Source organism: Nyctereutes procyonoides, unplaced genomic scaffold (genome assembly GCF_905146905.1).
Source record: "Nyctereutes procyonoides isolate TBG_1078 unplaced genomic scaffold, NYPRO_anot_genome, whole genome shotgun sequence".
Taxonomy (NCBI): domain Eukaryota; kingdom Metazoa; phylum Chordata; class Mammalia; order Carnivora; family Canidae; genus Nyctereutes; species Nyctereutes procyonoides.
In genome coordinates, this window is record NW_026575020.1 from 7,010,131 (window position 1) to 7,076,740 (window position 66,610).

General features: G+C 47.1%; 4 protein-coding genes and 1 pseudogene across 6 annotated transcripts; 3 read left to right on the forward strand and 2 right to left on the reverse strand.

Annotated features, from left to right (window-relative positions):
- Positions 1–9,155: 9,155 nt before the first annotated feature.
- Positions 9,156–9,274, forward strand: LOC129518506 (U2 spliceosomal RNA; annotated as a pseudogene).
- Positions 9,275–10,419: 1,145 nt separating this feature from the next.
- Positions 10,420–13,077, forward strand: ATP5MC1 (ATP synthase membrane subunit c locus 1). Of its 2 annotated transcripts, none has more exons than XM_055327044.1 (5): positions 10,420–10,438; positions 11,005–11,052; positions 11,773–11,850; positions 12,341–12,519; positions 12,860–13,077. In XM_055327044.1, exons 2-5 carry the CDS (start codon positions 11,014–11,016, stop codon positions 12,972–12,974), a joined length of 411 nt encoding a protein of 136 aa, XP_055183019.1. In that variant the 5' UTR covers positions 10,420–10,438; positions 11,005–11,013; the 3' UTR covers positions 12,975–13,077. The 2 variants fall into 2 exon arrangements, with proteins under 2 accessions (XP_055183019.1, XP_055183010.1); XM_055327035.1 differs by having other exon boundaries at positions 10,432–10,508.
- An 8,427-nt stretch (positions 13,078–21,504) lies between these two features.
- UBE2Z (ubiquitin conjugating enzyme E2 Z) lies at positions 21,505–37,061 on the forward strand. The gene is made up of 7 exons (XM_055321556.1): positions 21,505–21,910; positions 23,869–23,941; positions 26,254–26,441; positions 28,826–28,937; positions 31,235–31,347; positions 32,445–32,535; positions 35,048–37,061. The coding sequence occupies exons 1-7, from the start codon at positions 21,594–21,596 to the stop codon at positions 35,216–35,218; spliced, it is 1,065 nt and encodes a 354-aa protein (XP_055177531.1). The 5' UTR covers positions 21,505–21,593; the 3' UTR covers positions 35,219–37,061.
- A 1,343-nt stretch (positions 37,062–38,404) lies between these two features.
- SNF8 (SNF8 subunit of ESCRT-II) lies at positions 38,405–48,094 on the reverse strand. 2 transcript variants are annotated; one of them, XM_055321565.1, is made up of 8 exons: positions 47,956–48,094; positions 47,562–47,612; positions 44,046–44,184; positions 42,347–42,451; positions 41,657–41,729; positions 40,592–40,733; positions 39,613–39,687; positions 38,405–38,618 (listed from the first exon to the last, which is right to left on the reverse strand). In XM_055321565.1, the coding sequence occupies exons 1-8, from the start codon at positions 48,007–48,009 to the stop codon at positions 38,481–38,483; spliced, it is 777 nt and encodes a 258-aa protein (XP_055177540.1). In that variant the 5' UTR covers positions 48,010–48,094; the 3' UTR covers positions 38,405–38,480. The 2 variants fall into 2 exon arrangements, with proteins under 2 accessions (XP_055177540.1, XP_055177549.1); XM_055321574.1 differs by lacking the exon at positions 44,046–44,184 and having other exon boundaries at positions 47,956–47,975.
- Positions 48,095–54,991: 6,897 nt separating this feature from the next.
- Positions 54,992–58,786, reverse strand: GIP (gastric inhibitory polypeptide). Its single transcript, XM_055329958.1, has 4 exons — positions 58,701–58,786; positions 56,518–56,664; positions 55,860–55,949; positions 54,992–55,151 (listed from the first exon to the last, which is right to left on the reverse strand). Exons 1-4 carry the CDS (start codon positions 58,784–58,786, stop codon positions 54,992–54,994), a joined length of 483 nt encoding a protein of 160 aa, XP_055185933.1.
- Between the last annotated feature and the right edge of the window lie 7,824 nt (positions 58,787–66,610).

A 66,610-nucleotide genomic window follows, 5' to 3' on the forward strand; every position in this document is an offset into this window, starting at 1 on the left:
TGCATATATGTGTAATATACATGTATACATTTTAATTGTAGTAAAATATACATAATGAATGTACCATTGTAACCATTTTTAAGTGTACAAATTAGTAGAATTAAGTACATTTACACGGTTAGGCAGCCTAAAAAATATTTTTGACTCTCAAAGAGTTTTCATAATTCACATGACATATAATTCACCCATTTGAAATTTATAATTCCAGGATTTTTAATATATTCAGAGTCGTGCAATCAGCACCACAGTCAAGTCTAGACATTTTCATCACTTTAAACAGAAGCCCCATACCCCTTAGCATCACTCCCACTTCCCCCTCAGCCCCTGGCAACTGATAATCTACTTTTCATCTCTATAGATTTGCCTATTCTGGAAAAATTCCATATAAATAGAATTTACACAATATGCAACTTTTTGTATCTGGCTCCTGTCACTAAGCATAATGTTTCCAAGGTTTCTCCAGGTTGTAAAATTTATTAATATTCATTCCTTTTTATGATCAAACACTATTCCATGTTATGGATATGCCACATTTTGTTTATTCATTTATTGGTTGATGGAAATTTGTATTATTTCCAGTTTATGGCTATTATAAGTACAGCTGCTATGAACATTTATGTACAAGTTTTTTTATGGACATACATTTCCCTTTCTCTTTCATTTCTGGGTATATACCTAAAATGGAAATGCTAAGTCATATGGTAATTCTATGTTTAACATTTGGAGAAACTGCCAAACTATTTTCCAAAGTGGCTGCAGCATTTTATATTCCTACCAGCAGTGAGTGAATGAGTGTTCTGATTTCTCCATGTCTTCACCAGCACTGGTTATTATTTGTCTTTTGAATATAGCCATCCTAGTGGGTATGAAGTGGTATCTCATTGCAGGTTTTTTTTTTCATTGCAGTTTTGATTTGCATTTTCCCAAAAGCTATCTTTTCAGATTATCTTTTCATGTGGTTATTGGCCATTTGTATATGTATTTTTTAAAGATTTTATTTGTTTACTTGAGAGAGAGAGAGTGTGAGAGAGAAAGCATGAGTAGGGGAAGGAGCAGAGAGAAAGGGAAAGGAAGAAGCAGACTCCCTGATGAGCAGGGCTGACACAGGGTTGGATCCCAGGATCCTGAGATCATGGCCTGAGCCAAAGGCAGATGCTTAACTGACTGAGTCACCCCATTTGTATGTTTTTGAAGGGGAAATGTCTCTTCAGATCTTTTGCCTATTTTTATTTTTTTAAGATTTTATTTATTTATTCATGAGAGAGAGAGAGAGGCAGACACTGGCAGAGGGAGAAGCAGGCTCCATGCAGGGAGCTCGATGTGGGACTCGATCCCGGGTCTCCAGGATCAGGCCGTGGGCCAAAGGCGGCACTAAACCGCCGAGCCACCCAGGCTGCCCCTTTTGCCTATTTTTAAATTAGATTTGTCTTGTTTTGTTTTTTTTTACTGAGTTATAAGACTTCTTCATATATTTTAGACTCAAGTCCCTTACTAAATATATGATTTGCAAAAATTTTCTTGCATTATGTGGGTTGTCCTCTCACTATCTTGATGGTATTCTTTGAAACACAAACGGTTTTAATTACATCCAATTTATCTTTTTCCTTTTGTTACTTGTGCTTTTGGTGTCATATCTAAAGAAATATAGCTTAATCTAAGATCAGAAAGATTTATACCTATTTTTCTTCTAAGAGTATTATTGTTTCAGCTCTTATATTTAGATCTGTCATGCATTTTGAACTAATTTTTGTACCTGGTGTGAGGTAGGAGGCCAGCTTTATCCTTCTGCATGTGGATATCCAGTTACCCCAGTACCATTTGTTGACACCGTATCCTTTCCTCCATTGAGCTCTCTTAGAAAATGAGTTGTCCTGTTGAAAACAAGTTAACTGCAAATGTAAGGATTTATTTCTGGACTCTTAACTTCTTTTATATTGATCTGTCATCTGTCCTCATGCTAGTACCATACTGTCCTGAGTACTGTAGTTTGTAGTAAGTCTTGAAATTGGGAAGTATGAGTCCTCCAACTTTGTCCTTCCTTTTCAAGATTGTTTTTGCTGTTACAGGTGCCTTGAATTTTCTTTTGAATTTTAGCATTAGCTCTTCAATTTCTGCAAAGAAGCCAGCTGAGATTTTGATAGGGATTGTATTGAATCCCCATAGCAAAAATTCCCTCCTGTTCCAGTTTATTGAATAATTTTATCATGAGAGTATGTTGCATTTTGTCAGTGCTTTTTCTATATTTATAGAGTTGGTCATGGGGTTTTTGCTCTTTATTATATTAATATGCTGTATTGTATTAGTTGTTTTTGCATGTTAAACTGACCCTGCATTCCTGGGACAAATCCCATTCAGTAATGGCATATAATCCTTTTTCTTTGTTGCTGGATTTGGTTTGCTAGTATATTCTTGAGAGCCCTTGTATCCATATTCATAAAAGATACTTAGCCTGTAGTTTTCTTGTGATCTTATTACCTGGTTTTGGTAGCAGGGTACTACAGGTTTCATAGAATGAGTTGGGAAGTGCTGCCTCCCATGCTTTTCTATTTTTTTTACGAGTTTATAAAGGATCTATGTCAGTTCTTCATTAAATGTTTTGTAGAATTCTCTGGACTTGGGCTTTTATTTTTGGGAGTTTATTCTATTACTAATTCAGTGTCTTTATTTGTTATAGATTTGTTGAGATTTTTTATTTCTCCTTTTTAAAAAGTTTTTCTTTATTTATTTAAGTAATCTTTACATCCAGCGTAAGACTTGAACTCACAACCCCAAGATCAAGAGTAGCATGTTCTTCCGACTGAGTCAGCCAGATGCCCCGAGACTTTCTATTTCTTCTTTTTTTTCTATTTCTTCTTAAGTCAGTTTCTTTTTTTTTAATTTTTTTTTAATTTTTTTTATTTATTTATGATAGTCACAGAGAGAGAGAGAGGCAGAGACACAGGCAGAGGGAGAAGCAGGCTCCATGCACCGGGAGCCCGATGTGGGATTCGATCCGGGGTCTCCAGGATCGCGCCCTGGGCCAAAGGCAGGCGCCAAACCGCTGCGCCACCCAGGGATCCCAATTTTTCTTTTTTTTAATTTTTATTTATTTATGATAGTCACAGAGAGAGAGAGAGAGAGAAGCAGAGACATAGGCAGAGGGAGAAGCAGGCTCCATGCACCGGGAACCCGATGTGGGACTCGATCCCGGGTCTCCAGGATCGCGCCCTGGGCCAAAGGCAGGCGCCAAACCGCTGCGCCACCCAGGGATCCCTTAAGTCAGTTTCAACAGTGTGTGTCTTCCTAGAAATTTGTCCATGTCATCTGAATTAAATTTGTTGGAATATAATTATTCATAGTATTCTCTTATAATCTTATTATTTTATAATAATCTTATATAATAATCTCTTATAATCTTATTTCTATAAGGTCAGTGGTGATATTTCGTCTTCCACTCCTAATTTTAGTAATTTGAATCTTCTGGTTTTTAAAGATTTTTTTGAATTTTTGAATTTTATTTTTTAATTTATTCATGAGAGACACAGAGAGAGAGAGGCAGAGACACAGGCAGAGGGAGAAGCAGGCTCCATACAGGGAGCCTGATGTGGGACTCGATCCTGGGACTCCAGGATCACGCCCTGGGCTGAAAGCAGGCACTAAACCACTGAGCCACCCAGGTGCCCCTGAATCTTCTGGTTTTTTTGGTTAGTCTACCTAAAGGTTTGTCAATATAGTTCATCTTGTCAGAGAATCAACCTTTATTGTTTTTGTTGATTTTTCTACCATCTATTTTCTATTTCACTTATTTTCATGTTATCTTTATTATTTCCTTTCTTCTTGCTCTGGGTTTGATTTCCTCTTTTTCAGGTTTTTAAGGTGGAAGAGTGGGTTATTGATTTGAGATAATTCCCTTTTTTTAAAGTTTTTATTTATTTATTCAAGAGATACACACAGAGAGAGGCAAGACATAGGCAGAGGGAGAAGCAGGCTCCCTGCAGGGATCCTGGTGCAGAAATCAATCCTAGGTCCCCAGGATCATGACCTGAGCCAGAAGCTCAACCACTGAACTACCCAGGTGCCCCATCCCTTTCTTTTAATATAAGTATTAACAGCTATAATTTTACCCCTAAGAACAGATTTAGCTGCATCCTATGAAGTTTGGTACTTATGTTTTCATTTTCCCTTATCTTAAAGTATTTTCTAATTTCCCTCATTTCTTCTTTGACCTACTGGTTATCTAGGAGCATATCATTTAATTTCCACATACTTGTAAATTTTTTCTTTTGTGTCAAATATTTCTAGTAGGTCATCTTAATTCTCCTGGGGGTTTTTTGCTGTATGTTTTGAGTTATTACTTAATGGCTGCTGTGGGGATTACAATTAGCAGCTTAACATAAAAAATCTACTTTGAACTAACACTAACTTAATTTCAAAAGTATACAAAAACTTAGGATGCCTGGGTGGCTTAGCAGTTGGGCGTCTGCCTTTGGCCCAGGGTGTGATCCCGGGATTGAGTCCTGCATCAGGCTCCTTGTGGGGAGCCTGATTCTCCCTTTGCCTGTGTCTCTGCCTCTCTCTCTCTCTCTGTGTCCCTCATGAATAAATGAATAAAATCTTTATTTTTTTTATTTTTATTTTTTTGAATAAAATCTTTAAAAAAAAGTACACAAAAACTTTACTTCAATGTAGCTTAATTCCCCCACTCTCCTTTGTACTATTATTATTGTACAAATTACATCTTTAGAAATTATAAACCCCATTAACACAGCTTTGCAATAATCTCTTTATGTAATTTTCTTTTAAATGAGATAGAAGAGAGATAAGTTACAAATAAAAACACATTATATTGTCTTTTATATTTACCTGTGTTTACATTTGCTAGTACTCTATTTCTTCATGTGGATTTGAGTTACTCACTAGTGTCCTATCATTTCTTCCTAAAAGGCTCCCTTTAATATTTCTTATAGGGAAGTTCTGCTAGTAATTAATTTCTACTATAGTTTTTGAAGGATAGTTTTACTAGATATAGAATTCTTGGCTGATAGTCCTTTTCTTTCAGCACTTTGAATATGCCATCCCACTGTCTTCTGGACTCCATAATCTCCATAGTTTCTGGTGAAAAATTAGCATAAATCCTACTGAGGATACTTTGTCCATGATGAGCTGCTTTTCTCTTGCTGCTTTCAAGATTCTCTCTTTGTCTAGGTCTTTTCACAGTTTGGCTATGATATGTCTACATGTGATGCACTCTTTCTTTTTTTTTTTTTCTTTTTTTGATGCACTATTTCTTTGATGGTCTCATCCAATCTCAGAATGTTAAATACCGACTATTTACTGATTTTATATACATATTTCAAGCCTAGATTTCTCTGGGGCCCCAGACGCATATATTCAAAAGTCTACTTGTCATCTTCACTTGAATGTCTAACAGTTACCTTAAACTTAATATGTCAAAAGGGAAATCCTAATCCCACTTCCAAAAACAAAAAAAAAACCATGGGCAGCCCGGGTGGCTCAGTGGTTTAGCGCTGCCTTCAGCCCAGGGCCTGATCCTGGAGACCCAGGATTGAGTCCCGCAACCAGCTTCCTGCATGGAACCTGCTTCTCCCTTTGCCTGTGACTCTGTGTGTGTGTGTGTGTGTGTGTGTGTGTGTGTGTGATGAATAAATAAGTAAAATCTTAAAAAAAAAAAAAAAAACCCTGCTCTAATCACAGTCAAGACTCATCCTGGAAAATCTATCATCCCACCTGTTCAGGCTAGAAACCAGAAACCAGTCTTTAACTCTTCTCATTCTTTCATCCTCATCATCCATTAACAGGCTCTACATCACCTTTACCGTTATTTTTTTTTTAAGATTTTATTTATTTATTCATGAGAGACACAGAAAGAGGCTGAGACACAGGCAGAGGGAGAAGCAGGCTCCATGCAGGGAGCCCGATTTGGGACTTGATCCAGGGTCCCCAGGATCATGCCCTGGGCCAAAGGCAGGTGCTAAACCGCTGAGCCACCCAGAGATCCCCCACCTTTACCTTTAAAATAAAACCAAAATCTGAGTATTTCTTATACTTCCACTGCTACCATCTTAGTCTAAGTCACATTATCTCTTATCTAGGTTATTACAATAACCTTTAACTGGTGTCCCTGCTTGTCCCCTTGCCTCCCTACTTCCACCCAAATATTCTATTATCAGAGCTATCCTTTTAAAACATAAATCAGGCTGTGTCACTCTTCTGCTCAAATGGGTCACCATTTCACTCAGAGTAAAAGCCAAAATTCTGGGGTGCCTGGGTGGTTCAGCAGTTGAGCACCCGCCTTTGGCTCAAGACGTGATCCTGGGGTCCAGGATCGAGTGCCACATCAGGCTCCTGCAGGGAGCCTACTTCTCCCTCTGCCTATGTCTCTGCCCCTCTCTCTGTCTCTCATGAATAAATAAATAAAATCTTTGAAAAAAAATTTAAAAAGCCAAAATTCTTATAAGATCAACATTTCAGAGGCCTCCTCTCCCACCCCAGCTTCCACCAGCATTCTCTCTCTGACTTCATCTCCCATGACTCTCCCTCTTGCTCCTTCCTCACTATTCCTAGAACGTGTATGTGTGTGTGTTTTTAAAGATTTTATTTATTTACTCATGAGAGACAGAGAGAGAGAGGCAGAGACACAGACAGAGGGAGAGGGAGAGAAGCAGGCTCCACACAGGGAGCCTGACGTGGGACTCGATCCCGGGTCTCCAGGATCACACCCTGGGCCAAAGGCGGCACCAAACTGCTGGGCCACCGGGACCAGCCACTTTATTTGAAAATTTCAATCCTAACTCCCTTTCTTACACAGGCCCCAAACCCTTCTGTCCTCATGAAGGATTAAAACTCAAGCCTCTTAATTCCTGCAACTCACTCTCCTTTCTTGATCCCACCATATTCCCAGCCATGGCTGCTTCAATTTAATATTACATGTTTACTGCTCTGGTTTTATGTTCTTCCTTTGTTTCAGGTCCCTAAGGACTTTCCTTACTTTGTTGTGAGCCCAGTTACACATTTAAAAGCTAGCATTTATCACCATGAGTCATCTCTCCCCTTCCCCCCCCCAAAAATCCCTCCTTTTATATTTGTTACTATTGCTGTCCCAGAATATATCATCACCAGCTGGGTCATTTAGTAGAGGAGGTGTTTTTTTTTTTTTTTTTTTTTTTTTCGGACTGTGGAAAATTGGTAATTTAATATAATAGAGATCACATTTTATTTTAGCTGTCAAAACAAGGCCATGCATTTTTAAATATATTTGTTTTATTTTATCTTTAGGTAGCATCTTTAGGTGTTGTGGCAGGAGGATTTTCAGAATATTTAATTTAGCCATATTGCCAGAAATGGAAGCGCAGCAGTCACATTTGCGCTGTGTCCTGGCCGTGGCTGACTGGTCTAAGATTGGATACACCAACTCTCCTGTGTTTTTATACATGTTGTTCACTCTGCCTGGAATAGCCTCATCCATTCTCACCCTCTCCCCTGACATATCTAGTTAACTTATATTTATCCTCAAAACTTAGCCCAGAAAAAAAATTTTTTTTCAAAAAGGCCTTCCTTGGTTCTCTCCATATGAAGTCAGTCTCCCCCTTCTTTGTATTTTGTAAGTCGTTTTCTTGTGGTGCTCATTAGGATGATTAGTTTCCATTATTTGTCTGCATAATTATTTTCCTGCTAGTGTCAAGTTTGTCTGGAGTGGAAACTGGTATTATTCATCTGTGGTCAAAAATGTTTGTTGAATTCTTAGTGAGGAACTGGGCTTGAGGGACAGGGAGATCTTGTGATAAGACTCTAGGTAGAAGAGGAGAGTTTTGGAGAGTCTGAAACACCTTTGGAAAGGGGAACCAGACTCCTGGTTTATCTCTCTCAAGTTTGCTCTTTGCCACTTTCATCAGTAGCATTTCTGCCTACACAGCAATCTTCTAGGAGTTCCCATAGCTTTTTGGCCTCCAAGATAGCTTATCTAACCCCAAGATGTCAGTTCCAGATTTGGGTTTCCCAATGCCTTTCACTTCACACACTCACTCCTGGTTTACTAGTACTTTTTATTTCAATAATTAAAAGACCACCTCCGCATATACTATCTCATTTACTCCTTATAATAATCATGTTGAAAAAGGAATATCTCCCATTTATAGATGGATACTGAGTCTTAAATATTAAGAACCTTGCCCCAAATCACACAGTATTAAGTCGCAGTGCCAGGATTTGAAACCTGCTAGTTTGGCTCCAAAATTCACATTGTAAACATGACATTGAACTGCCTGATTTCTAGTATGTCACAGGATAAACTTAACAACTTTGAGTGTATGCTAGGAATAGAGCTATATGACAAATCTGTGTGAAAAAAAATACACATAGAGATAATCCCCATGAAAATATAGCTTTTCTTAGAGTAGGAACAAAAAGAGAGCATTCACCAACTACCAATCTATGCATTTTATTTATTTTATTTTTATAAGACATATATTTCTATAAGGCAAATAGTATTAACTCTGTTTTACATGTCCCTTGCTTTTAGGAGGCCCAAGAACCTCCTTAGCCGTTAAGAGCTTTGCCTTGGACCCAGATAGACTTGGGTTTAAATACTGACTTTACCTTTTAACCAAGTATGTCAAACTGAAGAAAGGTGTTCTGTGAAATGAAATAATCTGTAAAGTGGGGATAATAATACCTACTTACAGGGCTGTTATAAAGATTAAATCATCTAAGAGTTGAAGGAACTTAACAGGTGCTTGGCATACGGTGAGGCCTCAATCAATGGTAGTTTATAACACTAAAGCCAAGAGAGATTTGGTAATCTCAGAAATATCTATATCCAGTTGTATGGTAGAGCCATGATAGGAACTCAAGTCTGTGTTATCTCAAAACTCCACACTCCTTCCCTTACACCACGTTGGCAGTCTCTCTTACATCTAGATCTTAAAATATTTTTCTAAGAGTCCAGAGGTCTAACTTTCCAGATTGGTATAATTTTAAATATTTTTCTATTATATAGACTCATAGAAATATAAATCAACCTTACTACTCTATCCAGAATTAACTATTATTTTATTTTCTCCCAATCCACATTGTTTTCTGGAAAGGTTTCCTAACTCATGCTTTCGCCAACAATAGTATATAGGACAGTGCCTGGCTCGCATGAATAAAAAGAATTGATTGCTTCTCCGCCTTTTGTCTAAGATCAAGTGTAGTATGTTATTAGTTTAATATGTGATACGTCCTGTAACCTAGGACAATATATTTTAAGATTTTATTTGTTCATGAGAGACACAGAGAAGCAGAGACACAGGCAGAGGGAGCAGCAGACTCCCTGCGGGGAGCCCAACGTGGGACTCGATCCGGAGACCCCAGGATGACGACCTGAGCCAAGGGCAGACACTCAACCACTGAGCCGCCCAGGCGCCCCCTAGGACAATATATTAAACGGATTTTTGTAACTAGGAGCTTCTAGAACGGGAGCTTGCTTCGTCCACTTCAGGCATAGACCTGGTATTGCAGTAATTCCAGGAACGGTGCACCCCCTCGGGCGAATAAAGGTTGTCCAAAAGAAAGGGGGAGGGGGGAGAAAAAGAAACAAAAAACTATTCTGCTCTTTGATAAATGCCAAGTGATGCCCTTAAGCTTCTATTTCTTTGATGAGCTAAGTTACATATTCTTTCTTTTAATTTCTATTTTTCTTTAGCGGACTGCCTATTCCTATCCTTTGCTCGTTTTTCTATAGGAGTATTATTTTATCCTTAGTTGTTTTTTTACAATTAAAAAAAAATATCTGGCTGGTAGTCCAGGGCTGCTGAGCTCTGCCCGAGGCCAACAAGGCGCTCGCCCACTAGCGAACTTTCCAGGCCAGCAGGCGGCCTTTATTCCCCAAGGCGGAAGCAAGGGTTCCACGAATCAGGAGAGCGCGAATTGCTGCAAAGGCGTTGGCTCTCCCGGCCTCAGGAGGAACGTCTCGCGGGATCGCAGCCCTCCTTGGGGCCTCTCACCCGACTACAAATCCCGTCATCCAACGTGCCTGAAGGCCCAAGCGCCCGAATGAAGGCGCAGGTCCAAGGTCATGTGTCTGTCTGCGTAAGGCGTCCGGTCAGCTCTCCCACGCCTTTTTTTTTTTTTTTTCCGCAGCTTCCACCTTGGCCGCCATTTTGTGCGGGAGGTTCTGGAACCTCTGAGCCCCGCCGACTCTATGGTTGAGCATTTCAGGGATCGACCAATCCGAAGCCAGATCTTGGAGGAAAACCCCGCCTTCGCCCGCAGGGAGGCGGGAACTGCCACGAAGCTCCTGTGGAGAGAGAGGAAGAAGCTGCCGAAAGCCAATAAGAAAGGAGGACTTGAGGGCGTTAACCAATGAGGATGCGGGAGGATTGCAGCCAATGAGAGTGGGGGGATCCCGGGGCACGTGGGCGGGGAGCGGAGCGCTGAGACCTAGAGCTAAAGCCGGGAGGTGAGTCAGTCACCTTGAGCCGGGCAAGCGCCGTGGTCGGATTAGGGGCCGCGGGGCTGTGGGAGTGCAGGTGACTTGGGGTCGGAAGCCAGCGATCGGCAGGGGTGTGGGCTGGGCCGTGTGGGGGGCATTTGCCCCCAGGGCCGGGAGAAGCGCTAGGTGCCTATATCCTTAACAATTATTGTTAATACCAACGGTAATGAGCGATTAGCTGTCCCCACCGAGGCGGGCCGAGGACGGCTGTGTAAAATGGGCAGCACTCTGCCCGGCACCGACCCAGTATCTGCCTCCTAAAGCCTTCCCGGGAGACCATTCTCTTTAGCAACATTTCCTTCCTGGGGTTTGGGCCTCCTTCCTCTGCTGGAGATCTACGTGACCTTCCTTTGCAGACCCCTTTCGCGCTGTTCCTCTGACCTCTAATGCCCTCCTCAGCTGGGGCACGGTGCAAGGAAGAACGTGGTCCCGGGAGGGCGGGCGGGGTGAAGGGGACGCCCGAAGGTCGCCACTCTAAGCAAACGACTAGGCTGTGGATGAATCTTTTTTTTTTTTTTTCTTTCCCTCTGCAGACTGAGAAAATGCAGACCACCGGGGCATTACTCATTCCTCCGGCTCTGGTAAGCTGCGGCTCCGGGGTGATCTGTAGTGCCAGGTGTGGGACCTGTCGATGTTTAATGAATGAACTGAGAGGAGCCTGGCATCCAGAGGATGTTGGCTCTTTGGGGAGGCTGTAGTGATGCAGCTAGCCCCCCCGGTTTATTTAGACCTGTAAACCAGCCTTTCTTGGCTTTGGAATGCGGTCAGATCTGGAGATGATCTTTACCCCCAGTCTGGCTTGGCGGTAGGTAGCAAGGCAGCCTACCTAAGCAGTCCTGCTCAACCTTGACTAGTTCAGCCATGTTTGGGAACCACTGCATCAGGTTGACATATTTCAAGGAAGCCAGGTTACAGGGGGATCTACTTAGATGGTTGTTGGAGGAACCTCACCAGACTTACTGGCCCAGTCCATTCAGGGTGTGTAACAGTGAGTACACTCCAACAAGATTTCCCCTTTCTGATTCTTTTGGTGATCTGGGTACAGACCCTTCCTGTACCTCGTTTCCTATTAGCGTGGGTTCTTGTTCCATTCGGGGATAGTGATAAGGGCTGTGCCCATAAAAATGAACTTTGGTACCTGGTTTTTAATGGGAAAGTTGCCACTGCTAACTACACCTGGGTCTTAGGACAGCTGTCTTCTGGGCAGGCCTAGCTGGTAGAAACAGGAATGCATTAATTGACCTTGAAATACTTTGAGCTTTTTTCTTGATACGGAGGAACATGTCTTTCTGATTTGACAGATCCGCTGCTGTACCAGGGATCTTATCAGGCCTTTGTCTGCCTCTTTCTTGAGTAGGCCAGAGATCCCATCTAAACAGGTAAAGGAATATGGGCCCTCTTCTAAATTTCCGCAGGGGCACCTGGTTGGCTCAATCGGTAGAGCATGCGACTCTTGATCACAGAGTTGTAGGTTGTACACTCCACATTGGGTGTAGACGGTACTTACAAATAAAATCTTAAAAATTAATTTCCCCAGCAAGGGATTCTTCAAGATAGTGGCCTGTAGGCCCAGGTGGGAGGACAGTTACAGAATCTGTAGTGCTTTAACAGTGCTAAGTACACCAAGGTGAGAGTTGTAGGTGAGAAGTTTGCAAAAGTGAAGTTTCCCTAACCTGTAAAATTTCCCTGGTCCTGTCCGAAAATAGGCCCTAAGACTAATTCCCAGCATGCTCTGCAGTCTGAGCATTTTATACCTTATACCTGTCTGGCAATTTGCCAAGTTTCAGCCTGGGTGGGTCACGTCAGGGGATGGAATTAGCCACCTGTCCTTATGCCTTACCACCTCTCCTTCCCTACTTGCCTCTCTAGCCATCCTACAGCAGCTCCCCACTCCAGGTGGCCCGACGGGAGTTCCAGACCAGTGTTGTCTCCCGGGACATTGACACAGCAGCCAAGTTTATTGGTGCTGGGGCTGCCACAGTTGGTGTGGCTGGTTCAGGGGCTGGTATTGGGACAGTGTTTGGCAGCTTGATCATTGGCTATGCCAGGTAAGTTTGGGGGGTGGCCTAGAGCATCCCCTACCACAAATTCCACCCCATCTGGGAGAAGCCTCAGCAGGAGCTCCCACTAGCTTAGAATTGACTTCATTAATCTTTTGTTTTCTCCAATGATCTCTGGATCAGAATTTAAATATTTCCAACCTGGCCCACTTCTCCCATGTTGGTACTCTGCTTACCTGTCCAAATCCCCAGGATATATGCAGGCTAGGCCCTCTCCCAGTTTCAGCATCCCCACCCCAGGCATTGACCTAACCTACCTGTGTCTTCCACCACCCGTGCCCTTACCCCTTCCATTCCCCTGCCTGGCATCGATCTCTGTCCCTGGCAGGAACCCATCTCTCAAGCAGCAGCTCTTCTCCTATGCCATTCTGGGCTTTGCCCTGTCTGAGGCCATGGGGCTCTTCTGTTTGATGGTCGCCTTCCTCATCCTCTTCGCCATGTGAGGCTCCGTGAGGGTCACCTACCCGTCCCTGCTGCTTCGACTTCAGGCCATGCCTGGTGCTGGAGTGTGTTAAGCTTTACCATTAAACACAACGTTTCTCTAAACCCATATGCCTTCGCCTCTGTCCTTTGCCCCTGCAGAGGGCCTTGTTGGAACGGGGCCGGGGGGGGGGGTGGTACAAGGGAATGGGAATAGGTCAGCCGTTGGTTTGGAACTCCTGGGCTGAGAAGTGGCACTGCCATGACCTAAGAACATGGAGGGTTCCCTTTATTTCCCAGAGGGAGCATGGATTTGTGTAATTAATGATAATTGGTGCTTTTTTCCCTTCAAATTTAATATAATGAGATAAAACATTCTTAAGGGGCTTAATTTGCACCAAGCTCTGTTTTACGTTTGTTACTTCAACAACTTCATGAATGGGGAGTACAGTGGTTTATACCAATTTGCAAATGAAGAGACCAAGGCTTAGGGCAGCGAAATAACTCGTCCAACATCACAGAGCTGGGAAGTGGAAGAATTGGGGATTCCACCTCAGGCTAGCCTAACCCATTAACTGCTGTGCTGTCCCATCTGTTTTCATGATGGCACCTCAAATAAGGTGGCACAAATAGGAAAACAGTCCCAAAGAAGTGATGTAGCCAGTTGGACATAGAGGTGGGCCCCCATCGGCCTGCATTTAACCCCACTTGGCAAGTTTCACTTTCATCCTTAGATGAAACAATGAAAGACTCTTAAGAGCGTCTAAATGGGGATCCCTGGGTGACGCAGCGGTTTGGCGCCTGTCTTTGGCCCAGGGCGCGATCCTGGAGACCCAGGATCGAATCCCACGTCAGGCTCCCAGTGCATGGAGCCTGCTTCTCCCTCTGCCTGTGTCTCTGCCTCTCTCTCTCTCTCTCTCTCTCTCTCTCTCTCTCTCTCTGACTGTCATAAATTAAAAAAAATAAAAATAAAAAAAGAGCGTCTAAATGGCCTAGAATAAAGCAGATATGGTATAGTTCCTGTTCTTGGAGAATTTACAGTCTTAGCCTTGCTAGGGATAAAGAATGTGGGTTTTTTGGTTGAACCAACTAATAAATTGCTTAGAGAGCCTCATGCAACATCTTCCTTGTGGTCTCAGTCTGTGCCCGGCAGGCTTCCCAGCTTGGCTAATGTGGGGCTAATAACCCAGGGAAGAGAGTGCTAGGTTGATCTATCCAGTCACTGCTCCTCTGAGCCCTAGCACGAGGAAACCGTGACAAAATGAACATGGAAGTGCTGGTTAACACAATCTCAAACTGGATGGTTTCAAAAGGAGTAAAAGTGGGATCCATTTTGTGAAAACTTTACCTCAACTAACTTCAAGACTTTTGTGAAATAGCGAAACCAAGAATATTCCCATCCAGGTAAAAGACCGCTAGCAAAGAGGGTTAAAACATGAAAAAAAAATGTGAGTTAATAAGAATGGGTTGAATTTATCTGTAACGTAAGGGCAGGGATGCCTGGTGGCTCTGGTTGAGCATCTCCCTTTGGCTCAGGGAGAGTCTCCGGATCGAGTCCTGCATCAGTCTCCCTGCATGGAGCCTGCTTCTCTCTCTGCCTGTGTCTCTGCCTCTCTCTGTGTCTCTCATGAATAAATAAATAAAATCTTAAAAAAAAAATAAGGGCAATCTGCAAGTATTTAGGAACTAAGCATCCTCCTAGTAGTCTTTGTGAAGGCAGAGAAATCCAAGATCCTGCCCTTAAGGAGTTTGGGGCATTAAGAGTGGAGACCTTGAACTATATCACACTGAATATGTGGGTCCAGAAACCATGTGCTGTAGATGAGGAACAGCAAGGACACTACTGTGGTTATAACCTCAGCTAACATTTGAGCACTTGTGGGTCAGACACAGTACTAAGCACTTTCTGTGGATAGTTTCTGACCTCTACGATGAGATAGGTCATTTTATAGTCCAGGAAAAAGAGGCTCAGAGAGGTAAGGCAACCTTTGAAGGTCACACAGCTGATCAGTAAAGCTGGAATTCAAACTTTAGAATCTGTGTTCTTATCACTCTGCTGACTCACCTATGTTTCACACAAGTTCACTGACATGCGCGATTATCACACAGCAGGCCAACGATTCCAGCCCCAAGTCCATCTGACATTCAACAGTCATGGTCTCAACACAGGAGTTTTCAACCTTGGCACATTTGGGGCCAGCTATCCATTGTGGTAGGTTGTCCTGTGCATTGTATGGTGTTGACAGCATCCCTGGCCCCTCTACACACTAGATGCGGGTAGCCACCTCCTTTTACCCCTAAGTATGACAACCAATTGCTGAGTACCCGATACTGACAGATGTCTCCTGGTTGGAGGCAAAAAAAAAAAAAAAAATCACTTCCAGTTTAGAACTACTGGTCTACCATAATCTGTTGGGGGTTTTTTGTTGTTGTTGTTAGCCTCTTTACCTTAAGTAACTCTCTCAAGGTTGTGCACGGTGAACCAACCAGTGATAGAACCCAAAGCAGAGCCCAGGAATCTTAGGGGCAAAGAGAAAGAATGGAACTCAGGTTGAACTGGAAGCTGAGGTATCTGCAAGGCAGCAATGGATTAACCGGTAATGTTACGAAAACGATGTAGTAACCCTTCAGGATGTCAGGCTGGCATCCTTGCCAGGCCACTATCCTCTAATGCTAAGTCAAGGAGCAGCCCCCAGGGAAGGTGATTCCCTTTACTTTCTGTGAAGCTCCAGGAATCTAGTTTTTGCCAAGGGGCTGGCAAGAATTTCCATGATCATGAGCTCCAAATAGCCTTTGAATTGCTGAACTTCTAAATCCAAATCAGCAAGGTTGGGAATATAGTTGGGCCTGTAGAACCCTAGAGTTAAGAGAGAATGCTTCCCCACACCAAACAGGGCTAGTTAGTCCATGACCATGGAGATTCTTCAGGTTCTGTGATCCATGGGTGGATGGAACCATTTTGCCTAGTGCAAAATATTTGTGAGTAGATACAGAGGTGTATTTTTTCAAGAGTATCCATTGTTTTCATACATTCTCAGAGGTAGTGACCAAAAACAATTAGTAAGGCTCTTTAAGAGTTCAGTGTGGTAGCAAAGAGCATAGTCAGAGGGGAATGCAAGCACCATCCCTGCCACTTCCTAATTGGGTAATTCTCTATCCTGAGACTTGAATTCCTCATCTCTAAAATGGGGATGAGAACAATTCCTGGGGCAGCCCCGGTGGCACAGCAGTTTGGTGCCGCCTGCAGCCTGGGGTGTGACCCTGGGGACCCGGGATCAAGTCCCACATCGGGTTCCCTGCATGGAGCCTGCTTCTCCCTCTGCCTGTGTCTCTGCCTCTGTGTGTGTGTGTGTGTGTGTGTGTCTATGAATAAATAAATAAAATCTTAAAAAAAAAAAAAAAAAAAAGAACAATTCCTGGTGGTTGGGACAACAAAGTGAGATGATAATAGGGCAGCCTGGGTGGCTCAGCGGTTTAGTGCTGCCTTCAGCCCAGGGTCTGATCCTGGAGACCTGGGATTGAGTCCCATGTCCAGCTCCCTGCATGGAGCCTGCTTCTCCCTCTGCCTGTTTCTCTCATGAATAAATAAAATCTTTAAAAAAAAAAAAAAAAGGAATGTATTCAGAGAGATGTAATAACACATGTATTACTAAATTCTTTAAGGGAGTACCTGGCTGGCTCAACTGGAAGAGCATGCAACTTGATCTCCGGGTTGTGAGTTCAGCTCCACATTGGGCATAGAGATAACTTTAAAAAACTAAATCTTTTTTTTTCTTTTTTAAAAATATATCTAATATAGGTATTATGACTTTAATCAGAAGTCTCGAACCCTCAGTCCGAGTTCTGATTTTTCCTTTTAGTTCAGAATTTATGACCTGGATGGGAATGCATCATCTCTCCCTGGCATTGAGCCCAGAACAAAAGGTTGGACCCTGTAGGGGAAGGACAGCTTCTAAGGGACACAGAACTTTGGGGAAGGGGAGAAAGATCTTCATGATTTATTTCTTTCTTTATTTGCTTTTAGAATTTATTTCTTTATTTATTTGGCAGAGAGCAGCAAGCAAAGGGAGAGGGAGAAGCAAACTTCCCCCTCGGCAGGGAGCCCCATGTGAGCTTGATCCCGAGACCCTGGGATCATGGCCTGAGCCGAAGACAAAAGCTTCACCTACTGAGCCACCCAGGCACCCCATAATTTCCCTTTTTAGAGAGAGTTGAGGCATAGTAGTCACCTGCACTTTAAGGCACTTGCTGGCCTCTGTCCTTGGGGGAGGATACTTGCCTTGTTGCCATGAGCAAGGTGCTACCAAACTTTGTTGCACCCAGAGATGGCTCAAAGCAGGCAGTCCAGTGCTGTGTGGGAGAGAGAGTCTTGGATCCAAATTCCTGTAGGAAGATGGCTTAGTTCTGTCATCCATCCCCAGAGGATATGGGAGAGGCTCCAGAAGGCATACTCTTGCCCTCTAGCCAAGCTGCCAGAAAAGCAGCCAGGTGTTGCCTTGAAAAAGTCAGTAAACACTGGGCTAAGTAATGCCAGCTTCTAACATTCTGCTGCTAGCCTCTCCCTGGCCCTTCCTCTTCCTTGGCTTAGAGGCTTCCTGGAGTTCCTTTGGGAGGTGGTGAGCTGGTCCTTTAAGCAGCTGCTATGCTCTACAGCCCTTCGGGCCTTGACTTGCAAATTCTTCGAGCAGGCTTGGCTGAGCCCTTTGGAAAGAAAAATAAGCATATGCGTTTGGGTGGCTCAGTCAGTTAGGCATCTCAGGTTGTGATCTCTGGGTCCTGAGATCCAGCCCAGCTCAGCGGGGAGCCCGCTTCTCTCTCTGCCCCTCCCTCCCTGCTCATGTTCTCTCTCTTTCAAGTAAATAAATAGTCTTTTTTTTTTTTTTTAAGGCATATCTGAGGAGGAGGAGGAGGGGGAGCTGAAATTCTAGAGATCCATAGCCAGGGGAAGGGCAACTGGTTACCATGGCCTCATTTCTGTTCTGTTCACCCTGTCTGCAGCACTCAATGGTCAGTTCCTCGAGATGCAAGATAGGTGCTCCATGTTTTCTGCCCTAGAGTATGTCACATGTAGTAGCTAGACAGGTAAGTAACCAAACCATTAAAATAAAAAGTAGTATGTGCTACAATGAAGGTATGAATTACTCCAGAGGATGGAATAATTTTAAATGACTAATTAATAGTAGTAGTAGTAATAATAATAATAATAATAATAATACGCCTGGAGGTGCTAAGGTTTGGCAGAGAAAGTAGTATTTCAGCCTTCCTTGAAGATGAGTAAGAGTTAATAATTATTGAGAATTTACTTTGGCCAGGTATTGTGCACATTCATTATTACATTATCTCTTTTTTTTTTAAAGATTCATTTATTTGGGATCCCTGGGTGGCGCAGCGGTTTGGCGCCTGCCTTTGGCCCAGGGCGCGATCCTGGAGACCCAAGATCGAATCCCACATCAGGCTCCCGGTGCATGGAGCCTGCTTCTCTCTCTGCCTGTGTCTCTGCCTCTCTCTCTCTCTCTCACTGTGACTATCATAAATAAATAAAATAAAATAAAATTTAAAAAAAGATTCATTTATTTACCCTAAAGAGAGACAGTGTACATGGGCAGGGGAAGGAGCAGAGGGAGGGAGAGAATGCTCAAGCAGACTCCCTGCTGAGTGCCAAGCTCTACACAGGGCTCAGTCCGAGGACCCCATGATCAGACCTGAGCTGGCTGCTTAACTAATTGAGCCACCCAGGTTCCCCACATTATCTCTTCTTTAAAACTACTATCATTTTACCAATATTACTGATGAGGAACAGAGCCTCAGAGTTCCAATAACTAGGACTCTCCTGCCGGTATAGTAGAGGGAAAGACTAGTCAAGTTAGAGAAAGTATGAGCAAAGGCCTGGAGGAGAGATGGTATATGGGCAAATGGGATGTCAATTATTTGGACAGTGCTTGCCACTCTACGAAACACTTGTGTTGTTGTCACAGGAGGATTCAGGTTTCTCTTAATCCTCAGAGAAACCCTAGAGATAAGAATTATCACCATTCTATGGATACAGAAATAAGCTCAAAGAGGATATTTGCAGAGTGGTACTGATCAAAAGCTGGAACCTCTTTCTCCTGGATCCAAGGTAACTGTTTTCTGTCCACTGAAAACAATAATCCAATAGTAAGGAGAGGAACACACTGAGGAATCTTCTCCCCTCATGGGCCATCTTTGGGCCTCTGCAGTCTGGAGCCATAGAGGAGCCATGGAGTCATGTTTTCTTTGTGTGAGGTTATCAGTGAGCATACTTTTGACCATCTTACTAAATAAATAATATCTAAACAAAATTCCAGTATCCTTTACAAATGAATAAAACCTAGTATTAATAGACAATAGATGCGTAGTACAATATTTAAAAGGTACATGTACAGGGCAGCCCCGGTGGCACAGCGGTTTAGCGCCACCTGCAGCCCAGGGCGTGATCCTGGAGACCCTGGATTGAGTCCCACGTCAGGCTCTCTGCGTCAAGCCTGCTTCTCCCTCTGCCTTTGTCTTTGCCTCTCTTTCTCTCTCTCTCTGCGTCTCTATGAATAAATAAAATATTTTTTAAAATTAAAAAAAGGCACGTGTACATACATACCCTTTGGCCCACCTTGTCAGCGATTGAACCATCCAGAGGAAACCACTGTTACCAGTTTTTTGTATATCCCTTCACAGATATTCTGTACCCTTACTATTATAGAATGGTAAAATGCTATACCAACAGGGGCAGCTGGGTGGCTCAGTGGTTGAGCAGCTGCCTTTGGCTCAGGTAGTGATCCCTGAGTCCTGGAATGGAGTCCCACATTGGGCTCCTCTCAGGGAGCCTGCTTCCCCTCTGCCTATGTCTGCCTCTCTGTCTCTCATGAATAAATAAATAAAACCCTAAAAAAAGAAAAAACAAAGAAAACACTTTACCAACAAAACATGAAATCTGTATAAAACATTGCGTTGAGTCATTTTTGCTTCAAGTTAAGTACCTAAGCTGCACCAAGCCCTCTGCTGGATTCAGACAATACCTGCTCAAGAGCCCCGGAAGTGCATGTGTGTGTTGTGTGTGTGTGTGTGTGTGTGTTGTGGGATAGGGGTTGGAAGCAATAGGGAACAAAGGACCACGTGAAATAAATCCAGTAAATGTGGGAGAGCTCCAAGCTGTGATACTATCACATAGTAGTTAGAACTTTTTCTCTGGAGTTAGACAGATTTGGCTCACATCCCTGAATCTGTTGCTTGCTCTCAGTGTGACCCAGGTTAAGTGATGGAACGAACCTCTGTAAGCCTATTTTTCCATCTGTCAGAATACACTAATAATAGTACTTACTTCCTAGGGTTGTTGGAAGGAATACATAAGACAAAGTATACAAAGTGCTTGGCACATGCTAAGCACTCAATAAATGTCAGCTGAAGAAACAAATTTTTAGCCTCAGCAAGTGTTGGTGATTACCCTTATTGGAAAAATCAGGAAGCAGTGAAAGCTGGACTTTTCTCCTAAAAAACAATTTTGATGGCAAAAAGTGTAATACCGAGTGAGGCTATTTGCTTGGCTCGGTAGGACTATTCATAAATGTATCCAAATGAGGATGAATATTCATACAATCTGCTGTCGAAACATCAATGTTTGGTTACTGGGTGCTGCCCCAGACCTTACTGGGGTGTTCCTCTCAATTCTGAAACACATCTGGCCAAGAGTTTCCGGACATGATTATGAGCCTGTGTTTCTGCTAGGGAGAAAAAGGAAAAGTCTTTTTTAGAAGGCAGTTTTTCTTAGTCCATAGAAATCCCTGGAAAGCCCTTAAGGAATCCTCCCAGGATTTAAACTCACAGCCCCTTGATTCCTGTATATTCAAGGGCTTGTGGGAAGAAAAAAAGGCTGAGCTTGGAGTCAGGAGGCCTGATTTTCTTCCTTTTACCAAGCTTCTCGAGGTCTGTTTCATTATCCCTATGGCAACGCCTAGCAACAGAGCCTGGCATCTAGTAGCCCCTCCATAAATGTAAATCAACTCTGAAATGAGGTGGTTTTCCACTCGCAGGTTGAGATTCCTTCCCCTGGTCCTGCTGCAGGCAGGGGGCAATGGCAGTCTGCCCTCGGTGGGTGACGGTGCGGGGAGCGAGGATAAATTACGGAGGTTTCCAGAGAGGAAAGAGCCCTGAGCAAGTTGCCCCCTCTATTAAGAGCCTCCCCTAAGGAAGCTCGATCCCCCAATCCGGACCCACCGACGCGACTGGGGGGGGTCTCTCTCGTTAAGGGTGGGGATATGACCCTCCCTTCCTCTCCCTGCCACACTGGAAAATAAGACGCTGCCGGGCGCTGAGCTCTCGGCGGCCCCGGGGCGTCCCGGCACGCTTCACAGGCTCCCCACCACCCCCACCACCCCCACCACCCCCGCACGGCGGGGGCCCGCGCAGGCCCAGTTCCCACCCCCTCTCGCCCTGGAGGACCGTGGGTGGACGCTCTTGCAGAACGCCTCTCGCTGGTCGGGCGGGGGTGGGCGGAGCCAGCGCCGCCCGGGCTGTGGAAGCGGAGGGTGGGGACACTCTGGCCCGGCTCTCGGTGGTGCGGGAGCGGGAGGGAGCAGCGGCCGCTCTGGTCGGCGGACGTGCTGCCGAGCAGTCCCGGAAGCGAAGCAGCGATGGCGGAGAGTCCAACTGAGGAGGCGGCGACGGCGACGGCGGGCGCCGGGGCGGCGGGCCCCGGGGCGAGCGGCGTCGCCGGTGTTGTTGGCGTTAGCGGCAGCGGGTTCGGGCCGCCTTTCCTGCCGGATGTGTGGGCGGCGGCGGCGGCGGCGGGCGGGGCCGGGGGGCCGGGGAGCGGCCTGGCTCCGCTGCCCGGGCTCCCGCCCTCGGCCGCTGCCCACGGGGCCGCGCTGCTTAGCCACTGGGACCCCACACTCAGCTCCGACTGGGACGGCGAACGAACCGCGCCGCAGTGTCTACTTCGGATCAAGCGGTGAGCCGGGGTTTTTCCTCCCCCAGCCCCGAGCTCCGGGGCTCGACCTTCCCCGCCCCCCCCTTTTCCCACTACACCCCCCACCTCGCGCGCTGCCTCGCGCCTCCCTCGCGGCGGCTCAGCTCCAAGGCCCACGTCTTGCCAGCCCAAAGCGTCGCGATCCAAGTCCCCTCTTCCCCCCGCCCGCAGCTCCACACGCACCAAACCCCTCCAGGCTTGCCCAGGTCCGACCCCGCCCCTCGGCTACCTCCCGGGAGCCCTCCCGTCTCGGTGCCGGACACCCTCCCCCACACCTCCCGCCCGAAACCCGACCCTTTCGCGCTTCAGCAACACCCCCTCCCGCCTTCCGCGCCGCCTCTCTTCCCCCCTTCCCCACTCCAGCCTTGCTAGATGCTGCCCGGAGGCCCCACCCATTGGCCCCCCCTCCCGGCGTCGTCTCCTCCCGAGCCCCGTTTGTAACACACGTAGAGAGAAAGCTTGCCTTCCGTGGCTTCAGAGTCGAGGCCAACGTTTCTTTTGATTCCCCATCTCCGCAAGCCGTCTCCCCAAATCTAGATCGCTTCCCTTACATACCCGCAATCTCCCCTTGAACCACTTCTCCAGAACCCCAAAGCTATCCACTCTCACACCTGTTCCAGCAATGCAGGCTTTTTCCCCCACCCAGTCTCACTCTGGCTTGTATTATCCCACTCAAGACTTTCTTGTATTTTTTTCCTCTCGCTCATCTGGTTTAGTTTTCTGTAGCAAATATACCTAATTCAAATATAGGAACAAAGGCCCAAGTCCTTTCTGTGCTTATTTCTTGGGTGACTGATCTTAGATCCTATCATTTAATAGATAATGTTTCTGCAAAAATGCTTAGCGTAGTACTTAACTGCATAGGAAAAGAGTAATGCTTTTGAGCCGCTATTCAGCCTGAAACCTGTTTCCTGATGACCAGTCTCTGCCTCTCCTCCTCATTCCTGCCCCCCCTCATTGCCGCCATCCTCAACGAGGTGATCTCACCCCACACACACACACGCTGCAAGTCCCTTCAGATGTCTCTACCTACCTTTCAAGGTTGTAATAAAAATTAAGCAGCACATTGTGTGTAAAGTACCTGGCCCAGTGCCTGACACAGATGCCAGCTCCATCAGGGTCACCACCTCTAACTTCAGAACCTCAGCACTCCCTTCTACACCTGTTCTCCATCCACTTCAGTCTGCCATTCCTGATTTCTACCATTGAGTTCTGCCAATACTTCTTTCTTCTCCTCTCCCACTTGTTTGCAGTTTATGTCCCTATGTGCCCTGCCGAGTCTTTTCCACCTAGAATGTCCTTTGGACCCTAACTCACAACTGATGGATTCTATGGTAGCCACTACATGTCATTTTTCAGATGTGGGACTCTCAGCAATTGCAGAGGGTACCTTCTCCAATCTGAAGCGATCTCTACACTGTCGGTGTTTTGGGCAAGAAGACCATTATTGCTTTTTGCTAGCTCACTTGCTTTGTGTATTCCTCTGGCCAACAATGGCTCACTGTATGGTTTATGGGATTCGTTTTTTTAGTGGAGTTGATTATGTCTTCCCAGTTACTGAACAGTCTTCATTTAGCATTCAGTTGTAGTACCTGGGAATCTCGGAGGTGGGGAGTGAATGAATTGCCCTGTGGGAGGAAGAGAGAGTAAATGGGATGTGGCTTTTCCGGGGTGACATCTGATGCCACTGGGATCTCTGATTTTTCCCCCTCCTCCTGAGGAAACAATGCTCTTTTGATAATAATTTGCTCTCTGCTTGCCTGACAAGTACTCAGCTGAGATTTCTCAGCCAACAAGACAGTGCAGACGTTTGTGGTACCAAGCACCACTTTCTCAAGCCCTGGCCTCATTGAGGTGTAACAACTGTCCTGCTCAAGGGATTCCCCTTTTTTCCTCTCTCTCCCTCACTCCCTTCCCTACCTCCTCTTGATGTTATACAGGGATATCATGTCCATTTATAAGGAGCCTCCTCCAGGAATGTTCGTTGTACCAGATACTGTTGACATGACTAAGGTATGTAACTTGGAGGGGGCTGGGGGCTATTGGGAAATTGGGTCCAGAAAGATTATTCAGCTCACATTTCTGATTACGTAAATGAATAAATTAAGATCCCAAGAGAGTAAGTGGCTTGCCCAAGGTCACACAGTGAGGTGGAGCAGAGCCTTGAACAGGTGTCTTTTATTCAGGTGCCAGTAGGTCTGGTTGGCTTGGAAAATCCCTGTTTATGCCTCTTGTCCCAGATTAACTATTATTAGGGCCACTCATTCACTCTCAAAAATGCTCCACTTGGGATGTTAGATTATATAGTCATCTTATTCATTTTTCTACTCAATTCTTCCCCTACCCTGTCACTCTGGACTCAAGTCTGATGCAGAGAAGGTTGGGCATGAGGCAAACCTGAGTGAATAGAGTTTATACTCAAAGGACCTTGTTCAGACTTCTGTCCTAACTGGTTGTTTTTTTTAACTTTTTTTTTTTTTTTTTTTTTTTTTTTACTTATTCATGAGAGACACAGAGAGTGAGAGAGAGAGGCAGAAACACAGGCAGAGGGAGAAGCAGGCTCCATGCAGGGAGCCCGACGTGGGACCCGATCCTGGGTCCCCAGGATCACGCCCTGGGCCAAAGGCAGGCGCTAAACCACTGAGCCACTCAGGGATCCCCTAACTGGTCGTTTTTGTGTTTTTTTGTTTTGCTTTGTTTTGTTTTAAGATTTTATTTATTTATTCATGAGAGACACAGAGAGAGAGGGAGGCAGAGACATAGGCAGAGGGAGAAGCAGGCTCCGTACAGGGACCCCGATGTGGGACTCAGTCCCAGAACGACAGGATCATGCCCTGAGCCAAAGGTAGAGGCTCAACCACTGAGCCACCTAGGCATCCCTAACTGGTTGCTTTTGTTTTTTTTTGTTTTAAAGATTTATTTATTTATTCATTCAGAGAGAGAGACACAGGCAGAGGGAGAAGTGGGCTCCATGCAGGGAGCCCGACGCGGGACTCGATCCCAGGTCTCCAGGATCACGCCCCGGACTGCAGGCGGCACTAAACCGCTGCGCCACCGGGGCTGCCCTACTGGTTGCTTTTTTTTTTTTTTTTTTAATTTTTATTTATTTATGATAGTCACACACAGAGAGAGAGAGAGAGAGAGAGGCAGAGACACAGGTAGAGGGAGAAGCAGGCTCCATGCACCGGGAGCCCGACGTGGGACTCAATCCTGGGTCTCCAGGACCGCGCCCTGGGCCAAAGGCAGGCGCCAAACCGCTGCGCCACCCAGGGATCCCCCAACTGGTTGCTTTTGAATGTCCTTTCTACTCCAAAGACCATTCTTGTCTTGTCCTCCATACACAAACACAGAGAAGGCTGAAATTCCCCTGGCATAGATACCTAGGCCTCTCTGTCATTGAGCGCTCTACCCTCAGAAGTGAATTTTTCACTTAAACTAATGTTGGGAAGAAATCAAGATTTCCTAAATCTAATATTGTTTAAATGAAAACTCTTCCATGGTTTCAGATTTCTTACGGTAAAAGTTCTGACTTTGTAGTGTAGATATATGTATTTTGTTTTGAATAAGTTTCCCTTAAATTGATTTTTTTCTTTTTCTTTTTCTTTTTCTTTTTTTTTTTTTTTTTGTATCTTTGACACAACTGGCTGCTCCCTGAGCCACATCCTCCCACAGTAGGTTTGCTCCTTTGTGGAGGCAGCAGAGATCCTAGGCCTCCATCACAACCCTCAGCTCTGCACTGTTAACTGGCACTGTGGCCACCAATCCCTTTGCTCTTTTCTGTTCATCTTACTCCCCTTTGTGCCTCCTAAATGGAGGGTGGGGTTGCCTCAGACACATGTTTAACCTAGGCAAATCCAAACAGACGTGCTCAGTAAAAGTATATATTAGATTCTTAAAACTAAACGGGCTAGGATAATATTTTACAGTTGCGTATTTTAGTTGGTGCAGTGGTGTTCCATGTGTATTTGTTATATGTAACACTGATCAGGGAAGTCTTAAAAAAAAAAAAAAAACAACCTATGCTGTCACAGGGAGTTTTAAGGGACATTCAGGGTGATTTTTGACTACATTCAGTTTTCATCTTGGGCTCTAACTTTAGAAGTTAACCACTGAGTAAGATGCCACTCCACCGTAATGGGATTTCTTAAAATTCCAAACATACTTATTAGCATGAGTGAGTACAGGCTGTTCATTCCGCATGGTGAGGATATGGAATATGGATACTAGATGAAGGTCCTGCTGCTGGTGTGGGTAGCAAGTGGAAGCCAGGAGGGGTTGGGATGGGACATCACCTCACAATTTTGAGATGGGGTTTTATTTTGCAGATTCATGCATTGATCACAGGCCCATTTGACACTCCTTATGAAGGGGGTTTCTTCCTGTTCGTGTTTCGGTGTCCGCCCGACTATCCCATCCACCCACCTCGGGTCAAACTGATGACAACGGGCAATAACACAGTGAGGTTTAACCCCAACTTCTACCGCAATGGGAAAGTCTGCTTGAGTATTCTAGGGTAAGAGGAGACTTCTAAGTGGCCAAGTTGGTTGTTAGCAAATAATTACTCTAGGCCAGCCTTTATCAACCGGGGTTCCTCATCTGAACCACAGAACCCAGAAAATGATTGGAGTGACTGTTTCCTCAATTTTCCCCAGGATGGTACGTGATTAGTATCATTCTAAGTGCAAAAGAGAGAAGTTCATTTATGACCTACAATGGATGCCTTAGTGAAGTGGTTCTCCCTGACCAGTAACAGCACTTGGAGAGCTTGTAGCCCTACAGATTCTGGGGGTCCACCCTAGCTAGACGTACTATATCAGAAACTCTAGGGGAGGGCCTAGCAATCTGTGTTTTACAAGCTCTCCCGGTGATTTCTGGCGCATACTTCAGCTTGAGAACCACTCCCTTAGGGCATCAGGGCTTCATTCTCTCCTGAACAGGTTGAGAAAGGCTGCAGATCTGTGCCATTTAAGATTGTGGGTGTCTTGTTTCTGAGTCAATGAGTGGCTTTGGAGGCGGCGGTGGTGATGAAGATGATCATGATATTTTAACAACTGAATGAAAAACGTCTAAGGTTGGAAATCATATCAGATAAGAAATCCAAGTTTCAAGTACATTTTGTTTCTGGGTGCTACTGAGATTTTGCTTCATGCGGTTCTCATTCGCTCCCTTTTAACTGCCTTTGGGGGCTAAAAATTCAGAATGGAAACAATGTCTTCTGGATTGGCGGTGTTTATGTGGTCTGAGTTTCCCTGGGGGCAGAGGACAAGTGCAGGTTGAAGTTGGGAGAGTTGCCAGAACTGGTGATACCTTTTTCTTTCCTGTCCAGCATATTTCCAAGTGTGTGTGGGGGAAAGGCAGCTGATCCAAACTGGAGACAGGAGTTATTTTATTTATTTATATTTTTAATCTCTCAGACCCAGGGACATGTTCTGTGGTGGTGGCAGTGAGGAAGTCCTTCAAAGGAGGTTGTCCTTAAAGCGGTCCTTTATGTTGTTAGGGTATTTATCTGGTAGGATAGTGGTAGACATAGCCCACAGTGGTGAGGATATTCACTTGTTGTTTCTCCATGACATTTGTGTGTGATAGTGTTTTTGTACTAGGTTCTCCATTGGGCCAGTATAAAACGATTTTGAACAAACATCAGCTCACAGTAGAACCAGGGGAAGTAAGACGGCGGGGTAGGAGTAGCAGAAGTGTGTTGGATGGGAAAGAAGCTACCCTGAAATTGAACATTAACCACAAGGACTCACAGGATAGAAAATTCCCATGTGTTCCTAGTTGACTCTTCCGTCAGCTTCAGTCCTTTCCTTCCTACTTAGAAAAAAAAGATTGGGGCTGCCTGACAAAAGAAATGTTATGAAAATTTACGTTGTTGGCTTGACTCCCGGAGTATGTGGAGTCTTAGCACAGGACCTGGCGTTCCTGGAGGAGCAGAGCTGAGGGGAGCAGGCTGAGAGGTTCTGAAGAGCAAGCCTTGGTGGTGAAGGTGGTGATGGTGATGATGAGCTTGCTGTGCCACACTACTTAACTGGGCTTTCCTCAAGTTAATAGGAAGAGGGAATGGGCCAGTTAACTTGAGCAAGCCAGTCATAGCTTAGGTTGTGTTCCACTTCCAGATCAGGTGCCTCCTCTTCAGTTAATTGAGCTAAAAAGAAATGTCATGAATGTCCAAGCTGCCCTCCCTCTGCCTAGTACTTGATCAGGTATATGGAGGAGAGGAGCAATTTTGGTGCTTCTCTTTTATTCAGGACGGTTTCCATATGTTATTTCAGACCCTTCCCAGTCTAGAAGTGCCCCTAACTCCCCTCCCTGTCCTCTGGCAGAGTTCCGTGGTCTTCAGAGAGCCTGACGTTCTTCAGGGGCTGGCTACAGAGCAGGACCCTGGGTCATCAAACCCCACCCACTGCCCCTGACCAGGTGGCTTCAGGCCATCCCCCTATGCACCCCCCCCTCCGTGCCTCTGTGCTGAGCTTCTCTCCCCTCACCCCTTCACCACCCCTAAATAAGCCAGCTCCAAGATCCACAGAGCTTAACACTTAGATTGCCTTTGGTGTTTTCTTACCTTATTTCTTCCATTTTGATGAATAGAACCTTCCCTGGATACTGTTTCTTTCCTAGGCCCAATGAAAATCCCTTCAAAGTTTTCTTGCTTGCTTTACGCTCTTTCCTTTTGTCCCACTTGATAAGAGGATTAGGCAGTTGACTGATTTCTGGTCAATGAGGGTGAGAGACAGGCTGGGAAATTCCAGAGCATTAATAGTGAAAGAGAAACGTTGACTCACTGACTCACTGAGCGGGTGCTGCCAGGGCCCAGGGTGCTGGTGCACTAGTCTTTCTGTGGCGGCCTCCACCATCACTCTCGGCCTCACCCTCTTCCCTCCCTCTGCTGTTTTGCAGTACGTGGACTGGCCCCGCCTGGAGCCCAGCCCAGAGCATCTCTTCTGTGCTCATCTCCATCCAATCCCTAATGACTGAGAACCCCTATCACAATGAACCTGGCTTTGAGCAGGTAAGGCCAGAGGGGCCAGCTGGGGAGTAGAAGACGGGGTTTGAAGAGATCTGAGAGGTCTGCTTAAAGGTCCCATTTGTTTGCTTGCTTGTTTGTTTAATGTCACCATAGGAGAAAAAAGGAGTTGGTGTGTGTTCCTTAAAAATGATTTTTTTTCCTTGTAAGTTACAATAACAATGTCCAGTTATTTCCATTTGACTTGTGTTTCTACAAGGTAGGAATCAGTAGAGTCATCTGGACACTAATTCTAAGCCTGCTTTGGGGGCTATTGCAACTGGTGGGTTCTATATATGTCCATCCTCCAGTATCCCTTTAAGGTACTCCCTGTAGTGACTACTGCTCAGCTAGGTGTTCTGGAGTTACAAAGTTCTGTAACCTGAAGAGCCAAAGGAGCTAGTCATCAGCTAGGGGAAGAATATTTTAGTCAACGCTGCCAAAGAGAAGGGAGAGGAGAGTTGCATTTTCCAGGGGTGTGCTATATGCCAACCGCTGCCAAATTTTTATATATGATAACTGTGTGTGTGTGTGTGTGTGTGTGTGGAATATATAATATTCCATTTAAACTTTACACTAATTTGAGGTAGGGGCAGCTGGCTGGCTCAGCTGGAAGAGCCTGCATCTCTTGATCTCAGGGTTGGGAGTTGAAACCCCATGCTGGGTGTGGAGATTACTGTACTAACTTGGGGTAAATGTTATTCCCATTTTCAGATGAGGTGATGGTGACACGGAGAGGTTAGTTCACTTTCACAAAGATACATAGATCATGATAGAACCCAATATTGGCCTAGGAGCCCAGAGTTCTTCCATCCTTTCAAAATGCCTGCCAAGATTACTTGGGAAAGAATTCCAGTGATCATCCCCAAAGATGATAACTCTGTCTAGGTGGTTAAAACAGTTTAATTTTCGCACTATTTGAAATAATGATGCCATTGCTGGTTCATTTATCGACCGGAACAGCGGGGAATACCCTTTAAGAATGAACAACAAAAGTTATTCCCAAAACCACCTTTCCAAACAAATAGTGTATTTGATTTTAGGATTAGGTAGAAATGGAAAAGGAACTCATTTGCTAACCAAAGAGCTGATTTTAGGGTCTTTCCTTTGGGAATTTAAGAGATGGGACATTGATTCTTAGTACTCCCAAACATTATTGGTTCACAGCCCCTGGTGTCTAGGTGGCTTTTTCACAGCTCCCCAGGCAGACGGAAGTGCCTGGCTGTTCTGTTTCTTAAGCAGTTAGGTCCAGACAACTTCTTTCTTAAATAACTAAAATGGTTTAATGACAGGAAGGGTACACTTGTTGGGTACCACACAACTTTGAAGATCTTGGAATCCAATTGGATCCACCACCCTCATTACTCTTCCCTGCTGTTTATGTATGCTACTTGTTATTTACCAAAGTAGTGATTGACAGTCCAGCTTCACAAAGATAATGTGTCATTGAAAGGAATATCATGCAGTCTAAGGTCAGAACTGACCCACTGAGCTCAAGTTAGTGGTTCTCACAGTGTTTGACAGGTGGCGAATACTGTGGTTTTCCTCAAAAAGTTTAAATCCCCAGCACCCCCTGTGATCTCGCTGTGGTGCATTTTGGAAACCATGGTGGTAAACTGAGGGTATGTTACCTCTTTCCTGCTCATGATGTATTTCAGTCAGGGCCCAAGGTTCTGGTTGCTGGGTTGGTGATGAGGAGGAGCATTGAAGAGTAAAGGAGGAGTTAAGAGATTGGAAGACTGTACCCCCTTCCATTTATACCCACACATTCATAATGGCTTTCTCAGAGTTGGAGTCTTCTTTTGGAAACTTCAAGTTTTACTTCCAGTAGAGTCATAGTAGTTGATTTGAGTAATGGTGGAACCCTGCAGAATAAAAGGGAGTTGGCTGGGAAGCATCCAGATATTTATAGGGTTTTTTACTGAGACTCCTATTGACATGTTTATGTTTTTGTCCCACTACCATTCTTAACATTGGGTTCTTTCCCATAGAATCTTTACTTCAGAGGCCTCTCATTTCAGCCTTAGGAAAATTTGATGCGTCTAGTTGGCTGCTTACAGGTTAAGTGACCTCTAACAGAGGATGGGTATTGGCATGCATGGGGGGAGGTTGATGATCTCAAAAATAAAAACTGAGTTGGAAAAAAAAAACTGAGTTGGATCTTCATGGATCTGCCATATAGTTGGAAAGGTACCCTTGTTTGCTTGGGTCACATACACCATATTAATCCTGAAGCCTCCTCCTATTTACTTTTTCTTTGCCTAAATTTTGTATTTGGACACCCAATGTCCTTTACATTACAGGAGAGACATCCAGGAGACAGCAAAAATTACAATGAATGTATCCGGCATGAGACCATCAGAGTGGCGGTCTGTGACATGATGGAAGGAAAGTGTCCCTGCCCTGAGCCCTTACGGTATGTGTGTGCCAAGAGCGCCCACTTGGCACTTGGTATTACTGTTGAAAATGTAGCTGGTTCATACCATTGAGAACCTTTGAGCCAAAATCCACTCTTGGGCACCAGAGGAGATCAGAAAACGAAAGCTGTGTGGTTCATGCTTTTAAAGAGTGGTGGCTGAGGGTCACTTGGAAGTTCAGAGAGCTGTTTGATTCTAGGAGAGTGCCAAGCCTAATGGGAAAGACATAGTCCACACCCTTAGGGAGACTCCAATTTGATGAGCGCCTGGACCTGTTGAAGATCCTTACTGTTCTACAGCCAAATGAGGTGTAGAGCCCTTCACAACAAACCTATTTCTCAGTGTTTGAGTTTATTTGTAACTGTTCAAAGTAGATGAACAAAGTCACAGTTATCAAAACAAACTTGGAAGAATTTTGAGTAAGGTTTGGGATTAGGGATGGCCTATGAAAAACAAATGAGATAGAGTCACAAGTTGTGAAGTTGGGATTTAAATGGTCAGTATTAATGGTTATCCTTATTTGTTTGTTTGTTTGTTTATTTATTTCATGAGACAGAGAGAGAGGCAGAGACACAGAGGGAGAAGCAGGCTTCACTCAAGGAGCCTGATCTGGGACTCGATCCCGAGACTCCAGGATCACGCCCTGGGCAGAAGGCAGGTGTTCAACTGCTGAGCCACCCAGGCATCCCGGTTATCCTCCTTTAATAATACCAAAGGAATATGAGAAATCACCTTCGGCCATCATCTATTCCTTTTTCCATTTTCCATTGAAAGATCTTTGTGAGGGGTGTACCTGGGTGACCCAGTCGGTTAAGTGTCCAACTCTTGGTTTCAGCTCAGGTCATGAGATCGAGCCCCATGTTGGGTTTCACACTGAGCATAGAGTCTACTTGAGATTCTCCTTCTGCCCCTCCTTCTTTTGCTCCCTCTCTCTCTCTCTCTCTAAAATAAATAAATCTTAAAAGAAAGAAAGGTCTTTGTAGGATATCACATCCGGGCTTGGGAGCTCTATTTGATTTGGCAGTAAGTTAGATGGTAAAGGGATGATCCCGTGCACACTGTGTCCCTAACTTCAGCTTCTCTGCTTGTTCTCCAGAGGCGTGATGGAGAAGTCCTTTCTGGAGTATTACGACTTCTATGAGGTGGCCTGCAAAGATCGCCTACACCTTCAAGGCCAGACTATGCAGGTAATGCAGCCCCTGCCACTAAGGCCAGAGGCTCTGCAGCAGACCATGTAAAATCCACCCACAAGGATAGCCTCTGCATCTCTTAAGAGAATTCAGAGCCAAAGGGATCTTGGTTCATCTGAGTCTCTATAGCCCAGAGAGGAGACAAATGTGTCTCATTCTTGTGGAGTTGCTTCTGTCTTGGCATAAACTAGATGTTCATAAGTAGAGTCTGAACCATCCTTTGTAGCTCAGAAGGCCTGCCCTTCTTAGTAGTCTTTTCAAACCAAGAACATTCAGCCCTCTCTGAATCTTAGCGATTATAATGGTGAGTTCTCTACTGGAGTTCTGTCCCTAGCTCAGAAGGGTACTCGGAGAACAAGGCCCAGGGAAACACTGGGTATGTGGTGTTATATGTTGAAAGATTGCTGTTACAAATGACAGTAAGTGGTTGTTTACTCTCTGCCTCAACTGGAGAAATGTGTATCCACTTCCAATAGGAATACAGGATTGATGCTTGTTTTAAAGAGGAGATTCTAAAAAAAAATAAAATAAAGAGATTCTTGGTGGGGAGCCTGGCTGGCTCAGTCACTAGAGCATTTGACTCTTGATCTCAGAGTTGTGAGTCTGAGTCCCACCTTGGGCCTGGAACCTATTTTAAAAAAATAAGAGGAGATTCTTATTAAACCAAATTGTAAATGGGCTCAAATATAAAAAAAACGTGGTTGTTAAGAGAGTGAGACTACTCCTGTCCCTAAGGACTAGTTCTTATGTTTTTTTGGCTCATTTACTCATGGTCTTACTTAGAATTGTATGGACTTGGATGAGTGACTGAGGCCTCTTGAGGTTCTCTCCATTTCTTGCTGAGATGCTTTGCCCACCCAGGCTCCCCCAGCAGCATTTACTGCAGTAGCAGTAAATGTGTTCTGTCCTCAGCTGCTGCTTAGAAATAGTAGTTTCCCTGTCCTTCCTTCAAGGACTTCCCCACCCATCTGCCACATGAAAACTCAAAGGGCAAGGGCGCCTGGCTGGCTCTGTCAGAAGGGCATGTGACTGTTGATCTTGGGGTTGGAAGTTTGAGCCCCACGTTGCATGTAGAGATGACTTTAAAAAACAAAACATGGGATGCCTGGGTGGCTTAACAGTTGAGCATCTGCCTTTGGCTCAGGGCGTGATCCCGGGATCCGGGATCGAGTCCCACATCAGGCTCCCTGCATGGAGCCTACTTCTCCCTCTGCCTGTGTCTCTACCTCCCTCCCTCTCTCTCTCACTCTCTCTGCCTCTCATGAGTAAATGAAATCTTTAAAAACAAGACAAAACAAAACCTCAAAGAGCAAGGCCCTCTCAGGGTTAACTTGCTCCTGACCCCTTTTGCAGAGTATATCGTATGTGATACCTGCCATGGTTCGTTCCCCATCAGGAATTCTCATTGCTGGTATTCAAAAGCATTTCCCAATATTCACTCTGTGGAGGAAAAATAACTCATGATCAGAGAAGGAAAGGGAAGAGCATGCAGCATCTGGGGAGGAGGGACATGGGTAGAAATGGAGCCAAGGATGAAGAAAGGAAGATTTGAAAAATTGACAGCTCCAAAGTAAGTTTGGAGTTCAGCTTTTGGGGAGTGTAACTTTTGGAAGTGAGAAGTGTGGGCTGTAATCACAATGACTGTGATTTGTGTACACTGATCCCTAATCATGAGGGTGATATGTGGGCAGAAGTGTGGAAATAGTTAATGTGGAAGAAGCAGAATGTGAGAGGGAAAAATGGTGTACCTTTTTGTGACTCTCAAGGAAAGATGTCTCCACTTGTCTAAACCCTGCCACGTGCTACTTTTGTTGCCATATTCTCTGTACAGCATTTTAAGTTCTTTTGTTTATCTCCTCTACTCCAACCCTAGTTGTTTTTGAGACTTTCAGAACAGTTAACCCCTTACTACAAAATGTCTGGAAATCTTTGATCTAGAATAACAAGGACTAGGATCAAGGCTGGGTGGCCCTGGAGCGATGCCTAGAAACCTGACAGGATGGTAGTGACTGATCTCTCTGAAAGAGTGTATGGGTACTTATCTAGTTCTGAAAGTCAGAACTCCTGAGTACTAGACCCGCCCATGATGTTGGAAAAACAAATTACCCTTTTGGATAGAGGGAAAGCAGAATAATATTTCCCTTGTATGTCTTTTAGGAAATTAATTGAAAACACAGACATACTTAATGATTACAGTTCTGGTCTTGAATTTCTGTTTCTTACCTATGTCGTCTTCCCCATGACCCCCTTCTCCACATTGGCTCACTTTCAGGGAACACCAGCACATTTTAATGTTGGCCCAAGCCAGACCTATCTGGGGTGGTAAACGTGCCATAATATTCCTCGTCAGAGGGTATGCAATCTGCGGTCAGGGACTGTAATGCCACATCTTATTCTAGTCTAGTGCCTGGGAAGTTGAGCGAGTCCAGCACGGCCCCAAAGCTGCACTGTCTAGGATGAGCTGCCCAGATGAGAATCTTCCATCCCGCTTGTCTCCTTTCCCCCACAGGACCCTTTCGGAGAGAAGCGTGGCCACTTTGACTACCAGTCCCTCTTGATGCGTCTGGGACTGATTCGTCAGAAAGTGCTGGAGAGGCTCCATAATGAGAACGCCGAAATGGACTCTGATAGCAGTTCGTCTGGGACAGAGACAGACCTGCACGGGAGCCTGAGGGTTTAGACCCTGCTCCCCTCTCCCCTCCCCCCACTCAAGAGTCCCAGCCAAGTCCCTCCCCCCCACCCCAGGGACGGAGAGGCACTGTGTATCTCCCTCCAAACGTGATGTCATCCCGCAAGATGGCAAGAACCAAGCCAGCTCGGATCCCAGGGCGCAGGAGTGGGGAGGCTCTTCCGCTCTGACCTCCCCGGCTCTCCAGCCCCCAGGGCTGTTCATCCCGTAGCAGGGGCCACGGTACCTATGCAGGAGCACCTCCAGGGCGAGGGCCTCTGGCAAAAACAAAACAACCGACACACCTCTGCACAGGGCCAGCTCCTTAGGGACAGGTGGGGGATAGAAGCCGGAAGTCCAGGAGGGAGTGTGCCCGAATGCTTTATGGGGATATCTGGAAGGGAGCTCTGGGTGGGGGGCTGTCTGTGACACTTAAGCAGTCTGGGTGGTTGTCTGTCTGTCTGCAGTCTTGAAGCAGGGCTTCCCGATGCCCTTTTTCCTCCCTGCCTCCTCTGCCCTTACTTCCCATGGGCCAGCATAATTTTGTTTTTCCTAATTTATAGTCACTGTTCTAGACAGACCAAAGAGAAGGAACAGTGGTGGAGTCTAGGCTGCTGATCAGTAAGCTTTACCTAGCACCTGAGCACCTTTCTCCTCTGCTCCCCACCCCCCATTCCCTTGCCCATTTCTAGATTTAAGACAGAAGGTAAATGTGACCAGGACTGAACCGAGGTCTTGGTAAAGCCTGCACAGGCAGCACGAGAAGCTGATTTTGTTCCCGCAATCACTGATTTGAAAAGTTCCCAACACAGCCGCTGTGTGTGGGGAATGAGAGCCACTATGTAGAATAGTCTCTTTCAGATTTTCGTAAATCCTAGCCACGATGATGAGGGGGTTCCCCGGGGGGCGGGGTGCAGTGGGGAGACTGACGCTAGCCCTGTTGTGTTCTGTTTGGCTGTCCTTGTGTATTTTTACCCCAGCCTCCAGTGCCCCCCCTTCACTTCAGTGCCCAGAAACGCGTGGGGAGCAAGGGTCGCCAAGGGCAGAGGGACTAGGGCTGGGACTCTGGGCTCCTCCTGCCTCCCTTCCTTCCCCCACCCCCCCTGCTGCTCTGTCACCAGCTCCCATGGGCATTCGCCTGGCTGTGTTGCTTCTCTGTATCTAGCTGCAGTGGTCCTTTAGTGGGCTGGCTCAGAAAAATGTGCTTTAGGTGCCCCATTGTACTGGGCACCAAGGAAATCCAGCCTTCCCCTTTTTGGTGTGTTCTCCCCCATACTTTCCAGATTCTTACTGTTATGGCTCCCAGTGGGGTGTTGGTGATCCATGTGACGCAGGGCCTCGGTCAGTATCCAGCCACATGTAAGGGAGAGGATAACCATACCTGCCCTGCCTGCTGCTGGGGAGCCCTCTGCCCAGGGGCCGGGGGACTTCCCTGGGGGAGCTTGGGAGGGGTTGGACGCAGAGGAAAATGTTCTACTTGGGAGGGCAGGAAGCAAAGAAACTGGACAGAAGTGGGCTTGGGGAACGGAAGTTTATCTCGGATACTTAAAACTGGGTCTCTTAATAGGGAGATTTCAGAAAGGGACCCTGCTTCCAATTTCCCTCTTCCACTCCCAGAACTCGTACAGGGCTTAGAAGAATGCCCTTGGTCTGTTGGTCCAGTGGTCGTCTGTCATCCATTTAAGTGTTCCCACTTTCAAGTGACAATCCTCTCCTTGGCCCTGCCGTGGGCAGAGCATGTCTGGCACACCAGCCTGACTTTTATGCCCTAATCTTGAGTTGAGGAAATATATGCACAGGAGTCAAGAGATGTCTTTATATCTGACTGTACATAAATGAAGTTTTTTTTTTTTTCTTTTTGGTGCAATAAAGTTTGTTTTGGCAGAAGGAGGAAGCGCCTATGGGTGTGGGAGGGTTTGTGTAAAGGGAGAATGGGATCCTCTCAACAACCACGCCTCTCGCCCAAGTCAAACTTGTCAGAGAAAGTGCTCAATGCTTTGTCTAGAAGCTGAAAACTAGTTACATGATGTGGGTGGAAACAGGGCTGCTGGTGACGAGTTCCCCACTAACCAGAAGTAGAAGAGCCTCTTTTGAGACCACCTCTGGCAGTCCAGGAGAGGAGTGCCATCTTGGCCTCAGTTGCTTCCAAAGGGATCCTTCTGCAGAGACTGGGAAGTGAGCGTATCCTAGGAAGACCGGCAGATGTAGACTATTGCTCTGGGTAAGGAAAGGGTGTCTTAGGTTCTGGGTAATCCAAAGTGAACTGGGTTTTCAGATTTCTGGCACTAAAGCAGCCCTTAGGAATTCAGGACTCAGAGGATGGAGACAGCTTCATACAGCTAGCTCATCACTCCCTTCCCTAGTTGCTCAAGAATTTTTGCTGCCTGGCACAGGCTTGTCCTCTTGGCTGACCACGTGTAGAGCGTCCTGCCAGCCTAGGCTATGTGAAGCCACGATACAGGCATGTAAGGGTCCTGGCACCAGTGAACATGGGCTCCGGCTCTTAGCTTTGCTTTGTAAGCTGGTGGCCCTGGGGAACGATTATGTCAGTTCCTCGCCTGAGATGTAAGGAGACCTTACTGAGCCTCTGAGAGTGGCTGTGAGGGGATTAGGTGTGTTCATAAAATGGCACAGGGTAGCTGTTCAGTAAATGATGCCCTTCCCACCACTAAGGCTAGAGGGACCTGGTGATCAGCACAGGAGGGAAAGCAAAGATGAAACTCGATGACTTGTGGCCGCTGTTGGTTGATGGTCCTAGGTTCCGTTGTTTCTAACACCTGTTTCCCTCACACTCAGCCAGGTCCATCAGAACCCAGAAGGTCTAGAGCAAGCCAGAAAGACTGAGCGAGTGGCTCTTACTGGTCCTTTAGGGTCTGCTTGTCTGAGATAAACCTTTTTATGAGGACAAGGTTTGAATTAATGGGCTATAACTTAAGTCCCAGGGCTACAGAGACGAAACTGTCTAGCCAGGAAACAGACCACCTTCATTCTAGACGCAACTCTACCATGAACTTGCAGATGACCCATGCAGGTCATTTCATACGTGCTTGCTGTACTGTGTTACTCAGGTTATCCTTACTGGATAAATGAAGTTTTCTCCAGTAAAGATGCAATGTGAAGGCACTTTAAAATAAAATTATGGGTGAAGAGTATTGAAGGAAGAAAAAACTTGGAACTTTCTTTAAAAAAAAAAATAACAAAGTTATTCAGGTTTTATTCAGCAGCAGCTCCTCCCTCCCCCTGCCTGCTGCTGGGGCCCATTCCACACTCCGAGTCAAGGGAGGGCTTCTCTGGCCTCCTCAGCCGTAATCTCCTGGGAGTAGAGGTCAGTGAAGAGAGCTGGCAGCCAGTAGTGGGCCTCCCCTGGGGCCTGCAGGTCCAGCCAGGCCAGCCCTTCCTTTAGCAGGTGTTCCTGGAGGGAAGAGTCATTTATGAAAATGGAGTTCCTGTAGGGTGGATAAATGACCCCCAAACCTATTTTGGCTTCAGTGGGGTTTTCACACTAAATCTACATTAGTGCCTTCACATATTTATTTACACAGCTAACCTGGAATCCCTGGTTCTGTTTGACCCTGACCTTTGCCTGTGGTGTGAAAAATGCTACCAATCAATCTGTGCTGCTGGGAAAGAGGGTAAAGACAAGTAGAGTGGGACATTGTAGAAAGAATGTAGAGCTAAAGAAAGGTCCACCCTATGGCCCTAAGCAAATCCTTGATCCCTTTTGCCTGAAGCAAAATGGGAGACCACTGTTCTAATTACGGTTCGGTTAACTTCAGTTAACTTGCGGGTAAACCTTCATGGAGAAGTTAATGGAATGGAAGGACTGTATTACTTTAGAATGGACTCAAAATTCCTACAGCTGGAATTAGGCTCAAGACGGGCTGGTTGTGCCCAATACATTAAACAGATGTTTGTGTTACCCTGCTTTCCAGAAGAAGTCTGTAGTTTAATTACCTGGATAAAAAAGAAGGTATTAAAAGCCAGGGTTACACTTGCCTGCTACTACTCCTTCACACCAGCCTTTCATTAGTTCCAAGAAACCTGTATATATAAAACGCTAACTATATAATACAGTATAATAGTATATAATTATGGATATGTAATTAAGTAGGTAACAGTTCCCTTCACTCTGTATTAACAGTGTTACTTCCAATATGAACCATATGAACCCTCTGACCGGGCTCTACAGGTCGGGGGAGACAGCAGGTATTGGTGACTGGCCTACAGCAGAGTGAGAAGTCCGCCCCTGAGTGCCACCTTCAGAGGGATGCGGGGGTTGCTTCTGAGTGGTGACCGCAGCTTTCAAGGCAAGGGGCAAGCAGAGCAAGGCTGCAGTTTCTGCTGATGTGCTATCTATCCACCCATCTGGGGCCCATCTCTTCTGGGCCACTCCAAAATTCACATACCAGCACTTGCCGGGCTCGCTCGGTCTCCCATTTAAGACTGGCTTTGATATCACTGACAGTCACGTAGCCGTTTTTCTGAAGGAAGGAGGAACAGGGAGTCAGCTGACGGACTTTCCTAAGAACCCAGCATCTGCTCGACAATACCTGATTTACCCAGATCGGGGGAAGAACTGCCCATGGGTGAAGCCTAAGAGAGCACAGACAAAATGTTTAGGAGTCTCAGCAAAGGGAGCAAGAGAAGCAACTTTCAGGGTGACAGGTTGGGGAAGAGTGATTTATGAAAATGGAGGTCCTGTAGGAGTGGATAAATGACCCCCAAACCTATTTTGACCTCAGTGGGGTTCAGTTTTAAAAAGTGGGGTCCCTGGTATTAAAATATTAGACTTTCTCAGAAAACTTCAAGTTATGGTAAAAGGTCAAGATAATTAACTGACCGGAAGAAATGGCAACAGTTCCCTGCCTCACCTTACCCATTCCCCAAGAAGAGAAGCTCCTTGATTAGTTTTGTTCTACATTATAGAGAATTAGGAAAACTTAATATGTCTTCCCTAAATCCAGGAACAGACTCGGGGTGGGTAGGAGTGGGGTGCGGTATACTTACGGAATGGGAATGCCAAACCAGATTAAACACTGTTTTGAAGAATCCATTCATAAAGTAGTAGTAAGACCTCAACTAATCTGTCTACCCAAGAAAATACAGCTCACTGTCTGCATCTCTGTCTCCTCCACTAGACTGTAAGCTCCCTGAGAGCAGGATCTCTGGTGCCCCTCGTCTACCCCCACAGCCTGGCCCGGTGCTCTGCACTGTAGCTGCTCAATAAATGTCTTCTAAACAAGCACAGCTCTGAGTAGTGCGTCGCCTAGACAGGCTCAGCAGAAGACCTGTTCGACGGGGAGGAGGTCAGAGCTGCTCCCGAAGTCCCTCCTCCCGACAATCCCGACTGTCGCCCCACCCCCGGCCAGAAAGGCACACCAGTACCTCCGCCAGCTGCAGCACCACTGTGTGATCCATGTTGAGCTCAGCTGGAACAGACTGAATGAGGTAGGTGCCACCCACGGGGATGATGCCGAAGCCAGTACCGAGCGCCTTCAGCTTCTTGATGGCTCTGATCAGGTCATCTCTGAAGTGAGGAAGAGCGGCTTCAGGACCTCTGGCAGACCACACCTAGCCACCCTGCAGTCTCAGCTCTGCCCCGGCCAGGACACCCTGACAGAAGACTAAAAGGCTGCGTAACAGTCAGTGCCGTCCGTGAAAAGGCGGGGCCAGGGGGCACCAGGCAGTGCTTGGACAAGCAAGGGAGAAAGTACAGGTATGGGGCTCTCCACTCAGCAAACCACGCTAACCCCGGACAGAGGTCAAAAATATGCCCATGGGAGCCCATCAGGAAATGTGAATGAATGAGCTGAACGCAGGAGACAAAGGGAGCTGCATGAACAGTGGCAAAACAGAAAAGGTTTCTCCATTTTACAGAGGGCAACCCAGCTGATTACTGCCATTTGGAAAGTCAGGCCCAGTCATGCCAGATTTTCTGGCTTCCGGTTAACAACTAACTCAAATTAGGGAAAAAGAAAGTCCACAAAATGTGTAGACCATATACCCAGCTCACATACTGACAGCCTTTTTTTTTTTTTTCACCTTTTCTCAAATTGAGGTCACACAGAGAAGCTGGTGAACCAGATCAACTAACACGTCACCTTCTGAGCCCAACTGTTCCCCAGCCTTCCTCAGCACGTGTGCTAGTCTCCAACCTAAGATAATCTCAAGATTAAGCCCCAAGTATGTTACAAAATAGTAATACACATGAAAAAAAATGCTCAGAATACACCAAAATGTTAACAGCTCTAATCTCTTAGTTGAGAAATAATGGGTGGTTTTTTATTCTTTATCTCTCTCTGTATTTTCAGTTTTCTAAAAAATATGTTTTCTGATGATAAAGAATAAAAATTATTCCTAAAGTAGCCTAGACATGTGAGCAGTAAGGAGAAGACCTTTCTGATTTTTAAAGACCTTTCTATACTCCAGGGATTGGGAGGCAAGACCTACTGGCTGACGTCCTGTGCGAATTTGCCCCTTCCTTTTAACACCTGTTGATGTAGCTCCTCCAGAGTTATCAGACCTACAGGAGCGGGGAGGAAGGCAGATGGAGGATTACCTTTATGGCTAAGCCAAACAAAACAAAATTATAAAAACAGAGGCAGCAGCATCTCTGGAAAACTATAAACACTCCCTTAACATTGAGGCTGTATCTGTTTACAGCCAATGATTTGTAACTGTTTTTTTTCTTTCTTTCTTAACTTCAACATAGTGCTTATTAAGATGACACCACTGGATGACGATTTTTAGGTCACATTGTGGGGGCATAGAAATGTGGCATCACTCCACCTTGGAGCTGCAGGACAGACTTAATGATAAAATCATAACCTAGACGCATAGTGTATCAAGGGAAAAGGTCTATTTCTTCTCTATTATTTTCTGTAATAACCAGGAGCTAAGACAATCCTGAGTGAAGATCTCTAGAGAATAGAGACAATCATTCAAGTAACTCCATTCACACCTGCCTATGGAGACCTGCCAGAGATTGAACCACATGAAGCCGCTAAGGTGCTTCTATAGACCTAACAGCTTCTCCAGATCTTATCAGCCTGCAGATCACAGGATGGACAAGATCACCTTTCAAAGGTTTCTCCCTCTGAGAAGTTCAAAGCCTCATCTGCAGGACTTAGCCAGCCTCACCTCCATTCCGGTGCTTCAGAGCCAGGCACACTTCGATAATCTGGACACCGAGCTCGTAATAGAAATCTCCCACGCCTAGCATCTCAGACCAAAATCCTTTTCCAGCTGAAAGACAGAAAAACAAAAGCTAAGTTATATATTAGTTTTTATCGTTTCTTATCTTTCAAAGCTAGATTAAAACATCTATCCTATGGGAAGTCTTCCCTGCCTAACCAAGCCCTTGTGCACCATTTACTACTCAGGATCCTCAAGATGGTTGAACTCTTGGAAATTCCTTAGGAAGCAGGCTTGGATGGCTAATCTAAGGGTGGGTAATCTAATTTTTTTTTTTTTAATTCATGAGAAAGGCAGAGACACAGGCAGAGGGAGAAGCAGGCTTCATGCAGGGAGCCCAATGTGGGACTCGATCCTGGGTCTCCAGGATCATGCCCTGGGCTGAAGGCAGCCCTAAACTCCTGAGCCACCCGGGCTGCCCAAGGGTGAGTAATGTAAAAGGCATTTCTATTTGGCTCATTCTGGCTCAAAATACTATAAAAATGAATTTTCCTTTCCTGAATTATACAGTGAAATATAATGGGACATATGGTCTAACAAGACTGAGAGGAAGAATATGCAGACCTGGCATTCAAAAATCCATTAAAGAGAACAAATAGTTTATCAAGTAAAAAACAATACAGGTTAGAATGTAGTTATTATAGCATAATCGGACATGTTAAAAAAAAAGTTTATAAATATGATGAGGGTGTCCAGAAAGATTATCTTACACTGTTAATAGTTATTTCTGCAACTATGGGACAGAGTCAAATGACTTGTACTTTCTCTTTTTCTCCTTTGTTGACTGACCCCATGATTACGTGCTGCTTTCATTAAAAATATCTTGGGGTGCCTGGGTGGCTCAGTTGGTTGGGCATCTGCCTTCTGCTCTGGTCATGATCCCAGGGTCCTGGGGTCGGGCCCCACATCGGGCTCTCTGCTTGGGGGGGGGTCTGCTTCTGCCCGTGCCCCTCCCCTCCATTCATGCTCTAATAAATAAAATCTAAAAAAAAAAATTTTTTTTAAATATCTTTTTAATAAAGGGAAAAAACAGGGCAGCCCGGGTGGCTCAGCGGTTTAGCACTGCCTTCGGCCCAGGGCATGATCCTGAAGACCCAAGATCGAGTCCTGCATCGGGCTCCCTGCATGGAGCATGCTTCTCTCTCTGCCTCTCTCTCCCTGTGTCTCTCATGAATAAATAAATAAAATCTTTAAAAAAGGAAAAAAATAGCTATGAAGAAACTCTACCGTAGGTCACTCAAGAGAGGGTCACGTGGGATCCCTGGGTGGCGCAGTGGTTTGGCGCCTGCCTTTGGCCCAGGGCGCGATCTTGGAGACCCGGGATCAAATCCCACATCAGGCTCCCGGTGCATGGAGCCTGCTTCTCCCTCTGCCTATGTCTCTGCCTCTCTCTCTCTCTCTCTCTCTCTGTGACTATCATAAATAAATTTTAAAAATTAAAAAAAAATTAAAGAGGGTCACGTATGCTGGCCACTAGCCTACACACCGGCATCCCCAGTGTCCCTGTCAAACTGCTAGGCACTCCCTGTAGGCCCTTCTCGGAGGGCCTTCTGGAAGATGCCCTACCTCAGTCGTCACACCTAGATGAGTTGCTGTCCCTCAGGCACCCTAGAAAAACACAACAGCCCCGTGGACAACTCCTTACAGGCCAGAGGATCCACCCCAATGGTGGCACACATGTCCTGGAACTGCACTCGGAACTCCGGATTCTTCCGGATCTCCTGCTTGTGCTTGCTAGCAAATTCCTCCAGGTTGGTCTTGAACATGTCCAACTGCTTCGACATCTGTAAGATGGACCAGGAGGAGGTTATGGGGCAGCCCCACCAAGGGATCATCAGATGGCAAAAATAAGATCCCAATCCACTGGCAGGGCAAAGGCTGAAACAACCTATCTCCTCCAGGCCTACCATTAGGCTATTTCTTGTTCCCTCTGTTTTGTTTTGTTTTTTTAAAGATTTATTTATCAGCTTGAGAGAGAGAGAGAGAACACTCCTGCGCGCTCCTACAACGTGGGGGAGAGCCAAAGGGAGAGATCTTCAAGCAAACTCTCCACTGAGTGCGGAGCCCAACTGGGAGCCTGATGAGCTCATGGCCTAAGCCAAAACCAAGAGTCGGACACCCAACCAAGGCACCCAGGCACCCCTACTGTTCCCTCTCTTTTTATCCCTAACTTTCCTTCGTGGTTCCGTTGTTGGCTGGGTTGGGATGCCATGTTTCCTCAATTCTAAAACACACATTTTTGGGGGCACCTGACTGGTTCAGTTGGTGGTAGAGCATGCAACTCTTGATCTCGGAGTCTTGAGTTTGAGCCCCATGTTGGGAGTAAAGATTACTTAAAAATAAAATCTTTAGGGCAGCCCTAGTGGCGCAGCGGTTTGGCGCCGCCTGCAGCCTTGGGTGTGATCCTGGAGACTCGGGATCGGGTCCCACATCGGGCTCCCTGCATGGAGCCTGCTTCCCCCTCTCCCTGTGTCTCTGCCTCTCTCTGTGTGTGTCTATGAATAAATAAATAAAATCTTTAAAAAAATAAAATCTTTAGGGATGCCTGGGTGGCTCAGTGGTTGGGCGTCTGCCTTCGGCTCAGGGCGTGATCCCCAGATCCAGGATCGAGTCCCGCATTGGGCTTCCTGCAGGGAGTCTGCTTCTCCCTCTGCCTCTCTCTGTATGTCTCTCGTGAATAAAAATAAAATCTTTAAAAAAATAAATACATAAAATAAAATCTTTGGGGGCCCCTGGCTGGCTCAGCAGGTTAAGTGTCCTATTCTTGGTTTCAGCTCAGGTCATGATCTCAAGGTTGTGACATCAAGCCCTGCAACCGCCCCTGCGCTCAGTGGGGAGTCTGCTTGCCCTCTCCCTCTGTCCCTCCCCTGGCTTACACAGACACACACACACACATTCTCTCTCAAATAAATAAATAAATCTTTAAAAAACTAAAAATAAAATATTTGGGGAGCTTGGGTGGCATGCAGTTATGCACCCACTCTTGGTTTCAGCTCAGATCGTGATCTCAATGTCCTGAGATCAAGCCCCACCTCAGGCTCTGCACTCACCTTGTCTCTCCCCCTCCCTGTGCCCCTTCCCACCCACACTTTGTCTCACTCTCTAAAATAAATAAAACTTTAAAAAATAAAATCTTTTAAAAATAAAAATAAAAGAGGCACCTCAGTGGCTCAGTTGGTTAAGTGTCTGCCTTCAGCTCACTTCATGATCCCAGAATTCAGGGATGAAGCCCCAAATCGGGCTCCCTGCTCAATGGGGAGTCTGCTTCTCTCTCTGCCCCTCCCCCTGCTCCTTCTCTCTCTCTCAAATAAATAAATCTTAAATATATATATATAAAATATGCATCCTGGGATCCCTGGGTGGCGCAGCGGTTTAGCGCCTGCCTTTGGCCCAGGGCACGATCCTGGAGACCCGGGATCGAATCCCATGTCAGGCTCCCGGTGCATGGAGCCTGCCTCTCCCTCTGCCTGTGTCTCTGCCTCTCTCTCTCTCTCTCTCTATCATAAATAAATAAAAATTAAAAAAAAAAAAATATGCATCCTGACTTTCAAACAGGAACATGTAGGGGGAAAAAGTAAGTAAAAATAAAAAAATAAAATACATTTTTCCCCTACATGTTCCTGTTCAAAAGTCAGGATGCATCTAACAACCAGAATGCACATCTAATGTGGTACTTTTTTTCTTCTTTTTCCCAGAGAAACTGTTAGTAGAACAAATGTGCACCACAGAATCCATTTTGACTTGGGACACCTGAGTGTCTCAGTGGTTAAGCGTCTGCCTTTGGCTCAGGGTGCGATCCTGGAGTCCTGGGATCGAGTCCCACATCAGGCTCCCTGCAGGGAGCCTGCTTCTCCCTTTGCATGTGTCTCTGACTCTCTGTGTCTCTCATGAATAAATAAATAAAATCTTTTTAAAAAAAAAAAAGGATTCCATTTTGACTTAAAAATGAGGGAATGCAGCATTCAGAAAGAAATAAATCTTCAGCCACTAAGAGAAAGGCTACCTAGGAGAAAAAAGGCTGGCTGGCATGAATTAGGGGTCTTGAGTTGACTGTGTTGACTCTTTCAGTCATGGACCTTCTTGGGAATCAACTCCAAATAAAAAATCCCAAAGGGAGAGGTGGCTCTACCAGATTTTTTCCAAAGCTAAATACAAATGGTTTGGGGCTTTTCGGACTTATTTGTAGTATTCTTCCTCTTTCCCTAATTAACAAAACCTGTGTTCTACCAACCATGAGTAACCACTCCTGGCCCAGCGTCTCCTCATTTGCTACATATTATGAACTTATATCATTTCCAGTTGATTCCTGTATGTCATCTCCCCTATGAGGGGGAGCTTTTGTTTCTTTTTTTTTTTTTAAGTAAATAAATATTTACTTAATAGTAATACTAACTCTTAGAGAAGGTGAAAGAGAAAGTGGGAGTGCACAAGTGGGAGGGCCACAGGGAGGAGAGAATCTCCAGCAGACTCCTGCTGAGCGAGGAGATTACAACCTAAGCTGAAACCAAGACTTGGACACTTAACCAGCTGAGCCACCCAGTCGCCCCAGTGGGAGCTTTTGAATAGCACAGACTGTGTCTATTATCTTTCCTTAGTAAAGGATCCATTCCCTTGCTTAACTCTTTCCTCCTCTTCTTTACCACTCACAATAACTGAGTAAACTCAGGACACGGACAGAAAAGCAAACTGCAGGCACCGCACCCCATCCCTGACACATACTTCTGGTAGCACCTAGATGTGACAGTGACGGGTGGCACAGAGTAAGCAGTATTTTCACGTTATTCTTAGGCACTTCAAGTGAAAGCCCCAAAGACCTAAATCAAACAGCTCTACCACCTACTACTCATGTAACTCGGATAAACCACCTTGAACGTCCTCAATTCTAAACCGGGAAGACGACAGTTCCCTCCGGATAGAACCATCAGGATGAATGAACATGACAGTGTATGTAAAGACAATGGACGCGTGCCTGGGGCGATAGAAGCATGTAATGACTCAAAGATGCGAGCTATCACTGTTATTAGCAAGTTCCGTAAAAGATCTGAGCAGCCCAGAGATCGCCTCTTCTTAGTTCAATCCAAACAATCTAGTTTACGTGAAAGGTGTCCTCTCCAGCCTCGTCGGGTCTCCCTTCCTGCCTGGAGCCCTCCAACCTACTCACCTGGGCCAGCTGGTCCTCAGCCAAGACAGTTCCTCGCTCCTTATACTTGGCCTGTCAGACAAAGAGACCAGCGTGAGTTGAGAGTGGGCGCTGGGGGGCTCCCACTTGCACTGCCTCCGATGAAGGATGAAAAGAGGGTCTCTCTTAAATGGTTTTTGTTAGGGAGAGGGATGAGGATCTAAAAGAGACGGCTCGTCTGTACTCCTATTGGGGGACGCGGGAGTAGAGCGTTGGGGGATCCGGGGATGCTGACACTGCAATCCACCGGAAGCCGAAGACGCTCAGTTCCCCGGGACCCGCGGAGCCTGTGTCAGATTCTGATGGGGGGCGACCTGAGGGTAGAGCTCGGCTCCGAGACTTTCCGTGTCTCTCGGGTCGGCCTTCTGCCCCTCACCTCGGCAAGCTTCTTCTTGGCGATGGCGCCAGCTCCCACCCCGCGGCGATGCATCCCCGCCCTGGGCCGGGGGCCGCCCCGCTGCCGGACCCCGGGTCTCCGTGTCCCGGGATCCGCCGCCCGCTCCCAACGCGGAAGCGCGCGGGCCGCGCGTCATCTCCGCGCGCCGGAAGCTGCGCGCCGACTTCCTGCCGCGGGGCAGCGCGGTCCCCGCCTTCCTCCGGTGGCGGGTCGGGAGAAACCCCGCGAAGCTCCGCGAAGCCCCGCGAAGCCGGCTCTGTGTCTGCGGCGAGCTCCCCGTCCACGTGGGCGCCCGCATCCTCGCGTGTTAGCGCGGCTGCCCCCCCCCCCCGCCGCCGCTCAGCTCTGGCTCCCAGCCGGCGCTCGCGGCCGCTTCCTACCGACCAGGCGCTGACACGGCCCCGAAGCTTCCAAACGGAGCGTGAAACAACGCACCTGCTCTTGTGGAACCTACCTGTCGGAGTCACACGCGGAGATTCTGGCTAGGGCAGACCGGACGGGTTCCTGCACTCTGGAATTCAGATAGCCTGGCTCCGTAGCTCAGATCCACTGCGTGCACGGTCCAGTAACTTCAGGCAAAGTCCTGAATCTCTAGTGTTCTAGTGTCCACAGTTGGTATAGAGTAATACCTACTCGTGAGGTTGTTGTGAGGATGAAGTGAGGAAACCTGTAACAAAGCCTTTAGTGCAATGCCTGACATAAAAGTAGACCTCAGCTGTGACTCCTACCAGATTTGGGGTGGCATCAGTCCTGTGTTCAGAAAGCTCCACGGGTGCTTTCTATAGCGTTGAACCTAACAAAGGAGCTAGTGAGGGGTTCTTAAGTCAGGGAATAAGATCAAATTCTTGTTTTGGAAAAATTAGTGACCAGAGCGCCTGGGTGGCTCAGTTGGTTGAGTGTCTGCCTTTGGCTCAGGTCATGATCCTGATGCCCTGGGATAGAGCCCTGCATGGGGCTTCTATCTGGTGGGGAGTCTGCTTCTCTGCTGCTCCCCTTGCTTGTGCTTGGGAAAAAAAAAAAAAAAAGTGAATGACAACCTAGACTTAAGTCAATCATAACAATCTGGTCAGCCCGGGTGGCTCAGCGGTTTAGCGCGGCATTCAGCCCAGGATGTGATCCTGGAGTCCTGGGATCAAGCCCCACCTCAGGCTCCCTGCTTGGAGCCTGCTTCTCCCTCTGCCTGTGTCTCTGCCTCTGTGTGTGTGTGTGTGTCTCATGAATAAATAAAATCTTAAAAAATAATAACAATACAGCCTAGAAACAATGCAAACTGAATCTAAGCGGCCATGAGAGAGAATGGGACAGATTGGGGAGATATTTGGAAAGTGAATGTTAAAACTGATAAGATAGGGACAGACTTGGTAGGAAAAAATGCTCCGTTTTCTGTCTCGGACAACAGGTGGTACCCTTCAGAGAACGGGGGGGGGGGGGGTGGAGGAACGGGGCGTGACACCAGAGGATGAAGCTGGGAAAATAAAATTTTTTTAATATTTTATTTATTCATGAGAGACACAGAGAGGCAGAGACATAGGCAGAGGGAGAAGCAGCTCCCTGCAGAGAACCCAATGTAGGACGAGAACCCAGGACCCCAGGATCACAACCTGAGGCAGATACTCAACCACTCAACCGCTGAGCCACCCAGGCGCCCCTGAGGAAATAATTAAGAGTGATTTTGAACATGTTGAAAATTGAAGTCTCTGTGACATCACGAGAGAGATGACCAATAGTCGTTTGGATGTATTTGTATAAAGGTCTACAGAAAGAGCTGGGCAGAGAGAGCTACAGATCCAGAATCATCAGCAAGGTGAAATCACAAATGTGAATAATGTTACCAGAGATTTCAAGTAAAAGGATTAAAAGATGATGTGAGCAGAGATTGGTGACAGGATACTTAAGCCACCATTTTGGAACTTGAGGGATTATAGAGCCATAACTTGGGTCCCCCAGACCTGAGGATTTCATGGAGCAGAGCTGTCACACCACCCTTGAGCTACCTGCCTCTGGATACTTACAAGAAAGGGAAGTAGGGGCACCTGTGTGGTGGCTCAGTGGTTGAGTGGCTTGGCTGCCTTTGGCTCAGGTCGTGATCCTGGGGTCCCAGGATCCAGTCCTGCATTGGGCTCCCTGAGGGAGCCTGCTTCTCCCTCTGCCTGTGTCTCTGCCTCTCTCTGTGTGTCTCTCATGAATAAATAAATAAAATCTTTAGGAAAAAAAAAGGGAAATAATGTTTTATCTTACCAAAACCACCGTTACTTCGTGTTTCTTATTTGCAGCAGAATCTAATATTAGTGGATGCAAGGACCAAGGCTAAAACCATCATTCAGCTTTTTGTAGTCTTACTTCAGACTACCCCAAAACACACCCTTAGACACTGAGTTGAGACAGTCTAAGTACCCCTAGAGGGCAGCCCGGGTGGCTCAGTGGTTTAGCCCAGGGTGTGATCCTGGAGACCTGGGATTGAGCCCCACGTCACGCTCCCTGCATGGACCCTGCTTTTCCCTCTGCCTGTGTCTCTGCTTCTCTCTTTCTGTGACTCTTACGAATAAATAAATAAAATCTTTAAAAAAAAATCCCCTTAAGAACGAACATCCCGGGCAGCCCAGGTGGCTCAGCAGTTTAGTGCCACCTTCAGCCCAGGGCGTGATCCTGGAGACCTAGGATCAAGTCCCATGTTGGGCTCCCTGCATGGAGCCTGCTTCTCCCTTTGCCTGTGTCTCTCCCTCTGTGTGTGTGTGTGTGTGTGTGTCTTATGAATAAATAAAATCTTAAAAAAAAAACTTTCCCAGATACAGATTTGCTTCTCCAGTACATACTAGCCTTTTCAGACACCCTCTCCTAAAACACTGACCTTCAATATACCCACCCACAACTTTCTGCAAAAAAACAACTAGCCTCTTCTATACACATGTTTACCTCATACCCTCATATTCTTACTACACCACTCCCTAACAAAAATTTGGTCCCTTCCTGACTCACTGACATAGACACACACACACCTGCCTCACTTCTCACTCTTTGACTCACACTGTATGACCCCTCAAGATACATGCACTGATCTCTCACACTCATGCTTCAAATTTAACTATCCATACCCTCAAATGCACACACACTCTCCTAGGTGCGAACACTGGCCCGAGACACACCTAATTACCACACTCCAGTGGACATGCTCATTCCCTTGTTCAGACACATGTATTCTAGAATTTTAGGGAAAGTATGTTGATCAGTAATGTGCTGGTAAATGTTTAACAACCACCTCTCCAGGCTGGGAAGGAAGAGCTCTGATTTATAGCATTTGTCAATTTCCATGGTGTACTCTGGCCCTAGCCAATTTCAAGCTAACAGTGATTTTACAACCTGCTCACAAAATTCCCGACAATTTAGCAATGACTTTCAGAAGCACTCAGCTTCAGTATATTCTGAATGCAGACCATCACACATGCCATCACTTGCTTTAAGTGACTCACTGGCCTTAGCCTCGGGGTGGCTAAAAGCACGGGACTTTAATTCTCTACCTCATGGAGGCAGTGTCGTGCATGGTTAACCGCTAGGATGTTATTATCTTAAAGTGTTGTGATGAGACTTTAAATGATGTTTATCAAGAGCTAAGGACAATGCCTGGCCCATAAGACAACACTGCAAATTTATTAAGTCACCCTTTCTGATCCACTGACCCCCAGAGACCCAAAACTCTAGAAAGGGAAATCCAACTTCTCCCCAAGACAACCAGTTCTACCATAGAAAATCACTAAACTATCTTCTGAGCAAAGGCGTGTTCTAAACTGTGTGGCACGCTTTCTAAACTCCTTGAGTTTAGAGGAGAGGAAACCTACAATGTCAGAGCTGGAAGAGATCGCAAGCTGGCAGCCCTTAGGCAAATTCAGTTCTCAAAAGCGTTTTGTTTGGTCAGCAGAAAGCATGTCTCTTCCATTTTCACAGTCCCCATCCTTCCCATTGTCTTACACCCTCCCCACTTTGCTCAATTATGTCACTAGGGCCCAGCCCTTCAGCCAATCTGGCTTGCCACTCCCTGATTTAAAACTAATACCCTTGTGTTTTTAAACTGAGCTTTAGGTGGGTACATGATAGCAAAAGTTAAACTTTTATTGACCATATACTTTGTGCCAGGCATTATCTTAAGACTTACTTCAACCCTATGAGCTGGGTACTTTGGAATCTTTTCCCAGAATGCAAACAGGCTGAGAGAGGAACTAACTTGCTAAATCACAGACCTAGTGTTTTTGAGTCTGAATCTAGGTGTGTTTGACTCTTGTCTACTGAAATATGACTAGATCAAGGGGAGAGAGGACATTCCAGGCAAGATAGCTCAAGTGAAGAGGGAAGAGAAACAGCCCTGCCTTCCGTGGATACCAAACACTGGGAGAAGGCAGCGGACTGGAGGTGGGATGGGGGAGGGGCACTTTGAACACTGGAAGATAAAGGGATTGACTTTTGGACAAACTGAGTTGGCCCCTTACCCTTCACGCCCACTCCCATCACCCTAGGGCAAGCCTCGAATCCTTGCAAGAGGATTCTCTTAACTGGTCTTCCTTTTTCCGTCACCCTGTTCTTATATAAAATCCTCACTAATGGGATCCCTGGGTGGCGTAGTGGTTTAGCGCCTGCCTTTGGCCCAGGGCGCGATCCTGGAGATGCAGGATCAAATCCCACAGCCTGCTTCTCCCTCTGCCTATGTCTCTGCCTCTCTCTCTGTGTGTGTGTGACTATCATAAATAAATAAAAAAAAAAAATTAAAAAAAAAATCCTCACTAGTGATGGTTTGGGAATGCAAATAGCTCTTCAAACCTGCCCCTGCTCTGAGGATAAAATCCAAAAGCTTTTTTGTGTTTTAATTTGAGAGAGAAAGCATGAAAGAGACAGATCACAAGCAAGGGGGAGAGGCTGAGGGAGAAACAGGCTCCCTGCTGAGCAAGGAGCCCATGTATGTGGGACTCAATCCCAGACCCCCGGGGATTACCACCTGAGCCAAAGGCAGATGCTTTTTTTTTTTTTTTAAAGAAAAAAAAAAGATTTTATTTTATTCATTCATGAGAGACACAGAGAGGGAGAAAGAGACAGAGGCAGAGAAGCGGGCTCCATGCAGGGAGCCTGATGTGAGACTCGATCCCAGGACTCCAGGATCATGCTCTGGGCCAAAGGCAGGCGCTGAGCCACCCAGGGGTCCCCCAAAGGCAGATGCTTAACCGACTGAACCACCTACCTGCCCAAAATTCAAAATTTTTAACATGACCTTTAAGATCCTGCCTCTTGGGATGCCTGGGTGGCTCAGCAGTTGGGTGGCTGCCTTAAGCTCAGGTCCTGATCCCAGGATCTGGGATCAAGTTCCGCATTGGGCTTCCTGCAGGGAGCCTGCTTCTCCCTCTGCCTGCGTCTCTGCCTCTCTCTCATATGAATGAATAAATCTTTTTTTTTTTTTTTAAAAGACCCTACCTCTGCACACCTATCCAGCCCTTGTTTGTGCTCATCTCCCCATTGCTTGTTTCACTTTGTAAGAATAACACCGAGGCAGTATTTATTAAGGCTCCCCTTGTCCTTTGGCCATCTTATCCTTGCCATCTCGCTCAACTTGGATGTCCCTTTCTCAGGGGATCCCTGGGTGGCCCAGCGGTTTGGCGCCTGCCTTTGGCCCAGGGCGCGATCCTGGAGTCCTGGGATAGAGTCCCACGTCGGGCTCCCGGCATGGAGCCTGCTTCTCCCTCCTCCTTTGTCTCTGCCTCTCTCTCTCTCTCTATGTCTATTATAAATGAATAAATAAATCTTAAAAAAAAAAAAGTAGACGGTAAGTTTTGACAATGGACACAAGGATTTGTTTCAGCTTAAACTTTATTGGTTTGGCTTCTCTTGGGTACCCTGGAGGAGAGCTGAGTCCTGAGTAAGTGAAGGGCAGAGTCCAGGCGAGAGCTGGGTTTGGTCTGAGTCACTGAAATCTGGGAGAGTAGAGAGAGGAGGGGAAGTGGTTGGGGAGGAAGGTCATAATCCACTCAGAGTCAGCAAAGTAACTTCATCCTGGTGCCCAGCCATGGTTCAGCTGCTCATACCTGCCAATTACCTTTTTTTAAGATTTTATTTATTTATTCATGAGAGACACACAGAGAGAGAAAGAGAGAGAGAGAGAGAGAGAGAGAGAGAGAGGCAGAGACACAGGCAGAAGGAGAAGCAGGCTCCATACAGGGAGCCCGACCTGGGACTCGACCCCGGGTCTCCAGGATCACACCCTGGGCTGAAGCTGGCGTTAAACTGCTGGGCCACCAGGGCTTCCCCAATTACCTTTTTAATTATAAGTAATCAAAATAATTCCAAAAAGCACCCACTTTCCTATGGAGAATTTCTCATACTCTCCCCTCCATTGTTCTGGTCACTTTCCTCTTTCCCTTCCTGCCCTCTACAGGAAGCCATCCCAGATCTATTCCCTTGATCCCTCCCTAGCTTGCCAGCATCCAAGTCTGAAATATTTTGGTTTCCAAGCCTCGGTGTCTGCATCTTGAACCAGTGTTCTATCTCACCCTTTAGGTAGATGGACCTCTTCATGGTATTAGCCATCCCTTTCTTCTGGGACATGATAGATTACAGGACTTCCTAGCTTGTGAGATGGATTCTAGGACCACTGAGACCAACAATGGCTACAGAGAGGGACAACATGCCTCCAGCTCCGGGGGTTCCACCACTGGAAGGGGCCATGGGATAAGGGTACAGAGAGAGAACTGAGAATAAAATGGTCAGCTTAGCTCAGGTGGGCAGGGCAGGTGAGCGCAGCCTCTCACCTGGACAGAGTAGAAACCAAAGTGCAAGAAGTAATGACAACTGCCAACATTACTGAACTCTTCCTCCTCCCGCATTACTCTCCGTACTTTCCTTGTATTATCATATTTTAACCTGACAACAATCCCATGAAGTGGTCTGAATAAGCCTTGCTTTCATGAAAACGCTGAGGTTCAGAGAGGCTTATGAGTTTGCTAGCATGTGCTGGAGTGCCGATCTGAACCCATGTCGGGCCTCAAAGCTCAAGCTTATGACCACGACTCAAGATGCCCAAAGCCACTGAACAGCCCCACCTGAGCCTGCAGACTTCCATCTGATCCACCATCCAGGCCAGCAGCTCTCGAATCAGTAAATCCTTCAGCAAATCTTCATCACCCGGGTTCTTGGGTAGGGAGCTGCCAAGGAGAAAGCCTCAGGCAGGCTGTTTGAGCTGGGGCCCCACCCGGAGTGAGTAAATACAGGGCCTGGGACTCCAAGGGGCAGCTGGGGTGGGGGGAGGGAGTCAACACAGCTGCCTCTCCTTATCTCAGCTTTCAAAGCTCCACCCTGATCTGTGGGCCTGGGGGGTAGAGGCTCCTCAGTACAGGCAAAGCGGAACAATTCAGGTGGAAGATATCCCACCCCACCCAGCTCTGCAAGTATCCCCGAATGCATCCCCCAAACCCGAGAGACGACTTCGGGAACAATTCACTTTTTAGAATGATCCACAGATTTCTCAGCTTCCTCAGGGGATGGGGGTGAGGGTGGGGGGTAACTGATGTCAAGGGACTGGTCTTGAGAGGGTCCCTGGCTCCTCAAACAGCCTTCCTGAAGTCTGTCGGGGAGAAGTGGGGAAGCCAGTCCCCGAAGTCTCTTTCACCACCCCTCTCCGTGACTCTGATTCCACACACTGAATCATCGATCTTAGGGACTCTGACCGCAACTCCCTCCTAGGACCCCAGCCCCTATTCCTCCTAGGTTTCTCCCTTAAGCTCCAGCCAGGCTTCCAGGAGTTCCATGAAGAGTGGAAGGGGATGCTTGTCTGGGGCCTGGCCCTGCTCTGGGGTCTAGGGGAGGGAAGGATGAGGCCCTGCCCCCACCCCTTCTCCAGTGGGCTGACTCACCCCTGCTGCTCTCTCGACTCCTCCTTCCTGTTAGATTGATGGGCCAGCTCTAGGGCCCCGGCTTCCCTCTGGGTGATGTTGTGTTTCCAGCTGGTCAGGTAAACAGGAGGGAGTGGGTAGGGCTGGGGAGACTCAGATGTGCTCCAGTCTTTTGGAGCCTTTACCCAAGTTGTATAGTGTACCTCTTTCTCTGTTCAACCACCCCCCTGCTTGTCCCCAGCTGCCACAGAACAGCTTTCCAGCATCTACCATGCTGATGTACAGCAAGGACAAGGTAAGAGACTTGGCAAAAGAGAGGAAGAAGGGCAAAGTCCAAAGTGGTCACCACCAAATGGTCACTGTCAGCAGCTTAGCTCTCTCTGCCTACAACCCCAGCCCCGCGGGCATCCTCTGGGAGCCCCTACATCCTCAATGATCCCTCTCCTTAGAGGAAGGATTGGAAAGAAAGGGTTGGAAGAAGAAAAGGATTGGAAAGCTTAGTCCCACCCCAGACTGGGCCACTGCCCGAGCCCTGGTCAGGACCATGGTGTTGCCCAGCTCCCCATCAGTACCTAAGCCAAAGTTACCACCCAGAATCACAGGCCCACGTGGCGTCTAGTCTAAATGAAGGAAGGTATGGCCAGCCGGTGCAGAGGAGGGAGTGTGGGCATTAACTCACTCATTCTTCTTCCCCTTCTGGGCCAGCAGCCAGTTCACAAAGTCTTGTTGGCGGATCTTGTCCATGGCGATACTGTAGTCACTGATGAAAGTCCCCTCGGCGTACCTGGGGCCTCGAGGTCGGGAGCCACTGACTTTAGTGTGGAATCTGAGGGGCAGGGAGGAGAGAGAGGGAGAAACCAGGCACTACACGAAGGGAACCACAATGCGGCAGGTGATTGAAAACAGCTACCTCCCACCACCCCCATTTCTTGGGAGTCAGATTTTTGTGGGATTTTTTGTTTTATGGGTTTTGTTTTGTTTTTAAAGATTTTACTTATTTATTCATGAGAGACACAGAGAGAGAGAAAGAGAGGCAGAGACATAAGCAGAGGGAGAAGCAGGCTCCATGCAGGGAGCCGGACGTGGGACTCGATCCCAGGTCTCCAGGACTACGCCCTGGGCCTAAGGTGGCGCTAAACCACTGAGCCACTCGGGCTGCCTGTCTTATGTTTTTTTGGGTTTTTTTTAATTTTTTTTTTTTATTTATGATAGTCACACACAGAGAGAGAGAGAGAGAGAGAGAGAGAGAGGCAGAGACACAGGCAGAGGGAGAGGCAGGCTCCATGCACCGGGAGCCCAACGTGGGATTCAATCCCGGGTCTCCAGGATCGCACCCTGGGCCAAAGGCAGGCGCTAAACCACTGCGCCACCCAGGGATCCCTGTTTTTTTTTTTTTTTTTTTTTAAGATTTTTATTTATTCATGAGAGACACACAGAGAGAGGTAGAGACATAGACAGAGGGGAAGCAGGCTCCCTGTGGGCAGCCTGATACCAGACTCTGATCCCAGAGCCCCAGGATCACAACCTGAGCCAAAGACAGATGCTCAACTGCTGAGCCACCCAGGTGCCCCTTGGGAGTCAAGTTTCATGGAGGCAGCCCCTTGTCTATGCATCAAGCCCCTCGGGCTTTATCCTCAGCTCAAGAGCCCACTTTCTGCATCCTCAGTGTGTGTGACTCTGGGTTCTGGACAAACAGGGATCAGGGGTTCCCTTCATCCCAAAGGATGGGTTCTCTTCATCCCAAAGGATCTCACTTTCCTTCTTTACTCCTCCTGCCTTGACTCACCCCGATTCAAGTCTTTATTCCCAGTCAGTATGAACAATAGGAGCTCTTCCATAAGGGCACTCACTGTATGCCAGGTCCTCTCTCAGCCCTTTACTTCATAGACTCATTTGATCTTCGTAACACCCCTTTGAGGTCAACGCTATTTCTATGCCCTTTTTGTGAATGAGGAAACCAAGGTACAGAGAGATTAATCTAGCACTCCATGAAGATGGGGGTCTGGGCCCAGATCTAAGTTTGCAACATATATATATATATTAGTTCCCTGTATGGAACCTGCTTCTCCCTCTGCCTGTGTCTCTGCCTCTGTGTCTCTCATGAATAAATAAAATCTTAAAAAAAAAATAAAGATTTTAAGAGAAGGGGAGTGAGCACAAGCAGGGGAGGAGCAGAAGGAGAGAGAAGCAGGCTCCCTGCAGAACACAGAGCCGATGATGTGGGACTGGATCCCAGGACCCTGGGATCATGACCTGAGCCTAAGGCAGATGCTTAACAGACTGAGCCATCCAGGCGCCCCTAAGTTTGCAACTTCTATGTGATGTTGACTTGTACCTGACAGCTGTGCCTCACATCTACATGACTGGATTTAGAGGGCATAGGACTAGTCCTTGCATCTGACAAGGCCCAGCTCTTTACCCAGACAAGTATCTCTTGGTCCTCCAGAGAACAAACAGAGCCCCCTCCCCCATTTGCTCATGACATTCTGCCCCCCACCCCCCCAAGTGTTCCTGAGAGTCTGCGACTGGCCTAGGTGGCTCTTTGCTTTCCTTGGGAGCCTGTGTGTTCCCTGAGGCATTCTGCACATGTGAATGATGAATGGCTAAAGCTTTCATCAGGAAGGGAGACCCTGTTGTACACTTCAGACACTTAACCCCGGAGAAGTCCTTCCAGAGATCTAACCACAGTTTGTCCTGTGGCAACAGTAGCTCGAAATAAACCCTTTGGATTCTGTCCTTACTCCACACACAGACTGCTGGCGGGGTTCTCCCTCCTGCTTCTTTCCTCTTGGCTTGGGGTTCCTCCCCTTCCCACCTCCCCAGCCTCCTTCCCTGTGCCCAACCCCTCCCCTGCACCACTACCTAGAGTGACCGGCTGCCTTCTCTCCCATCACCACCGCCAGGAGCAGGGACGCCAGCAGGAGACTGAAGATCTTCATGGCCACCATCTTCCAAGGGTGATTTCCTGAGCCGGGAGAGAAAAGGGACAAGGATGAGGGAAGCACTGTGCCCAGGCACAGCCTTCAGGCCGCCCAGGTACGGCTGAGGCCTCAGAGCCTCTGTGGCTTCTGCCAGTAGCGGGGGTCACTGAGCTCCAGGGGTCAGGGCTTTTCTGAGAGGCTAGAACAACACTTGGGGGGTTGGCGGGGGGGGGGGGGGCTGGGTGTTGGAGTCAGATACTAGAAGGGTCACGGAGCCTGGCCAGGAGGAGGACCTGCTTTTTGTTGTGGAGACTGAGCTGGGGAGGGCAGGGGGGAGAGGTCCAGGCAGAAGAGAGCAGCTAAGACCCCTGACAGCCCCCTTCCTGGCTCCAGTGGCTGGACGTCAAAGGCATGTGGCCTGGCGAGACTCCCCATAGAGCCCCCCAAAGTCCATACCAGCCCTGCTTCCAGCTGTGGGATTGGCTGTCACCTAAACCATCACAGCTCTCTCGCCCCAAGTGAAAGGCACAGGTAGGACCATTCCATCCTCTCCTCCCCGGGGTTCACTATCTCTGTGCAGGGAAGCTCTTCTTGGGGTCCTGCTGCAGGAAGATGAGGTCTGGTGGCCCAAATAGCTCTAGGTCTAACTTTGGTTTTCAGAGCTGGGAGGAAGGTTCCTTACTTACTGCTCTTCACCCCTACAGAAGACCCCCTGGATGAAATGGGACCAGGCCTCATTCATCCTCCTGCCTTTGTCACTAGGTGTTACAGGAATCCTGAGAGCCGCCTTCTTATTTCTTAGAATGTGAGATGCAAGGATGCCAAGCATCTCTGGGTGCCAAGACCCACTGCCTCTCCAGTATCCCCTCCACCCATCCCCTGTCCCAGCCGCTCTCTCACCTGGCTTCCTTTCCAGCTCTTCCAGAAGGACAGGGCAGGGGTTTCTTCCTCCTACCTTCCGGTCCTTTGGAGCCTGTCTCAAGAAAGTCTGCTGTAGCTCCTTTATATCCAGGCATCACACACCTGCTGATTAGCCTAAAAGCATCTTATCTCAAGAAATTAAGTCCACAGCTCCCGCCACATTAAGTCCATTTTACGCGTAATAAAGTTGCCCTTTCCACTTGAACTGTGCTAATCGATGATTAACATTTGGGTATCTCCAGTTCCCTGCGGGGGTAGGCCACCTTAAGTGTCCTCTTTCTTCTCCCCCCTCCTCCCTTCTGGGCACAGGGCCCTGTATTCTTCTAGCCTCACTTCCTTTCCAGGTGTCCCCAGTTGGAAAGGGGGCCCTGGGTGAGGCGGGCAGACTTGGGTCGGGTGGCACTAGCTGGGGAAGGACCCCTACCATAGGCAACAGGCTACCCTGGGGTCCGAGAGAGTGGGGCACAGTTGTTTGAACCCCAGCTCTGGATAGTGGCACACAGCTTTGTCAGTGAGGCCATGTCCCTATTGTGAAATCTAGGGGGGTATCCCAGCTGGCCAGGGAAAGGGTTGGAGAGTAAGAGGGTTGAGGGACCATGAAGGATGGAAGTTTCCTGGGGGAGCTGGGGTCAAGCTGCCCTCCTGTGTTAGGGCAGGATAGAGTTGGGGAGGGACCCCAGGGTGGCTCAGCAGTTGGGTGTCTGCCTTTGGCTCAGGGCCTGATCCCCATCAGGGATCAAGTCCCACATCAGGCTTTCTGCGAGGGGCCTGCTTCTCTCTCTTTCATGAATAAATAAATAAAATCTTAAAAAAAAAAAAAAAAAAGAATGGAGTGGGGAAAGGGGTCCACTTACCCCTTGGGAACTTGAAGGAAAGCGGGCAGCTACAATTCTATCTGTAAAGATTTATGAGACCCAGTGTGGACCTGTCTCTGCTATCAGACTGGGGGTCCCTGAGGTCATGCTGTGCCTGTTCGACTGGAGGGCTCTCCGGCGCAGGGGCTTTGTTTCCCTGATCAGACTGGGGGGTCTGTACCAGGAGTGTGAACCAGGAGCCATCTCTTCCCCATCCTACAGAAGAATCCTGAGGCTAAGGGCCATGCCTGCCCCTCAGACTGGAGACCCCTCGAGGTGCTGCCTCTGCCTTTCACCAAGGACTGAGTATATGCCTCTGTCTTCATGGCTCAGCCTAGAAGGGGCAGGGCAGACACTGCATTTTTGGCAGACCCCCCAGGTCCTCCTTCCCAGGCTATTCCTACTCCACTCACCATAGCACTTTGAACCATCAACAACTCAGCTCATGCTCTGCTTATTAGCTCCAGGGTCTAATAAAGGCCACTTTCCTTTCCAGGTAAACTGTGGCCAGGAAGCAGCTCCAGCATGAAATTAAGTGCTTGTGTGGGATGAGAGTTAACTGGACTGGGGCGGGGTGGGGGGCAATTCAACTCTGCTTCCTAGAAACCTTGCCCACCCATTTTTCACTATCTAGAAAAACTTCTCTCCGGGCAATCTCTCCAAATTCCATCTCCCAGCTATCAATGGGCAGTGATTAGACATCGATTCAGATTTGGCCTCCAAATGGGATGTGGGGTTGCTTGTGCTCCTGCTTCCTGTTGAGCAACAGTTAATGGGCTCAGAAGAGTCTGTATGTCAAAACCTGGGCACCTCCACCTGGAGGCACAAGGTATCCAAGGAGGGTGGACATCATTCCCTCGTAAGTCTCATGCCAAAACAGAGTCAAGGAGGATTCTGGGTTGGGTCCCTGCACTGCAGCTCTGAGTGTCTGCCTGGTGCTCTGGGGATTTGTTTTGGGGGTGGGCTGCTCTGAAGGCCACTTGTGCTTCAAATTCTCACCCCACCCCCTCTTGGAGGGAACCTCTCTGCAGCCCACCCCCCCCCAACCTGTTTCCCTTTGATCTTTGGCTCTCATGCTGTGCAGTGGACAGACTAAGGAGAATGTAGCCTGAGCCCTGGTGGAGGAAGGAATGTGGGGAGGGTCAGGGGAGGAGATCAGAGAAGATGCCAGATGCCCAGAGGAGCTCACAGCCCTCACCCCCTAGAGCATATTGGGAGGCTGGGGAAAAGGTAGCCTTCTTTTTATTTTTTTATTTTTGTCTAATTTTTTTTTATTTATTTATGAGAGTTACACACACAGAGAGAGAGAGAGGCAGAGACACAGGCAGAGGGAGAAGCAGGCTCCATGCACCGGGAGCCCGATGTGGGATTCGATCCAGGGTCTCCAGGATCGCGCTCCGGGCCAAAGGCAGGCGCCAAACCGCTGCGCCACCCAGGGATCCCGGTAGCCTTCTTTTTAAAAATTTATTTTAAATTAAAAAAATTTTTGAAAAAAAAGAAAAAAAATTTGTTTTAAAATTTATTTTTCATGAGAGAAAGAGGCAGAGACACAGGCAGAGGGAGAAGCAGGCACCATGCTGGGAGCCCGATGTGGGACTTGATTCTGGGTCCCCAGGATCATGCCCTGGGCCAAAGGCAGATGCTCAACCACTGAGCCACCCAGGTGCCCCTATTTATTTATTTATTTTAGATTTTATTTATTTACTCATGAGAGACACAGAGATACAGGCAGAGGGAGAAACAGGCTCCATGCATGGAGCCCGATGTGGGACTCCATCCCGGATCCCCAGGATCATGCCCCGGGCCAAAGGTGGCTCTAAACTGCTGAGCCACCTGGGCTGCCCTATTTTTTTTACTTTTTAAAAAGATTTTTTTTATTTATTTGAGAGACAGGAAGACCATGCATAAGTGGGTGGAGGGGCAGAGAGAGAAGCAGACTCTCCGCTGAGCAGGGAACCCAACATGGGGCTCAGTCTTGGGACCTTGGGACCACAACCCAAGCTGTAGACAGATATTTAACTAACTGAGATACTCAAGTGCCCCCAAAAGATGGCCTTCTGAAGTTTCTGGGGGATCGGAAGGGGCTGCTGATCAAGATAGTTCAATGAGGGCTCCCCGGGTAGCTCAGTTAGGAGAGTGTGTGACTCTGGATCTTGGGGTAGCTCAGTTAGGAGAGTGTGTGACTCTGGATCTTGGGGTTGTGAGTTCGAGCTTCACGTTGGGTGTGGAGGCTACTTAAAAAAAAAATTTTTTTTTTTTTTAAAGGAGCGTTTGGGGGCAGCCGGGGTGGCTCAGCGGTTTAGCGCCACCTTCAGCCCAGGGTCCGATCCTGGGACCTGAGATCAAGTCCCACATTGGGCTCCCTGCATGGAGCCTGCTTCTCCCTCTGCCTGTGTCTCCGCCTCTCTCTCTGATGTGTCTTTCATGAATAGATAGATAAAATCTTAAAAAAAAAAAAAAAAGAAAAGAAAAGAAAAGAAAGGAACATTTGGGATCCCAGGGTGGCTCAGTGGTTGAGTGCCTGCCTTCAGCCCAGGGCGTGATCCTGGAGTCCAGGATCGAGTCCCACATCAGGCTTCCTGCATGGAGCCTGCTTCTCCCTCTGCCTGTGTGTCTTTCTCTCTCTTGCTGTGTCTCTCATGAATAAATAAATAAATAAAAATCTTTAAAAATAATAAAATAAAAATTAAAATAAGTAAGGATAACTAAATCCACTGGCAACTCTACCAGCCCGGCCACCACACATGGGGAGAAGTGGCCCTAGTGTGCCTCCTGCAGCACAGTGCAGGGGTGGGGTCTGGGAGTGGGGGGCTCTGACCCTCAGTCCACCGGGGAGCTGTTCCAGGATGTGAGGGGTCACAGGGGCCGGGAAAGCAAGAGGAAACCCAGATACCAAGGCTGGGGGCGAGGGGCAGACAGGTGGAGAGAGTGGGGGTGCGAGAGGTGCCTAGGACTCCTGGAAGCCAGGGAATCAGCGCAGAAAGGGAGGATGGTGATATTGTGAGAGAACCCAGGGTCCTGCTTCCCAGACCCTCCCAACCTCTGGATCCAGACACCAGGAGAACTGGAATGGCAGAGGAGCCTTGGGGGCTTGCTGGCTCTTCCAGCTCCCGGTGGTGACTCACCGTTCCCGCCACAGCCGGAGGGCCACCGCAGACATTCCAGACCCAGCTCCACCGCCAGGCCAGGGTGACTCAGAGGGCTGGCTGCAGCCTCCCTGCCAACGACTCTGCTCCAGAAGTTCGCTTGGCCTTCAAGCTCCCCGGCTGACTCAGAAGGCAGACATCCCCTCTCCGAGCTCTCCTACGCCAGGTGGCAGGTTTATGCTTCTCCTCCTGCGGAGGATACAAAGGGACAAACTCTGCTGAGTCATCGGGTCTGTCCTGATTCCTCGAAGGGCCACTTCCAGCTTTCCTCCCCAGTCACATCACAAACCCAGTGGTGGTCCCAAACATTTTTGCCCAAGTCAGCCCCTGTACCACCCAGGCCAAGATAGATACTTTTCAGAGGGATCTTCAGAGAAAGACTTAGTCAATAAGATTGCAGTAACTTTGTACGGTGACAGATGGTCGCTGCATTTATGGTGGTGAACATTTTGTAATGTATAGAATTGTCAAATCACCATGCTATATACCCCCAAGGAATATGATATGTCAACTAACATTTTAAAATAAAGAAAATAAAACTCTCCACTCACAACACGGAAGATACTACCTAAAACCTCTCTTGGCCATCTGTTATAAGGAATCAGTTTGGAAGTCCCCTCTCAGGTCTAACTCCAATCCCTCTTGCTGTTTTCACAGGCTGTTTTTGGTCTGCTTTTGTCAAGAAAAGAGCTCAGCCCTTAGTAATTGCGACCTAATCCATGGGAGAAGAACTGTTGGGCAGTGTTAGAACTGGGAGAGGTGACCACAAGGCTCTCACTTCCAGAGAGGGAAAGAACTGGTGGTACATTTAGGGTGAAAGGCCAAAGGGCCAGGCCTCCCAGGGAAAGCAGCATTCCTAACTCCTTCTCTGTCCCAGGTGGGAGCACCTCCCAGGAGAAGGAGGTGAGGGGTGAGAAGAGAAAGCTTCCCCTTTTCTCTGCGTGCAGACAGCTTCCAGGTCCCCAGTGAAGCCTAGCCCATTCCTGTGATAGGTATAGGGAGGTCCTTCTGCAACCTCCACAGCCACACCCTTTTTAAAATAGATTAGGGAGGGGACGCCTGGGTGGCTCTGCAGTTTAGCCTCTGCCTTCGGCTCAGGGCGTGATCCTGGAGTCCCTGGATCGAGTCCCACATCAGACTCCCTGCAAGGAGCCTGCTTCTTCCTCTGCCTGTGTCTCTGCCTCTCTCTCTCTGTCTCTTGTGAATAAATAAATAAAATCTTTAAAAATAGATAGATAGGGCAGCCCCGGTGGCGCAGAGGTTTAGCACTGCCTGCAGCCCAGGGTGTGATACTGGAGACCCTGGATGGAGTCCCACGTCGGGCTCTCTGCATGGAGCCTCTTTCTCTCTGCCTCTCTGTGTGTGTGTGTGTGTGTGTGTGTCTATGAATAAATAAAATCTCAATAAAAATAGATATAGATAGATAATATAGATAGATTAGGGAGTAGCCTGTGGGGTGGAGAGGGTGTAGGAGGAGGATTCCAGCCCCAGCTCCACCTGCCCACCACTCCCAGGTAAGCTTTGGATTTGGACAAAGCCCTTATCCACTCTGAGCTTTTAGTTTGCACATCTCTGAATTGGAGATAAGAAAATCAAATCTGGGGATGTCTGGTGATCCTTGGTCTCAGGGTGGTGAGTTCAAGCCCCCATGTTAGGGAGACTACTTAAAAGAAAAAAAAAACCACCTTCACCCCAGGAAAAAAACAAACAAACAAACCAGAATTAGTCCCCCCTACCTCATAGGTAAATGTGACATTGTTTTGTTAACTTGCCAGTGTGGTGTTCTCTGGCATGGTCTCCTCGACTTCACTCTATGGTGAGCATTCAGTAAGATGAAATATCAAAGCCAGGTTGGGGTACCTGGGTGGCTCAGTTGGTTAAGTGTCTGCCTTCAGCTCAGATCATGATCCCAGGGTCCCTGGGCTCCCTACCCAGTAGAGAGTCTGCTGCTTTTTCCTCTCTCCCCTACCTCAGCTCTCGCTCTCTCTCTCTCAAATAAAATCTTTAAGAGAAAAAATTGTTTGGGGAAACAAGCATACTGAGCAGATACATTGTGTTACATCATATCTTGACACATTAGTGATCTTTGCTGGGTAACTAATTGCTCCAAACTTTACCAGTATAAAGCAACAGAACATTCCCTAACTCACAGTTTCTGAGAATCGGGAACCTGGCGGTGGTTCAGCTGGTGCTTCTAGCTCAGGTCTTCATGAAGTTGAAGTGAGCTGATAGCCGAGTTGCAATCTCAGAAACCTGGGGCTGTAGATCGCCTTGTAGGCTGAAGACTTCAGACCTCTCTACCCTTCTTCCCTCAGAGCAAAGTCATCCACCTAAATTGAAAGTCTAAGTGAAATTTAGAAATGACGTACCATCCCTTCAGCTTTATGCTGTTGGCCACATAGACCAACACTGGCACCATATGGGAGGAACTGCACAAGGCTGTGAACGGAGGGAGGTGGGGGGCTCATTAAGGGGCACCTTAGAGGTTGGCTACCGAATCCATAATCTGCCCTAAAAAAATACTGTCCATTATTATTATTACAGAAGGTGCTAGATTTATTTTTTTAGATTTTATTTATTCATGAGAGACACACACACAGAGGTAGAGACATAGAGAAGCAGGCTCCATGCAGGGAGCCCGACGTGGGACTCGATCCCAGGACTCTAGGATCACACCCTGAGCCAAAGGCTGATGCTCAACTGCTGAGCCACCCAGGCATCCTAGAAGGTGACAGACTTATGAAACATTTCTGTTCATCACCATGAACTCTGGCCATTTAATATCTACTTATATTTATCTCAGTCTGCTTCTCTCTGCAAGAGTGAGAACTGAGATGATTTTGTATGCTGAAGACAGATAAAGCAAGAACTTTGATTTTCCACCAAGACCAGCAGAGTACAGATAACAAAATGAATTGTATTCCCAGAGG

Bases quoted from the DNA above. Each gene is read 5' to 3' on its own strand.
- SNF8 (XM_055321565.1), bottom strand. From the start codon at position 48,009: ATGCATCGCCGCGGGGTGGGAGCTGGCGCCATCGCCAAGAAGAAGCTT. The intron at 47,613-47,955 runs GTGAGGGGCAGA...TTTGTCTGACAG, and splicing joins CCAAGAAGAAGCTTGCCGAG to GCCAAGTATAAGGAGCGAGG. The intron at 39,688-40,591 runs GTACTGGTGTGC...TCCTTCCTTCAG, and splicing joins TGGTGCTGCAGCTGGCGGAG to AAAAACGGCTACGTGACTGT.
- UBE2Z (XM_055321556.1), top strand. From the start codon at position 21,594: ATGGCGGAGAGTCCAACTGAGGAGGCGGCGACGGCGACGGCGGGCGCC. The intron at 23,942-26,253 runs GTATGTAACTTG...TTTATTTTGCAG, and splicing joins ATACTGTTGACATGACTAAG to ATTCATGCATTGATCACAGG. The intron at 32,536-35,047 runs GTAATGCAGCCC...TTTCCCCCACAG, and splicing joins TTCAAGGCCAGACTATGCAG to GACCCTTTCGGAGAGAAGCG.
- GIP (XM_055329958.1), bottom strand. From the start codon at position 58,786: ATGGTGGCCATGAAGATCTTCAGTCTCCTGCTGGCGTCCCTGCTCCTG. The intron at 56,665-58,700 runs GTAGTGGTGCAG...CCTGCCCCTCAG, and splicing joins AAGGCAGCCGGTCACTCTAG to ATTCCACACTAAAGTCAGTG. The intron at 55,152-55,859 runs GTGAGTCAGCCC...TCTCCTTGGCAG, and splicing joins GAGTCGAGAGAGCAGCAGGG to CTCCCTACCCAAGAACCCGG.
- ATP5MC1 (XM_055327044.1), top strand. From the start codon at position 11,014: ATGCAGACCACCGGGGCATTACTCATTCCTCCGGCTCTG. The intron at 11,053-11,772 runs GTAAGCTGCGGC...CTGATTTGACAG, and splicing joins TACTCATTCCTCCGGCTCTG to ATCCGCTGCTGTACCAGGGA. The intron at 11,851-12,340 runs GTAAAGGAATAT...TTGCCTCTCTAG, and splicing joins CAGAGATCCCATCTAAACAG to CCATCCTACAGCAGCTCCCC.